At 43.9% G+C, this 64,006-nt stretch overlaps 1 protein-coding gene and 1 long non-coding RNA gene across 8 annotated transcripts; one reads left to right on the forward strand and one right to left on the reverse strand.

The window, feature by feature from the left end:
• Window positions 1-18,971: 18,971 nt before the first annotated feature.
• Window positions 18,972-50,384, reverse strand: LOC309882301. Of its 6 annotated transcripts, none has more exons than XR_014318262.1 (9): window positions 50,277-50,384; window positions 50,047-50,180; window positions 42,629-42,676; window positions 33,860-34,205; window positions 30,995-31,178; window positions 28,975-29,079; window positions 27,955-28,041; window positions 27,223-27,336; window positions 18,972-21,982 (listed from the first exon to the last, which is right to left on the reverse strand). It is a non-coding gene; the product is annotated as an uncharacterized lncRNA (long non-coding RNA). The 6 variants fall into 6 exon arrangements; XR_014318263.1 differs by having other exon boundaries at window positions 30,472-31,178; XR_014318264.1 differs by having other exon boundaries at window positions 18,972-19,186; window positions 21,008-21,982; window positions 28,975-31,178.
• Window positions 49,048-60,735, forward strand: NR2F2 (nuclear receptor subfamily 2 group F member 2). Of its 2 annotated transcripts, none has more exons than XM_082769228.1 (3): window positions 49,048-49,317; window positions 56,746-57,273; window positions 60,386-60,735. In XM_082769228.1, exons 1-3 carry the CDS (start codon window positions 49,275-49,277, stop codon window positions 60,658-60,660), a joined length of 846 nt encoding a protein of 281 aa, XP_082625354.1. In that variant the 5' UTR covers window positions 49,048-49,274; the 3' UTR covers window positions 60,661-60,735. The 2 variants fall into 2 exon arrangements, with proteins under 2 accessions (XP_082625354.1, XP_082625353.1); XM_082769227.1 differs by lacking the exon at window positions 49,048-49,317 and adding an exon at window positions 53,388-55,030.
• The last annotated feature ends 3,271 nt before the right edge of the window (window positions 60,736-64,006 follow it).

Raw genomic sequence — 64,006 nt, forward strand, 5'->3', positions numbered from 1 at the left:
GAATTGCGTTGCCAGTGTCAGAATACATAGACAAAAGCCTTCATCCTACTACTACTTCCTGCATTTCGGGCCTCATTGTCTTTCATTTTCCTGATTTTCCAACACTAGGAAATGTTGGCTTCCAAGTCATGAATATGACAGATACTTGCAATTTCAAGAATAATTCTCACAACTTTGTGATATAATTCAGTCTTGCTTTATTCCAGTATTTCTTCTCCTGAGCTATACAAATGATTTTGTAATGCTAAGGTTAAGGTTCTGAAAAGGTGGTCAGAACTGTCAGGGAAATGGGGGAAATCTCACAGGTGGTAGCTGAGGTCTGTTTTCTCATGTTCAGATCACACTAATCACCAGACTCAGATCTGAGCAGGAAATTAACCCCAAATCAGATTATAAGGGACAGTGAAGCAATTCTTACAGCATGGCATTACCTGGATACATTTCAGCTAGTTTCCCCAAACACTGATGGTACCTTGCTATGACCTGTTCTCTGCCTCCACTTAAATATTTGGGTGACAAGGAAAGGCAGAGCAGGGGGAAAAATTGCACAGAGTTTAAAATAGGTTGCAATCTCTGGGTTTATCATAGGTAATTTGTAGTATTTAATAGCTCTGATATACAGGAGGTCACATGAAATCATTTAGAAGTCCTGTCTGGATTCAATTTCTAAGAATTTATTAATCTCTGCCTGGCACAGGAGAGATAATGGCATTTCCTTCGGTAGAGCCTCAGCCAGTGCCAAAAGCAGGAGTCCGACTGTCATCAAATCAGCCAGTGAAAACAAGAGGGGTATTTGGTTGTTTATTTATTGAGTCATTCCAGCTTGATATTGGCTTTATGCCAATGCATATAAGTTCAGAGATAAAGAGTTATTCCTAACGATAGCAGGACAATCCATTTCTCCCCATTACGGCACAGAAGCCTAATGCTAAATTAAATCTGATCCCAGATATGCCGGTAACCTGAACCTCGACTTTCACAAGGGAGAAAAGATTTGAGACAAGTTGGGACACATCCAGAGAAGGGTCATAAAGGTGCAACGAGCCAGATCCCTGCATAAAAGTTTTGCTGCCTTTCAACAGGCCAGTGCAGATTTGAACTTGGAAAGGTCCAAAGGAAACTATTTAAACCCACGTCCCAGAATGCAGAGTGAGCTAGTGGAATTGCTTGGGAGTCTGGAGTGGCATTTTTATAGAGCAAACAATATAAAGTAAATAAGGGAGAATGACAACCCTCTGTGCACTCTAAAAGAAAACTAAAAGTCCCACCAGTGTGCTCTGCTTCTCAAAGAACACAGGAGCCAAATGCAAGCATGTTAAAAGGCTGTAGCCTGGAAGAACTGTTTTTTCCCCCTTCTTTAAAGCAATGAAATGGTTCAACAACCTTCTGAGAAGGTGAAAAATCTTGCCTGTCTACATTTGCAAGAGCAGCCTGAATTACCTGCCTTTCCCTTTAAGCATTTTCAGATACAAATCAAACACAGATGGCCCATTATGTTTATGACCTCACTGTCAATTGCTCTAGATAGTGCATGCATTAATTGTTGAAATATTTTCATAGTATACAACTTTTTAGTGTTCACATTGTCACAGATAATTTCAACTTTCTGATTAGAAGGAGGTATAAACAGCGTTATTTATGAAAATTAAACTCTTGAATACTGTAAAAGCCACAAATATATTTGGACTTTTTTATAATGCCTAAAAAAAAAGAAAAAGCCAACAACAACAACAAAAATCCTGGCCTCAGTCCTGAAAGTCAACATTATGTTAACATTCCCTGCGATACATAAACGATGCCAAAACCTATTACAATTGCAGTAAATTTTGATTACCGGAGTTGTTTGTTATTTATGTCTAGAAGATAAAGATAATATTGGGAATAGCCCTCTTCTTTTCTGTATATAAATTACATCCATAAAATTATGTGATTTTTAAACAGCCCACCACACACACACACACACCCCCAAAAAAAAAAAAAGAAAAAGAAAAAAAATTTGACTGAGGTTTTCAAATTGTTGTGTCTATCCTGGCTCAAGAAAACAACCACTGCAGAGTGAGCAGGCAGTGCCATTTCTTTAATTTTAGTTTAGTTTCATTGGTAAAAATCCAACAACTCTAGACCAAGCCCAAAATAAAACGTCCACAGAATAGCAAACAGCTCCTAGGAGCAGCACAGGAACCATTTTAAGAATAGGATTATCAAAAACACAAGTTTCCCCAGAAACATCCCATTGACAGCGTTAAGGCATTCTCCCAGCAACAAGATTTAAGTTTTCACACTCATGAGCAAAGAGGAATAAACACAAACCTCCACTTCCTTGGGGATACAAAGGATAAAAGGAGGGAAATTGCCTTTCTGCTAGCTAAGTTTTAGGGAGTACCTTGAGAGCATTAGTCAACAGCAGACCCCCTGACATCAAATTGGGATGTCCCATGTGTGAATGGCCACCAGCCCCAAGCACGAGCTCCGTACTGCCTGCTTATCACTGGATCCAAATGCCGTATTCCTGAAAAAAAATATTTAATTTTGAGTTCCTGCAGTATTTTTCTCCTCCCAACAGCTTAGATTCATATTGCAACAAACTTTTCCAGGTAGGATCTGTCTTCCTCCATTAGGAAAGAAACAAAGATGTTCTTATTCCACCTGCTATTTTAAAAAACAACACATCACCTGGTGATTAAGATTGCAAGAAGTATCTCTCTGGCCAGGAAAAAAAAAAATGCAGCTTCTTTTACTTATAGTTTTTATTGCCTTAACCTATCTGCAAGACAAAACTAGAAAGGGAACCCCAAATTTATGGGGTGAAGAATTAAACGAGTTAATCTTTCCTAGAATATTCCAGATGAGCAAACAGAGAACACGCCTTTCCAATATTACTATTTTCAGAAAACCCTTCCAATAAGTGGATACCATCCAAAGCAGCAAAGGTAGAAATGAGGGGGGGAAGGAAGAGAAAGAAACATCTCATGGAAGCAGCCCAGGGGAGAAATAAGTTCAGGACTAGCACATTTACACCTTTCTTGATTTATTTAAGGCACAAGAATAGTGTAATATGACCTGTTTGCTTCACTAACAAGCTTTTATATTTGCGGCAGATCAAGTCCAGACCCACTTCCAGTGGCACAGGCACCTCCCAGCCCCACAGAGGCTAGGCACACGGTCCTGAGGCCTCTCTAGTTTCCCAAAAGTAGGAGGTAAAGGGGCATCTAAAGAAAATATATATATATATATTTTTTTTTTAGCCAAATTTTGTAATGAAGCAGTGGAGTTACCTAAAATAGCTCCACTTCACAAAAAACACCCAGGACTTATTTTGTAGAACAAGCAAGGTTTTGCTTTTTATAAATCCCAGGTTTGCATTCCCTTGCCCTCACAAGGAACCACACCAAACAGGAGTTCAGGTTCCCCCACAAAATTCTCCCCAGCCCCTCATATTACTCTTCTGAAAGGATCAGCATCTGCTACAGGTGCTCTAGTGGTCAAAATAACTGAAAAAGAGAAACAGATGACAAATAAAAACCTACATTTTCTAAGATACACTTTCCCTCTCAAAATGGAGAGCTCTACCTCCTCCAAGCTCCCAGCAGTCTTCTGTGCCCATCTCCACCACAGGCCCCAGCTGGCAATAAACTTGGTGGGCCTGGGCTCAATTATTTCAGTGTATCTTCTTCTTTGGGGGGACCCTGCATGCTGCTGGAGTGAAGTTGGAAAGGAAAGGGGAGGTTTTACTTGGGCAGAAACTGCTCTGAACCTGAAGGAAGGGATAAGGCCACTCTCTTCCTCTGCTTCTCCACAAAACTGCTCTCAGTCCATCCTTCCCGTTTGTTCCAAAGTTACTAATGCTAGGCTTTGTGAGGTCTAAGAAACAGAAGTAGAGAGATGAGGCTTCTTAATTTTTCCCCCTGCAGAGGTTTGCTTAGTTCTGCAGATTGAAAAGTTAAAGCTACTACTTCTGAGTGCTTTAAAGGTCTAGCTAGTGCTTTATATGGCTAAATCCACTCTGCCTGGACTAGGAAGAGATAAGAAATACTAACTTCTCATTTGTTCTTTTTTTTTTTTTTTTTTCCCTCTCTTCTATATAGAAGGTAGAGGTTGGGTTAAGTTTTGTCCCCCTAGATAAATGGGCAATGTATCATTTCACTGCAGCAAACGCTACTGCTTTGTCTTTCCTATCTACTGCAGAGGAAAGTGGATGTTCAGGAAAGGATGGATCCTACTGAAACATGTTTGGGGCTGGTGGAGGTGGGCTCGCTGTGCAAACAGATCTGTAGGGATTTATGATGATCAGTTTTTCAAGCATTAGGAAAGTCTGAGAGCACATTATTTTTAAATGAGTTATATATTTAGCGCTATGCCCGCCATTCTTTCAGTTCTAATTTTAGAGGGCAGGGGACAACTCTGGCACTATTGTAGCCTTGTCTAAATTTAATATAGTTGAGCAGCTGATGATTATCAGAGAGATTGCCTTTTTGGTCCTTCAGGAATTTTTCACTCAGGAAAGAAAGTCACTGTAGTACTCTGCTTGGGGTATTGTACAAGCTGTTGTAGTACATGAGAAAGAAAAGTGTGCTCTGAAATAGCTTTTTAAGCCTTACCTCTTAATCTAGTTACAGTTTTCAGATACAGGACAAGTAAACGTGTTTGTTTTGGACAATATTTTCCTGTTGAAATAGTAACTTACTTTGGCGTCTCGCATATGCCAATACCCTGGTGTTACCCCATCTCCCGAACAGTGCTGAGGATCTTCCAGTTCACCGAGTGCATTGTGGATGGCATGAGCATGCCTTTCCCCTCTGCTTGCCTGATGCCAAGGGTCAGACAGGTCATCCTGAGCCATGGTTTGAAGACCAGAAGAGGAACTGTTCTAGTCCTTCAGTGCCATTTCTATCAAGATAAAGTCCCAGACCAGCCCCCAAGTTACAGCCATGGGTAAGTGTGACTTTTAACTCTTACATGGTGGAAGACAGTCTAGACCTCAATTTGTTTTTCTTCAGGCTGTGGAGAGTTTGTTGCCTCAAGCAGTGTCTCTGAATTTGTCAAATGATATTTGGCATTTATAGTTTATGGAAACAGAGGGACTTGTAATGCAACGATGTGTTTTTAAGTGTAAGTGATTAGAGGCAACATATACAAACATTTCAATATTAGAGGCAAACTTAATCAGCATAACTCCAGACAGTGTCAAAGACTCATTCTAGACAAAGGGTGCTTAATGAATAACTGTAGAAAGAGGCCTTGCAACTTCCAATATATATTAGGCTTTCTGCCTTTTCTGTGAAATATATTAAAAGCCTTAAGAAGGATTATTGATGCTGGCAAGTAAGTTTAAGCAGCCCTCAGAAGTTCCTGACATGTTGTGTACGGCATTAGATTTTTGCATATGGTTTCTCCCCCAACACTTAAGTGCTTTGAGGTTGGGGTGACTGCAGGTCTCTGAGAAAGCAAGATTGATAAAGCAAAGCAATCGGTGTTATTTCCTATGCATGAAATTGATTAAATGCTTCACTAAATGGCTTATAAATTTGGCTCTCATATTTCTGTCACCCACTGCAAAGATTACAGAAACTCCGTCTATAACCATGTTGTATACAATACCAAATTACAAAAGGTTGTAAAAACTAATGTTTTGTTTAAAGTTTTGAGCAGGACCATATGCCTTTGGTGACCTTGAGTAAGCTATTTTAATTCAAAACATTTCAAAGAGTAGTGAAAGAAAAAAATCCATCTGCATAACAAAACCAAACTAACACAATTTAATACTTAGTATGGAGCATATCATTTTTACTTATTGCCAGAAAAATACGTGTTGAATGCCTTCCTACTAGAATATTATAATTTTATAGGTACTAAGTGTATATGGCATGAAACCTAACAGCTCAGGTTTCCCCATGCTGAATTTGTTTTTCTTTTATGAACTCTGTTATCAAATCTATCTGGGAAGTTACACAATCCCCTTTACACTGGAACCCCCAAGAAGGAGGCACTAGTGTTTTTGACCTCACCAAACCCTTTAAAGTAAAGCTTTATTGATTCTACCTTAGCATAGTTTTTCATTACCTAAAGATAGATGAGAAACTGAGGCATTCACACTGAGGATCTCAAGATCCCAAGAGCAGGTGGGAGCGCAGCTTGATCCTGTATCATCCCTTTCACATGGTGTCCTGTAAACAGCCAAAGGACTTTCTGCAGGCTGGGTGTTGAGGTTTAGCTCTACAAGCATAGTCAGCTGCTGCAGATCTACTGGTGCAATATTAATTTCCTGACTACGCTTAGTCGCCTACAGTGTCCTGCACATGCTTAACAGCTGCCGGCTACACCCAGAGCTATGCTCTCAGTCCACAGTAGAATAAACTTTGTGACAATTGAGATTTGTTATTCTAAAATCTTGTGTGGACTTGTGCCTTGGCTGTCCTGGCACAAAAATGTGTGACCTAGAAACTTTAACTGTGTAACTGTAGGAAAGGATGATACTTAAAGTCACAGATATGAAGCATGCTATCCGAAGTTACAGCTAGATGCTAAAAATGCAGATTGCTTTATAAATCCAGTAACTACTGTTCTTCTGACAGTCATAGAAGAAAAAAAAAAAAAAACAAACAAACAAAAAAAAAAAACACTATCTTTTTTACATGCAGCTCCATTTTATAGATGGGAAAACTAAGGTTCAGTAAGCAAATAGGGTTTGTCCAGTGTCACAGAATAAGCTTTCTGGCAAAGCTTGAGGCTGAGCTCTAGCTCTTCTGCTACCCAGAGCTTTAAGAACTCCACCACACCCTCCTTAGCTATAGAAATAAAGATCTGAAGCGATTAAATGTAAGTACTGAAGCGAAGCTCATAGCAAGCAAGAGTGAATTGGCATGAAATGCAAATGTAAGCATGAGAAAATAATCCATGTTTTAACCATAGATGCCTGTTTTCTACAGGAAAAGCTATGTTCTCCTATAACATTTACAAGCCATCATGTCCCCAGCAAGGATTAACATTTGGCATCGAAGTACTGATCTGGCAAAGAGCTGCCAGTAATGTAATCTCTTTTACAACCAACGACATGCTTAAAGTCTTGACGGACTTGACCTCTGCTCATTGCTAATCCCTCACTTTCTTGCCCATTCAAATGTACATCTTTAAAGAGATGGCACCAAATGTATAGCAAACAGCTAAAGTATCTGAAGGTGAAACAAGAGCTGCCCAGAGAAAAGCATAGGGTGCAGGGAAATCTGAGTGTTTCTTACCAACTAGTCATGCGCTGGGATTTTGACCCCATCATGGGGAAGAGGTGCTTGTTCAGTTATACACGTGCAGTGGCTTTTCTTCCCAAGACAGGAGAGCACACCTTTTGGCAAGAAGGTATTTGACTGGATTACAGGAGTACTGGAGAGCCCCAGCTACAATCACTCTTTATGCTCACACAGTATGAACAGTCCTTGATCCCAAAGGATAAAACTTAAAGTGGATGAAGCTCACACATGGAAAAATGATGTATAAAGAGACTTTATATTTTACTGAATCAGTTTCCCAACTCCCAGTTCAGGCGTTTGGTTGAAAAAACGAAGTGATAGATTTACACTATATTCAGAGAAAATAACAGCCAATCCAAAAAGATTCCAGCTGTCTTTTCTTTCATTTGTATGACAACCAGTCCTGGGACACATGCCAGCTCCCCAGATATTGCTGCTTCACAGTCTAGTTATTCTAACTTCTGGCAACTGGTTATTTGACCTCTTGGTGGCTTGTCGTTTTAATATCACTTTCTCTATGTGGATAATCTAGCGGGAATCCCTCCTTTATAATGCAACAGTCTATACATGGTAATTAGCCAGAACACTGAAGTATTGTGCTGTTAAGTCCAGTGTTGAGCTACAGCTGAGGAACACTTACTGTGGTTGGAAAGCACAAAAATATGGTTAAGTCTCCTGTTTGTGAATTAGTAGTCCCCAGACACTTGAGAGAAAAGTTTAATCTTTTCTATGCCATGTGTTATATACCAGTTTTGGATTGCTTTCTAAAGCCATGTGATAGCAATCTCCTCCCAGGTGCCTACAGCCCTGGCTCCAAAGGACATACAAAGAGATCAGCCGAGTAGCATCAATCCTCAAAACCCCTTGATGAGTTACACCACTTTGGTGTAAGAAACCAGCCAGGTGTAAAAAACTTCTGGTATTCCTCTGTCCCATTACCAGTGATCATGAAAAGGCATAAAAGCCAGTGGAGTGCTCTGTGTCCCATAGAGATCCTCCAGTCCAGCACTGTTGGGTGAGGGTTGCTTTTCATTAATTTCCAAAGCAGCCTAAAAGCATCTCAGAAGAGTCCAGTGTCTCTAGACATCTAATCTTCTGATGTTGTACTCAGTAAGAAAGCATGCAGCAATCCAAACAGCAGAAGCATCCATATATCTTTAAGGCAATATTCTATTGTAAGCCATTTGTCCACCATGAACAGTCAGAGCACAGCCGTAGATTTTCCAGCAGTCTAGGAATGGGATCTTAGAGAATAGTGTATTCAGTCTGACATGGACTTAAATAGGTTTCAGAATAATCCATTATGCATCAAGTGTTTAATCGACATAATTAATATTTTTAAGGGGAGCCATTTACATTGTGAGTTCTATACACATTATTTACAATTTCAACAGTAACAGTTAATGCTCTGTGACAAACTATATTGTTTCCAGCTTGTTATCCATTCATAACAAGGTCAATCTATTACCATTATTTTTGTGAACGTAGCTGTTACCTTGAGGCAAAAAGTTAATTGTAAATTACAGAGGAGGGATTGAGTTTTTTCAACTGTATTCACTGTAATGCGAGGTAATGGTGCTATTTTATGAAACATTTACATTTAAAAGCATTTTGTTATTCATATCAGACGCACTGGACAAATTCACTTCTAAACTTTTCAAGAACTTAATGGAAAGGGAAGAGCCATTTGAGAGGATACAGCTGAACATTTCATAACCATTGCAGTTAAAACCAGATGCAGTCTCATCTATTTTTCCCCAATGTCTGGGACTGATCCCCCTGCCATTACTGTCCAATACAACCCTGGGAAGCGCTTAGTGCTCTGAGAAGTAGTGTTGATTGTACTTTAAAGCAACACTCAAGCTCATGTGTTACAAGAGTGGTCTGTAAGAGATGCATCTTAAGCTTTTATTCAGCCCCCTGATCTACATAGAATGTGGTGATTTTTTATTTTTTTTTTTGCACGATTTCTACTGTGCTGGCTGATGCCCTAGAAGACAAAGTTAATTCTTATATTTATGCCCTGCCTTGTTTGCTCCTACCTGAATAAAAGTCAAGAGTGTGTATGGAACCTCTGCTTCCCAGATCTTGGCAAGAGAGCCATCATAAAATCTTTCCCACATGTTTGTGAGTCATCTCAGGGCAAAACCCACAGGCTTTCCATTAGGTCATGGAGTTGTCCATCTTAGTGGACAGTGGAGAGGTGGCACCATGTAATCCAGCCTAGACAGTGCTTCTGCTGTGACCCCAGGTATGGCAGGTCTGCCCACCACGCTGGTGTCCACCTCCGTTGTCTTCTCCAGCTGTGCTTTGAATTAGGTGGCTGACTTCACTACATTTGATTCTGGCTTCAATTATAACACTGGCATTGAATCTTCACAATCGCTTCCAGAATAATAGAAGACAAACTCGTAAACACTGAATATTTTCAGCCAACTAAAGGAAGCAAGAGGATGACACTGAACAGATTCAGGAATGCGTTTCTGGTAGCATAGGAATAAGAAAAGTATCTTAGTTTTATCTTCCTTTCTCTGCTGCAGAATAGGCAGGTGAGAGCTGTTGGGATATTTGTCTAAACTGTCCTGTAAAAGGTGTGTTCTAACGTCTCAGTGAAGTTTGTGTAGCGAGTTAGTGGTGCTTGGGTGAAAAGAAATTGATTTCCTCTGAGATTTTATGGAGAGCAATTTAAATTTGTTAAAGCCGTTGTTCTAACATCCCAATGCTCACTTGAAAAATCTGCTCCTTTCTTCCTTTAAGTCCTAATGAAAAAGAAATTTGTCAGGCTTATGTCTTCTATCTGAAAGACTTAATATGCTAAATCAGACCAGGTTTTCTTTTACCACGCACTCTGACAAACTTCAAGGCATTGTCAAGAATTAGCACGTCTCACTCAGGAAGGGTTAAGTACCATTATTTCTGTGGTCTCCGTCACTGGTAGTATGTTCAAAGTGCACAAAGCTCAAGACATGAGCATTCTTCGTCCAATAACTTGTCCAGTAATTGGTATATTGATTGCTAATGTCATCATGTTTTAGTATATATAAACCCTCTCACTCTATCATACAGCCGCCAACAATCCAAGAAGTCATTGTTTATTCATTGTAACTCCCAAACTGGCCGTGTCAGATTCTGCTTGAGGCCTTGCTGATAAAAATCAGCAGATGATTGGGCACACACATTCTTAACATGGCTGACCCATGACATCTTAGGGCCAGCAGGGAGTCTGTCATTATGTGTACAATACTCTTCTTTCTTTCCCCTTATCTATTCCCAGATGACTTTGAGATTTTTATTAACTCATTAATGACTGAAGATGTCATTAAAGAAGGGGGGGGGGGGGGGGATAAGGGAAGAAGGAGGGGAAGGACATTTTGTTTGTTTATTTAAAAGTGGAAAGCAGCAAGACATTGGCCCTGAATAAGGAAAGGTGGAGAAAGCTGAAAGTCAAAACTGATCAGAACCAGAGGAAAAGATTGTTCTTTTATTAGGATGCCTGATGCTAAGCTTCAGAGAGTACAGTTGGGAAAAATATTAGGCCTTTTTTGAAATACAATTAAGAAGGGAGGGATTTATCTACAAAAGAAACAGCCAAAAAAAAAAAAAGTGCAGAAGTTTATGTAGTACGACTGGTATCTCTGCAGGCACAGCAAGGTGTGTTCCTGGTACTGTCTAGGTGTTCAAATTAGAGTACAAAACTCATTCAGAGTCTGCATTTTATCATGTGCCTTTAAAGTATGTTGTTTTATACGAAGAAATAATATCTGCTTTTTTAGTTTCTCTTCTATTGTTTTATACGAAGAAATAATATCTGCTTTTTTAGTTTCTCTTCTAAATATGTCAATTGAACAGATCCTGAGCAACGTTATGTAGTAATCACACCTGCAGTTCTATCCCAGTTTTCTCTTGCATCTTAAGAATTCTATCTGTAAATGTGGCAAACTGGTGGATGTAAATTTGCATAATTTTGTGGTCAGGATTTGATTGTATTCAAATATATTTGGTGCAGTATTTTCAAGTGAGTTTGCTCCTAGCCAACTTCTGATCCTAAAGCAGTCAATCATTAAACGTGCCTTGAATTCAGGATAAAGAATTAGTTCCATGCTATATGCCGGTCTTCCACTTTAAAATCTTGCCTATACTTTTTAATTTCTCTTGAACCAATGATATTTTTGTTGGAAGCTGGATTTGTGTGACAATGACAGTTTTCATTTTCTTCCTGGAACTTGAGTGTTTCCTATAATTAGAGGCCCATTGGTTTAGTACCAAGGACTTAATATTTTAACTATTGGAATTACTTTATTTTAATTATTGCTGTTTGTGGACTGAGGAACAGCAAATGTTTTTTCTCTCTCAGGCAGCTGCCCTCCATGTGGGTGTTGATCTCAACCTAGACATCTACGGTGGGATTGTAGTGATAGCAGGTGGTAAGGTGACAGAGCTAGGTGTCTTCTGCATTGGCTGGCCTCTAATAATCTTTGTTTCAATGTCTGCCTTTTTGATGAGATGAGTGGAAGAACGATGAGCCTTTTTCCCTGAGGGACCCAAAAGTATTGATATAAAATAATAGAGAAAACTCTCTGCATGGGACTAAATTACTAAAATCAACTCAAACAGGCGTCTGCTTATTCCTTCTCATAAACTGCAGATAGAGGCTCTGCAATCAGGCGTATCTGTCAGACCTTGCACCAACTACAGCAAGTTTTAGAACTCCTAATAGGAGTTTAAAAGAATTTAATTGTCATATTGTTTCTGAGACTCTCCTTTCTCTTCACACAACAGATGATCCAGATCACCTAGGCCACAGAGTAAGAGTATTTTGAGGAACAGTTGTCACATTTGCTGTGTACTGCATCCCTGTGAATGCAATGGATGCTTTCTGCAATGTTAGCAGGCATTTCTGGCTTGCTTCTTTAAGAGGGATATTTTTTTCCTTTTGTCTTCTGATAATTAACATAGCATCCATCGTCTGTATTGCAGTGAGAACTGGGGTTCTCCGCCAAAGGTCAGGGATTTGTGCAAGGTACTGTTTGAGACTTTAAAAACTATGTATTTTAAAGGAACACAGATGGGTTTGGAAAAAAAAAAAAAAAAAAAGAAAGAAAAAAAAAAAAAGCCTGGCTTTTTCACATCAGCGTACGCTGGCCTAATCAGCTATGCCCAGCTTGGGTCAAGGTGTGCCACCTGCCTCACGCACCTTGCTGCAAGGAAGCTCTCCTTCCCCATCATGTTCTACCATCCAGCCTCCCTTCCGTCGTGTCTGAAGTAGGAACCTGTGATGAATCTTTGGATAATGGACTGTTGCTTTGACAAACTGCTCCTCTAGTGAAACACGTGCCTGTCTTGGCGACAATAATAGCAAAGTGCGGATTTTGTGGAAGAAATAGAGGCTTTGAGGGCTACAGCACCAGACTCTGAGTCTGTAAATTGCTGGACTGGGATGTTAGATGCCTTTTAATATTTTCAAACATCCAGTAGAGTAATGAAAGAACTGTAGGACTATCCTGATGTAAGACCTCGGGAGAGTTGTTTTCAGAGATCGTGGGAGCTCACAACTTGTTTAAGAACATGAAGTCCTATCCAAGTAATAGCTGGAAATAAGTTGCTTGATTTTTCTATCCCCAAAGACAAATTCTTGTAATAGCAAAAGTGTAAAATCCAACAAAGAGAGGCTTGATACTTTCAGATACTCTGGCCACTTCACAGTGGAAAAAAAAGGCATACTGACAGTGAAACTATTTGGGGTAAATAATGAGGACAGACTTCTCAGAAATAAACTGGCATGGATTTGGCCATGAGATGTCAGATTCATAACTTGGGAAATGAAAGCCTCTATATACTGGAGAGCAGGCCCTACCCCAGCAGTGGCAATTCAGCCTTCTGAGCCGCAGGGATTTCTTTATAAGCAGTGGTATATTAAATGTGGAATCGGGTAGGCCAAAGGGACAGCAGTAAACCAGAGACAACGTGCAGTGACAAAAAATGAGCTAAAGCCAGACACACTAATTACTCTGCAGTAATTTTGTTTTCCTCTAGAGTTGACTGTTACCTCTTGCACCTGGAAGGTAAATGCTTTTCCTATCACTAAAGTTTTGCATCTAGTATATATTTTTTCAGTTTAACTGCAGCTGGGCAGAATGTAATTTTTGTCCATTTATCCGATTTAGTACTTCTGTTGATGTAGAGACAAGGGGTGAATTTTTCTACTGTGTGCATCACTGGCGTGGGCTGAGGAAGAGCACTTTTAGACAGGCCTAGGTCAACAAAACACATTCATCCATCACATCTGCCAGAAAGGAAAGATAGTTGTCTCGATGCTCAGTCAATCCAAGACCTTTCTGCTGAGTCAACTGACAAGATTGCAGATCTTTGTGACAACGAGGACACTTATCCGCTAGTAAGTGGACTGAAGACCACCTATGTGTCTGGCAGTGGCTCTCCAGCTCAGGAGGCTCCGAGCTTCTCCTGAACACCAATGGGCTGCCCCTCGTAGTCATCTCCTCGCTATAGGCATTGCTACCAAAAACTAAACTGGAGTAAGGGAAAATAAAAGGAAGGGATTCTGAGGTGATAATGGAGGAAGGTGTGAGAGCCAGTAGGAAGTACAGTAAAGAAACCCATGACAAGTCATGATAAATGGGTCGTTATAAAATTCATGTTTAGGCTGCACCAGTCTGGGGATAATGCCATTCGTCATGGCAACACTGGGGCACTAATGAGCCCTCATTGCATATTCATGGCTTTGGCGCCTCTCTTCTCTCTCTGCCTCCCTCCCACCCCGACCCAATGCCTGGTAAATATCTCCACCTCAAGCTGAAACTCGACTTAGGCTGCTTTTTTTTATTTGTTATGTTGCAGCAATTACACTGTAAAAGTGCTGCACAAGATTGATTGCTCTGATCTGTAGTTCAATTGTAAATTAGAATACACATCCCCCTGGGGACACACGGCCCCTATTTGTGATTAAGAAAAAAGCCCCATAATAGACTAATAGCTAAAGTTCTCTCTCTTTTACTTTCAGGCAATTAGCTTGATGAAATGGCCTCTTTTTGTGTACCCTGGAAGTGTAAACCGATATCATAATGAAGTATATGATGTTTATTCTATTATTTTCACCTTGCCATCTATGCAGGAATGCATAAATAATGGCTGCTTTGTCTAGTACATTTACTGATTCAGGAGTAAACTATGTCTTAAAGATGCAGCGTGTGATCCTGCAGCCTTATGTTAAGCTGAGCACCTTGACAAGTCCCTATAAAAACTGATGTTCTGCCTAAAGAAGCTGGAGACCATTTTTAGTCAGGTGATTAAATACTGTTCACAAGGCACTTACATTTATAGGAAACTTTAATTGGAAAGTCCTCCTAATAACCTTGTGAGAAAAATAAGGTGTTTCCATTTTACAGAAACAAAAACTGATGGGGAGATTCTGAGCACGTTACGTGAGCCCACACAGGACCTCAGTAAGCACTTAAGAAATCCTAGCTCTTTGGGCATTTTTCAGGTGCTCAAATTCCCTTTCCTCTCTTGTAAAGCACTTTGAATGTTGTCCTGGATGGTTCACGGAGTGGCTCTGACCTTAGCGTGCCTCCAAGGTGTAAAGCTCTGTTGTCACGGTTGCCTTCATGTGACATTCATGGCTACAGCTCTTTCACCTGACCCTGGGGTGGATATGGTCATGCCCACGTTCAATGCCGTGTGTTGGATGCTGGCTTCCCCAAGGCTCAATTTGAGCTGTCAGTCTGGAGTAGTCATGTTGTGCAATGGTGTTAGAGCACAGTGATGGTGTTCGTGCAGTTGAGCTCAAGATAAATATCTGGGAAGAAAACTGCCCTGTGATGGTAGCTCCGTGCATACCTCCTTTGGGACAAAAGGTGCTTCTCCAGTAGCATTTCCCCTTGGCCCAGGAGTGCCCTTTAAGTAAATTCTCCATCTGACCCCGCTTACCGTGCTCTGCAGCATGAGGCAATCTTGGAGCACGCAAAGTGAGTGCTCGTGTGCAGAGTTAACCGCATGATGCAGCTAGCAGGCTTTCAGTCAATGGGAGCACACCAGAGCTCATCCAAGTAAGACTCTGACATGCAGTGACCTAGGCCCAGTCCCTGCTCTTCCGTGCCCAGTGTAGACGTGCCTTTATTTACCTGTGTGCCAAGTGAAGTGTGGTCCCCAGGTCCCTATCCAAGTAGTTAGGGGAAGCTCTTAATATGGCTGGGAAGGCATTTCAAATAGCCTGAAAAACCTGCATGAGGAAACCACACTGGTTTATGTATAACTCCATCAGTTTCTCTCCAATGGAAATAATATTTCTGAGTTTAAATGTTATGTAAAAGAGGTTCTAGAGGGGAATATAACAGTCCGGAAATGTTTTGTTAAGAAATGCTACTGATGCAAACCTTTAAAGGGTAACACTGTGCATGGCTACAATACCATATTCTGTTTAAACTTGTTCATCATTGTCTTCTTGCATGACAGCCCTGGCATTTAAAATATGTTAGGGGTGACACAATACTTTCACCTGGTGCAGACATATATCACTGGAAGGATGTTCTCATAAACAAAGTGCTGCAGGCTATGATCTTATCGTTCTCGTCTTCCTTCTTCTCCGTTCAATGACAAACACGTATTTCTCTTTGCTCCACTTTCTGGTCTAGAGCAGCCTGGTGCTGGAGCAACAGGTGGTGTTGCAAATAGGAACAATGAGCATTGGTGGGGGCCTGGTGGGGGCAAGAAATGATGGGCAGCAAGCATGCAACATTTTCCAGTGCTTGGGCTGGTACACCCATTATATGCAGTGCTGCAGTTTTATTGCATAAGCAAAAGTTTGCTCACATGCTTGCCTGCACGTGCATGGTTTTTTTGAGAAAGGCATAAAGCAAATTAGCGTGTTCACATGTAATTAGCCGGCTATTAGTGTGGTTCAGCCAAGGCAATAGGCAGGCAGTAAACTTTGAGATAGCTCACAGATAAAAGAACTGAGGGTGTTCTGGAGAAAGCTGGAGGTAACAGTTCAGAAAAATTCCCGACAAACTGAGCTAACATCTAAGGATGTTCCTTCCCTACACCGTTAACACTGCACAGTGTAGCTGTTGTGTGCCCCCTACAAAGCCTAGCCCCTCTTGGCATCCAGGACTCCTTCATCTTGGATAACCCACTTTTAAATTATTACAGAGTTAATTATCATTTTTTGTTTAAACACATTAGTCTGTGGACTAAAACTGTGTGAAATTCCCTGCCCATGCTTTCCGTCCTTCTTGTGACAATGTATGAAAAAGGGACTAAGCCCTGTGGGGGCTGGAACACCTCCAGATATTTATCTAGGAGTGTAGATGATCAAGTGTAATAAAAAAAAAGTTGTCACTTACCGTACGTAAGCATCACACTTGGAAAGGAACCCTAAGTGTGTCTGAGTTCAAGTCTGTGCAACTTCCATGAAAATGTGAGTATTTTAGTAAATCTTTGTGCTAATGAAAATGTCCTTATATTTTCCTCTCATTTTGTCGCTAGCAGAGAAGTACTTTTTTCTATCCTTTGGGAGTTTTCAAGATTTCATTTTTCCAACTAATTCTCTGGCAAACCAATAAGTTTGAGGGAAAAAAAGTCACTGAATCATTTCCTCCAGTAATTTCAAAATATTTCATTTTTTGCTTTCATTTATGAATTAAAAAATTAAATGAAAGCATATTTCAAAGCAAATATTAATTTCAAAAAGTATCTATTAGGGCACATTACATGATTTTGATGCATCTTTAACATCTTTAACTCTTTTTCAGTTGGGAAGCCTCATGAAAACTGAGTTGCTCCCTCCAAACCTTTTTGCCTGTTTGGCTTTATCCAATACAAGGTTTTCATGGGAAACCCTAAACATAATCCATTTGTATCATCAATTCAGTATCTCAGGGTGGTTTTGTTTGGGATAGCTTCTGAAGAGGAACAGTAAAGAACTTTGTGACCTTGCACAAAGCATTTCTATTAACCTAAAAATAATGTAGGAGGCTTTGCACAGCTTGCCCACTTTCTTTGCTGGTATGTAAGTTCCATAGTAAGTCTGATAGGACTCCATCCTGCAAGAAAAATGCACACCTGAGGAAACATCAGAGGAAATCTCTTCTGATGTGCCAAATAAGTGGAAGAACTAGCACTGTCAGAGTGGGTAAAGCCCTACACATTGAGTAACATCTTGGTTTTGCAGACAAGGAATCCCTTTTTGCTGTACAACTAGCAACATTCACTAAATAGTAATCCTTTAACCCCATAAAAAAAAAAAAAAAAAAAAAAAAAAAAAAAAAAAGACTACTACTAGTTTTAAGGCTCATTTGTTTGAGGCTTATGTAGGCATTTGTCATGAACAATAGCTGGGGTAAATTCTGTACAGAAGAAATGTTGAATCATGAGTGCAAGACTGTTGATGTTTTGGTCATCAAAGGAGGGAAAGCTGGTGTAGATCTCGAGTGATGCTCAAGGGGAAAACAGGTTGCCTGAGGAGAGCTGGCAGCCAAGAGCTGGCTGCCAGAGATAAAGCCCAGGGACCGCATCAAGGTAAGGGCTCACGAGCCACTCAGCACATGCTTTCTTTGCAGCTCTGCTGCCCTGCCTGCCCTCTTTACAAGGCCTGTCCTGTTCATTTTGCACATCCCTCTTTGCAGAGTGATGAGAACCTAAGGTTTTGCACAGCTTTGCGGAGAGAGGAGCAAGCTTTCAAAAAACCATCTGCCTCACTTTCAAGTAACTGTGTTGAGTTAGACCCAAGGTCCAGCATGCCTGTTATGCTGCCTGGGGCAGAAACCCCTAGCAAATCTACAGAAAAACGTCAGAGGAAGTCAAACACAAAGTAGTTCTCCTGATCTATTTTCCTTTTGTTGTTCTGTGTCAGAAAGTCCCACAACCTTACTGGGCTGCATAAAAAATATAAAATTTTGTTGACTTCAAGCCTCTTTTGCTCCTTATGTAAACATTTTCCTCTTCAGAAAGTTCTTCACAGCATTTTTCATTTTATAAACCTCAGCCACCTTCTTTTCCAAGGGTTCTGAATTTAGCTTTTTTTTTTTTTCCTCACATGGAAGCAGATACATACAATTACCCACAAGACAACCACTATCAAACAAAACTCTTGTTACTGAAACTCTTCCAAAAAATAACTTATTTAAAATTATCCTAGCAGTGCAAATATCCGATGATCAGGCAGATCTGCAAAACCTGCCTGGAGCAAAATCATGCAATTAGAATCATGCTCATAAGTGTTGGAGTCTTAAAACATTAATAGATCATTTTAATGGAAGGAGTTATTAAAATTTGTATTTGATTTGCATTATTACAACACTGAATGCACTATGGAAAGCTGAGTTCATGAGGGAAGTACAGCACAAAACAGATTCTTATTATCTGACTTGGAACTTTAAAATAGACTGTGCTTTACAGTTCTGCCTGAATTTTCTTTAGTTTTATTACTCTTCTAAATTGATATGAACTCCTGTTTTTATCTTAGAAATAGGAAATGAGGAGGAGGATAAGCAAATGGCTTCAGATTGAAATAAAGCTTTGGAAAAGTAATTTGAACAGCAAAAAATCTTTCTCAACATGTTATTTTTTGTTACATGAGATGTGATGTTCTGATCATAGCCCTGGCCAAAACTCCATTCGATTGCAGGGTTTCTGTAGATTATTTAGGGAAAAAAAATGCCCCAAATGTGGAAACAATTATAAAGAAATTCATGACTCGTTAGTAAGCATTCCTTAGTTTATTTGTTACAAGCAGACTAATTTCTGGATCTCTATATGACATCTTTTCTATTGGGCACTTACCCTCCCTGATGTGTTTATAAAATTCCCCATTTCATTAGCATGCCACTGCCAGCAAACCTGATGCCCAAACATCTTCCATAATCCAGTAGAAAGCAGAGTTTGGTGTCAATAGAATAATTCCCATCATTCCCAAAGACTTTGGAGTAAACCTGCAAGGATTGAATAAATTTAAAACCATAATCAGAAAGTGGAGGAAGGAATACAGTGAGCTGCTTCTGCAGCTGAGGTATTTTTGGTTTTGTATTCTTTAGAATCCCCATAAAAGCATGTCCCTCATGCACGGTCGTCAAAATTAGCATTTAGGCGTTTAGACCTGAGTGGATTAGAACTGGAATAGGAGCATGCTCTGAATTTTTCAGGGCAGCTCAAATGTTCAGCAATGGTGTCTTTGTGTTCAAAAACTCTATCTTTCAGAAGAACCCTGCCAATAAGTTAAAGGAGAGTAATTCTATAAAAATAGAAAGGGTGTCCTGTAGAGAAAAAAAACATATCCTCCACCTTCTGCGCTTAATATATGGTTTAAAATTCAATGATCAGACTAAGTAGGTGTAAATCATCACAGGAATGATGCTGTAACACTTCAGATGATATTACCAAATTGTCTTGCTGGTAATTAAGAATATCCTCTACGGAATAAGGACCAATGACAGAAGAAAGTATAAATTGATATTGTCTCAGCACACAGAAGTGGTAGACAGAAATATTCATGTGCATAATCTTACACCTTGCCTACATGATACCCAGTGGGCTAAAGTAATAGCCTACAGAATTATCTTGGAAAAGGCACTTCTCAACGGAAACTAAAAGTCTTATGAGTTGTCTGTAAGTTTTTCAATTATATGTGGCAACAAAAATAAACTAACAGGTATGCATTATAAAATGTTTGTTCAAGCATGTTTCTTTGGACTTTTTGTTAAAAACCCAAAGCATATTATACTCAAACGTTTGTCAAGCCCTACTTTCTCCTGTATTACTTCACCCAAAGAAAATCCACATCTCTTATTTTTCCCCTTTTCTTTTCATGTGTATGTATTCCACCACTCAGGGAAACAAGTGGAATTTCTATTACTCAGGAGGGTAATGAAGTCAGCCCGATTAAACACAAAAAGTCTTTGCACTGAATTTCTGGTGTAAGTTTCAGGGGAAAAAGACACCTTGATTCAATAGCCACTTCCATGAAGGTACGTACAAGCCATTCTGTCTGCAACAGCACGGTTCCTTGAACCTTAATAGCCTTTTCCCAACACTTGTTATTGCAAACCAACTGCTTCCTTTCCCCAGTATGAAAAGTGCATCTCATCTGATTATTATGAAAATGTTTTTAACAACCTCTTTAAGGAAGTGTATGTTTTGAGCATCATCTCAGGTCTGGGATCTTAGATGTTCATGAAAAGTACTCTGACGTGTTCTGCTGAGGGCTTTTCACAGTATGATATGGATTTTTGAAATCACGTGGTTTTAATTCATATTAGTTGCTATTGGAATAGTAGGTCTACATTCCATTTAACCAATATATTTCTGATTACTCTTATAAAAGAGCCAGTATTTTGTATAGAGAGCAAATGGTGACCTGCCTACTAAATGAGGAGTGTGAACAGTTTTTAGGTATGGACCCCAGAGAACTCATCCCATTTTGTGCATATTTGAGCCTTGCAAATCTCCACAGATTTATTTATTGAAGCAGATGTGCAAGTCACAAGATGCTGGTCACCTCACTTCTGAAAATCAGGCCTTTACATTCATTACTCCTGCTGACAACAAGAGAAGTCTGGATCAGTTGGCATTTCACACCTGCAGCTAATGCAGAAGTTGTAAAGATATAAGTGAGCATTAGGAATAGAAGTGATTCGTTGGACATGAACCAGTTGTATTTAATGGGAAAGGTGCAAATCCATGTTACGACTCAGATATGTATTAGCTACACCCCTGCTTTAACCTGTAAAGAAAGAATTATATCCCAGGGAACTTACCTCAAAGAGTTTCTTTCCTTTGGCAGAAGTGATCGTTAGGCTAAAATTGGCCATTGCTTTTATCTGTAGTTGGGGAATATATGACTTAGTTTGTACAGCTTCAGCTGACAGGCCAGGCTCAGTTCAGGATCCTGATCTGCTGTAAATACCGCTTTGTAATCAATAGAGCAGTGAACTCAGAGCAGAGCCCAGGACCTTGTCCCTGCTCCTTTGGCCTGGGCTGAGCTGAGCTGGTAAATCTGTGGGGAGAGGAGATCTTGGTGCATGTCCAGAGCTCTCCCACCCACCTCAGTGCTGATAAGTCTGTGCCTCCAGACAAACCAACAGCTTTATGCCCGCTGCTTCCTTGGTGGTAGCAGATGCTCTGCACTGCTCCTTGGGCTATTTGGACTTCTACTAGGGCTGCAGCACATATTATCCTATCCTACTGATCGGGACTCTCCTCACCAAAGCAGATCTAAAAACTGAGGAGCATATGGGGCCGGATGTGTTTGTCTGCTGCCTCATCTAGGAGGAACAAATCATGTTGGGTGGGTAGAAAGGCATTGCCACCCTTTGTATCAGATTCCTTTGGTCCTGGGAATTCATCTCTGCCTGATGGGTTTGGGAGGTTTCTTTGTCAGCATCTAACAGGTGGCTGCTCTGATGCCTCCCAGCCTACAGGCTGATGCCCAGCAGCTTTCTTCCTGGCTGAGAAGTGTCACAGATGGAAATGAGCAGCTTTGTCTCCTCCTGCCAAGCATACAGTGATCGGGCGGTGGCAGTGGCGGCAGCTATTCCTGCCTGCCTGGGGTAATAGGGCCACCTGGGAAGAGGAATGGCCGCAACGGCACGTCCCTCCCTGAAAAGTCAGGGGATGTGGGCGGGCACACCGAGGTGGGCCTGGGGCTCCTACGTGACCTTCAGCATGAGTCAGGAAACCAGTTCATCACCTTGTTGCTTACTGGAGAGATCTCAGGCCAGAGCAAGGTGCACCTACGGGTGTAACAGATAAGGTTGCGTTACTATCACTGTTCTCGTGTTCTGAAGGTTGTCTTGTTTTCAACCAAATGATCTGTCACAACCTTTAAAACGTGGTGGGATTCACAGTTACACCAATACAGCTTTTCCTACTGAAGAAAACAGAAAGCATCTCTCCCTGCCTGCCCTCCTGGTTTCTGATAGAAGGTGCCCCAAAGTACATGAGGCTGCCATGATCCAGGCCCTTGGCCTCTGAACTGCATAGACAAGTAGGAAGCACATCCTTAGCCAGGATTACTTAAGCTACAGATGAAGTGTGTGAATATTTCTGTGTAATAGCATTGTGTATATATATCCTGTAAATGTATTTTGGAAGTAGTTGAGAATAGTAGTGCACATGATTCAAAGAACAGTCAGGTATGCCAAAACTTGGATGAAGGGCACAGAAGAGACAAAGGAAGGTTTTCATAAAGGCAGGAGGAAAAGGAAGAGAATGGATCGTGGAGGCAGCTAAAAGGGTGGTAGGTAGGATCAGGTAGGACAAATCCTAAGAGTTCATAAGGTGGAAAAATGCCTCTCAGGTGTTGTATCTTTAGTGCTTCTCCACAATGTTACAGGCCTTTTGCTACTGTCTTTATGCAGATGAAGCACCGAGGTTCTCCTGATGTCTTTTCCCCCCTCCATAAGATGTCCTTTACGCTTTGATGAGATCACTGGTATATTAGTTCATTTTAATCTTTTCAGAAAGAATCCAAGGGCTGCAGTGAGGTCATGACTGTAGTAATGTCTGAAAGGACAGTTTTATGGAGGAAAGAAGAAATTGTGCTCTCATTTAATAAAACTAAGCAGCTTTGTGGCTCTCAAGTGTGTTGGGCAAGTTAAGGTTTGTTTATTTTTCTGTTGCATGCTTTTGCAAAAGGCAGCCTGCTTCGTGCTCTTATTTTCTAAGTATTGCATAAATCCAAGCTTGCAGGGAGAGCACCCCACAAAAGCAGTGCTCCACTTTGATTTAAAAGCATCTTTGTCCATGGTAGCTCCCGAGTCATACAGTCAAGTAGGAGGGGTTGTAAAAAAAAAAAAAAATCAAACTCCTTTGACCCGAATGTCCCCACATTAGACCTTCATATCATTCAGAGGGTAGACACCTCGCTTAGAATGTCCTAGCTCCCTTCTCTTTGAAGGAGAAAATTCCTTGGGGCACTCTCAGTGCCACAGCATTGCTATGTGAGTATTTGTGCCTCGTTGGTCGATGGAGTAAAGCCAGGTAAGGATTTAGACCCCGACATTTCAGTCAATGATGGCAACTCAGAAGTGCTGAACTTTCACTGTTACTGTGATTTTACCTCTAGTCTTTCCTACTTTTTTTGTTAAGTTAAGTGTCAAGGCTTAATGGTATAATTCTGAAAGGTCTCTGGATGAATTTAGTATTGGAAAGAAATATATAGACAGATGGAATAATATGCCTTCCTTTACCATGGCCAGTGTGTTGTATTTTAATGTGCTCTAATGAACTTAAAAATGACTCCCCAGCGTGCTCGCTCCCTAGGTCATAGGGGTTATTTTGAGTTTGCTGGATTCTTGAGATAATTCCCTCTGGATTTGTTGGGTCAACAACAAAGTGGCGATAACAAATACACTGCTGCTTTAATCCAGTGCTATGCTTCCTCCCTCTTTGCTGTGTGGATTTGTACATGCTCACAGTTACACTGCTTATAACGTAACAACTTCAGGGTGTCAATGGCATGCGGTGTAAAACCAGTTCCCCTTTCATACCTAGAGACCAAACATCCTGGATGATCTGTGGCAGATGCCACGGGTTTCGTTTTGCTCAAAGAGTTTTAGAGCTTTAGTTACCCGGAAAAGAGTGGGAGCTTAATGGCATTCGTTGATGGTGATAGGGAGCTGTGTGCTCTAAACCCCACTGAAAGCAAAAAAGAGCCCACCTCTACATGCTGCTAATATACATGGCTATAGAAAGTCTTCCTATTTAAAAAGGCTAATTAATAATTCTTAATGGTCTGTGGATTTCTATGTATGAATTGTCAGAGATTTGGGCAGGCTGAGGGAGGTGAGGAAATGGGTTAGCACTGCATTGTTTGAAATTACAGGGTTTTAAATTGTTTAAAATGATAAGCAGATAGGGTTTCCATGCCAGATTTGAGACATTTATTCTCTTTTATTTGTTCTAAAATTTCAGCTTGAGCTCACATTGTCATGCTACCCAGACTGCTTCCCAGACAAGCTAATTTGTCTACCTGTGTTCCATTTTTGGCCCTGGTTTTAATTTGAGGATGATTCCTGCTAATACCAAAGACTGGATAGGACATCCATTAAAAGTCTACACAGCAATTGAAATGGAAAATTCCAAAAGAAACCCTATTAGAGTTTTTCTCCATCAAATCAACATTACAGACTTCTTATGCATTTCTTAATTAGACATTGATATTAACTGGACTGTTGCATGATTTAAATCTAGCTCTTAATCTCAGCTATTCTATGCTGCTGTAGTTTTTATGACATCCAACTAGCGACTGCTTTATGCATTAATCTATCTGGAAAACCACCTTCACATTTTTTTGTCTTTTTTTAGAAGAATAAAGGCCCCAAGAAGGAAATGAAAGCTTTTGGGTTCAGCCATTAGTAATTTTCTGCTTAGTATTTGAAAAATTGCTTATTTTAATTGCTTCATAGAAGAAAAAGATATCAAAGCTAACGTTCTTTCTCTCCAAACTTTGTAATTATTTCTCTCAGACTCTTATTTGAAATGCCTTGAAAGGATTTTCATTGAAATGTAGATTTCTTCTCTTTCAAAAGTACTTTTATTCCCTCGTGTTTCTTTCCATTTTTTTTTTCCTAGTGACTTGCTCTCTAGCTTTAGAGCAGAATACATAAAGTCCAGTCTCTGGACACTACAGCACATGTCACACAGATGTCACTTAAGTGCCACCTTCTTTAAATTTAACCTACCCATGGCCTAGAGGCTGTGGTGGCAATCAGCCATAGGTCTCAGCCTGGTGTCCTCAGGCTTCTTCTATACAGTGAAGAAGTCATAGGTGTTGTAGGTACTTAATTTGCAGAGGGAATAGGGCTCTGAGATATCACTACGTGATTTGCTTATTAATATTGTTACCAAAATCAGGGGAACCTAATAGAAAAGTTATATAAATGTTAATGGGCCTCCCGGTGAACTTAAATTTGGGGCTTGTGGTAAAGTCTGGGGACAGGTAAACCTTGCATAGCTTCAGGTTTTGTTTCCAGGAGCATAAACCCTAAATATACTAACATGAAAAGTAAATTGCTAACCAAACTCTGTAGCTACTTCTGCACTGTATTTAAACATTGTTAGCACAAAGCCTCAGGATCATGTTGGCCTCATCAGTAATCCCTGATACTGATACAGTAATAGTAGCAAGAAGTTCTTTATTTCAACTATACATTTTCAGGGAACGTTTACTCATAGATTATGATCTGGTCAAAATGATCTATACATTCATTATGTCTAGAGTGGGCTTTCATAACTCACACTGTGTAAGAATGAGGCAAAACTCACATTTTTTTATAGAGCAGCTATTCTGCTCAGCAAAGAAGGCACAGAGAAAATACTGTCCTACACACCCTTGCTCTGCTCTGAGCGCCAGGTGATTTCTCATGCCAGTTCAAAACCATCCTTAAGAGCCCCAGAAGAGTGGGAAGCTGGCCTCCTTGGAGATCCCCCAAAATACAGCTGTGCTGCCAGCAAATGTGGTCCTGCAAGGCTAACATCACCATGGCCTGTGTTATCTCATAGGGGGAATCTTCACAGTGGGAAAAAAACATTATGAGAAGAGAAGGTTGAAACGAAGCTAAAGCATTATCAATATTAGATTTTATACTTTGGGGTTTGTTTTGTTGGTTTTTTTTGTTTGTTTGTTTTGTTTTTTGTTTTTTGTTTTTTGTTTTTGCAATAACATAACAGGGAGAAAGAGAATGACAAAATGGGTTAGAGGAAGATGGAGAGATGATCTATCAAGCACAGCTGATTTTTTACTCCCTAAATTTACCATCCTGATGGACATCCTTATTCAAAAATTACTAATTTTTAATATTCAGATACTAGTTTTCAATATTAGTTCCTAGATTTGTCTGGACAGATTACACTCATTCCCACAATGAAACTTAATTATCCTTCTCATACCTTCAGGTACTTTCAGTCTTCTCCTGAACTGTTTCTGAGGACAGGGCAGCTGATGGTCAGTCAGTAATGCAAGCACCTCACCTCCCTGCTGGCCATGCTGTTTTGAAGGCAGAAGCCCTTTGTCCCCAGGTCTCTAGAAAGATTTTGAGCCCTAGTGCAAGCATTTTGCTCAGATTTACTTTTGCTGAGCTTCCTGACTGGTCAGAGACTTGATTTTCTCAGCACCTTTCTGTGTATTACTTGGAAGCACCTAAATGTGAGTAACTCACCTGGAATCCATAGAAGGATGTATGAATGATTCATCACTCAGACAAGAATAACCCCTCATGAAATCTGGGGTGGAAATGACTGCATGGTTTAAAACCTTCTGTATCCCTGCTGTGGCAGCAGGAAGGAATGCATCTGAGTAAAGTCAAAATGGCTAAATAAATTGGTTCAAAGCAGCAGTAATAGCACAGAGGGCCATATAGGCTGCTGGTATTGAGTAGTTACCAGACTTCAGGACACTTCATTGATTTCATCTGTAAAGAAACCTATAACACACATTATCTGTTATCACTACCTTTCGTATTTGAGCAAAGCTACGAAAGAGTAAAACACTAGCCAACATGTAAAGGTTGCATAAGATAACCCAAGACTTGCAGTACTAAAGAGAAAATGATAATGAGTATCCATTCAGTCTTGGAGAGTTATTTTTAGATCATATTATGTTTGTAAAATCCTCAGTTATTCAAATAAGGAAGTAGAGAAATGTTCTAATAAATTAAAATATAAATAGTCTTAAGAAAATCTCTCAGTTGATCAGAAGGTAGAGAGATAGCACAACTGATGTGTGATACAGAATCCTTTACAAATTAAATGTGAACTCTGAAAGGGCTGACCTAGCAAAAAAATAATAATTATTATTATTATAATTATAATATATAAATGGAGCAGGTACCACTACGGCACACAGGTATGCTTTATGGGATTGGACAAGGTTGTCCAAAACGTGTTTTCACAACTAGGCTGGGATTAATGCTGGGCTTTGTACAGACTTCATACATTACATAAAACCCAAATTGAGTAAAAATCCACTTACCCCAAAATAGTATTCACATTTCTCTGTGAAAGCTGCTCTTTCAACCACAGCCTGAAAGCAGAGAGTAGGATAGCAGAAGATCCCAGGACTGCACAACCAGGGATTGCAGTGGCACTGCAGGATAAAACACAAGTTCCTCAGTCACACCCAACCTACATTTTTTCCTGATGAGTTTATTACTCTTAATAATCTCCACTAGCCTGGGATAATATTTCCTATAAATACAATAAATAGTGTTTCAAAGGATGCAGCATTTATTCAGTTGATCATTTTGGTGATTCAAACAAAAGTAAAATGTAAAGGTTTACTTTTTAAAGGAACCAAGAGGCATCAGGATCCCAGGACAGAAGCTCGGGCTGGGTTCCTGGTTTTTCTTCTGATGGGTTCTGCACTCAGACTTGCCTGGTCCTCATCCTGGGTGTGTTTGTCAGCCACGTGAAGCAGATAGCACCTTTTATAGGGCTTTTAGGGCAAAGCATACTGTACAGTGTGTACAGTGCATGGCAGTAAACTGGGTCCTGATCTCACCTCTGCCCTTGCTTCTCGTGGCTGGAAAACTAGTGATAAAAAGTAATAATAAACCCTGAATAATTGTGTTGTCTTTATAGTGAAGCAGGCCTTGAGCAGTGTGAGCTCTCCGCTGGGAGAAGTCCCATTTAAAAAAATCTACCTGGCACAAAAATGAATTGGATCCTGTCACATGAATGGCCTGCATTTACTTTGTTCACTTACCTACTAGTCGTTCATTTTCTGTGTTGACTTGTGCTTGTTTCCTGGCTATTGGCAGGAACTGGGCAACAAAAGCTTGTTGGAAATCGACTATTAAATTTAAAAAAAAAAAAAAAAAAGCTGACTCAGCAGATGCATTATTACCACAATAAAGTAACGCTAGCAAACAACAAATGCAACTTCCGAATATCTCGTGGTTCACACTGCAACAGCAAGGGACATCTCCCAGCAAGATGGAGCAAAACAGACCAGGATAGAGAGAAACACTGCATTAACCTAATGGAAATTTTGGTGGGAAGAAGGGGAATAACTTATGGGAAAAGCATTCTGGCCATTGAGTGTTCTGGAGCACCTATTGCAGCACTGAAGCAGTGAGGCTCAGGGCAGCTTTAAGACATCTGCTCAAAGGAAGCATTTACAGTTGTGACTGTCCTCTCTTCCTTAACTCCCTGGTTCCCATGGGCCAGCAGTTGCCTTGTTAAATAAAATGCTGCTTTAGGGGGACTGGCTGGCCCTGGGGACTGGTAGCACAATACAGTGCTTTTCATCTCTCACCCATGAACCAAGTCAAACAGTTTGGTAAATGACCAATAACCCTTACCATCCCAGGGCTGTCTGGTGACCTGTGCAAGATGAGAAGGCTCATCTCCCTGTCTGTTTACTAGAAGGAAAGTGTCTACCTCACTGTAAAAAGGGGCACAGTTACTACTCATTATCACCCAATTTAACCTTCTTAAGCCAAGAGAATGAGCCCAGAAAACTTAGCCATCTTCTTAGCCAGCAGCAGTGGTCCCAGTACTTCAAGCCCTGATGAACATTAATGAGGAGAGTAGCATTGTAGTGAATGGGGCTGTGCCTCTCCTGCAGACAAGAAATCCAAAGATTTCTGAAAATCTGCCCTTAAGGTCTTATATAGAGGCAGGCAACCTATATAGGGACACAGCATCCAGCACTGGTAGAGTTAATATGCTGAGAAATCCCTCTCTATTCCTTTACCCAACATGACTACAGCATTCTGGTTACCAAAATAGCCGTGTGTGGAAGGGTTGAAGGCCAGGAGCTCGCTGCAGTGCCCGTTCTTGCCCTGTGTGCTGCTCATTTTAAGGTCAGACCTTTGGCATCAGGAACCTGTTAGAAGAAAGAAGAATCAGTTTAAAAGTTGTTGCTGCTCTGGGGGTTACCCTGCAAGGTCCAAGAGGGGAAAGGGAAGGGCAGGGCAGAAAAACACTCAGCCAAATGAAAAATCAGCTGCTCCTAAATTTCAATAGATATGCACAAACCCCTGAAACCCACCCAAAACTAGTCAGCTTGTTCGTGCCCACAGTGCTTCCAGTCACCACATTTTCTAGCCCTTCTATGCCCATAGCATTGATAACATTGTCGTTGTCAACTGTGAGTTACTGTTTAATCCCTACTATCTTGATTAATTGCATTAAATTGGTATACCTGTGTTAATTAAACAGAAGATGGCAGAGGCAGCTTTCATTTCTTATTCTTTTGTGTAGATCATTTCCCAGGGCTTCACAGGTTGTGGAAAATAACAATGCAGAGACATCACCCGTAATATTTCAGCTCAGCTGATAAAGCTATTTTACTCATACAGCAGTCTGTGGTTTTTTTTTCCCCCACTTATCATAGTATAGGCTTAATTACCATGCTGCTGCTGCATGGCAGCTCACCTCACTTTTTTTTTTATTTGTATTATTTGCAAGTCGTAATCATGTTTTCCTGTCATCCCCGAGCAATGTGCGTGCGTGCGTACAGGCAAACGCCAAGCCTGGAAAGGAAATTTGATGCGTGTCCATGAATTGGAGTTTTCAAACTTTGGCTGAAGATTAGTACATGTAAACATAGCTCTGCCCCCTTCATCTTGGATAATTGGTCACAAATGCTACTTGACACTTCTCAAATCAGACACTTTACATACTTCTGAGCATAGCTGAACTTTTTTGGCAGGAATTGATTTGCTTTGCAACTCAGCCGCTCATTCCTGGCCCGATCCCTGCTCCAGTGATTTCAGTGCCGTGTTCTGCCAGTGCAAGAAGCGGAGGGGCAGGACCAGATCTGTTTGCTAGCACCGACACACCAACCAGCCTGGCTTTGTCAGCTGCCTCAGAGATGCAGCTCCTGCAGCCGCTGATCTGCCCTTCACCACCTGCACCAACGGTGGGGGTTTTACCTTCAGGTCCCTCCTCTCGTTACCGTGCAGATAACATTGAATCTTAAAAAGGAAAAAAAAAAAAAAAAAGCAGGCAATGTTGGTCCATCAGAAATCACATCTCCTAACACACCAAGAGCCTTCTGCTGCAGCAGCAGCTATGTGGGAGAGGGCCACAAACACCACCTGCCCCCAAAGAGATCATCTCCATTTTCTCCTGCCTGTTCTGCAAACAGTGTTCGCCTCAGCAGCAGAGAAGGGGAATCCATTCCCAAAGTGTCGGTAAAGTTGGAAGGAGCCAGAGAACTTCTTGCTATTAACCAGCCCACTGCTTGCTCTGACATTGCAGCATGTTTACTCACCATGCAGTGGTACTGCAAGAGCTGGGCGGGCCATATGCTCACTTCAAAGGGCTGCCAGGTCTCAGGGAGCATCACTGTGTGTCTCCCGGCAGGGGCGTGGGGCAGAAACACTTTCCATAAAGGTTTTCACCAGAAATATTGTATCTGATATATTTCTGTACAGTCCCTGGACTAAGTGTCAGTTTATCAGCATTTCCATGTACATCTATGGATAGCCAAAGGAAAATATCATTCACCCATTATTCACTGGGATGTTGATAAACTTCAGCAAATTAGAAACATTTGTCAGTTTGTTCTTTTCAACTATCAAGTGGGATGTGCGCCAGCATGCCCTCCTCATGCTGGCTGCTTCATCCAGAAAATAGAGAAAGTGATGAAACAATGTCAGTTCTAGAAAAGGGTTTGCATGGGTTATCTTTACATTATTGTCTCGCTCATCACCAACACTACACCTGTAAACTAGAGTGAGCCTACACAAAGTGTGTGCTGCACACTGATGTGAGCCTACACAAAGTGCTCCTACTTGCAGAAGCTACGGATGAACCTTGGCGCTGTACTTCAGGTATGGTCCATGAGAGGAGCAAGCACCCAGTCATGCCCTTGGTGGTGGCTTGGTTCTTGGGGCTTCACACAGCTCAAGGCACTGATGAGGTGGGCCAGGACAGGCACAGTCCATGTAGCACTTCTCCAGCCTCTTAGGTTCATCCCTGAAATAGAAGGAGAATTGGTGTTACAAAAGGAATGGCAGATTCACAATAGAGAGAGCAAATACACTTATTGCACCTGGATCTACTGTGGACTAATGCAAAAGAAGGCTTATTGCTGGCTAGTAAGTCTTTCATAGGCTGTTACCTTAAAATAGAGATGCTTCCTCTTGCTTAACTCTCACACTGCAGCCCTGGTGGGAGTGGTGACTATGGTATTGGTGGGTGAACTAAGCTCCAGTTGGCAAAGAGATGCTGCTTAGTTCTAAAGCCTGGGCTAAGGAGGATGCTTAGTTCCCATTGCTCATACATATCACTATATAAATTTAGCTTTGAGGTCCCAGACATTTTAAAATAACATGTCTAGTGTTAGAATAAAGGAGTATCAGGAAAAGTGAATTACAGGTTACAGGCTTCTAGTATTTGCAGTAAAAGAACCGTTATTGTAATTACACCAATAGAGTACTCATTTATGTTGTTATTAAGGGAAAAGGATGGTGGCATTAAGATGTATGGGAAGAAAATCTTACAGAAGAGGAGCCAAATAATGTACCTCATTTTACCTTGCTGGTAAAAACCAGCAATAGCTACTCGACATACTGATAGTTCCAACACACATGCTCACTGGGGAGGGGAGTCAGTGTCCAGCGATTTAGGAGAAACCACTACAGGTAACATATGTCTGGAGCAAACCAGAACCCACAGAAGGGCCTGACCTCCCACACAGCCCCCCCATTGTGCCATTGAGCATCTCCATAGTATTTGCTAGGTGAGAATAGAAAATCCCCAAATGGCTGGCTCTGTGTGCTCAATACTTCACAGACAGAAACCCTTACCCCAGCCAAAAAGATCAAACCCAAACTCTTGAACATTTGCAATGAGACTAAAATAAGAAAAAATGTTTTTTTTTCAGGGTAAAGGTGTGCTTCCATTTTGAATCACTGTATTGTGCTCAGGGCTTCCAGCCAGTGCGTTGATACCTGCTGTTGTAAATCTGCTGCATTGCCTCCTGGCTGTCGTTCCTGAAAGGCAGCGAACTGTTGCTTCGGTAGGTAAAGATTTATTTACTTAATGCCTGGTGTCATCAACGAATTCAGCCTGGCAATGGCATCACACTTGTCTAAGCTAATATACAGCTTTGCACTCCCCTTTTCTTCCCATTCCAACTTATGGCTTAGTATTAATGCCCACCAGTTGGGCATTCACCAGTGTTATAGCTGAGGTGGGTGAAGTGATGGACGAACACGGTTTTCCTGTACATAACTGGAAGTCCAGCTGGGTAGATCACATTATTTAATGTGCAGTCATCATATTTGCCTTTAAAAGCAGCTATATAATATTACTTCTTCTATTATTCCATCTCTTCAGTGCTTGACACCAGGGATGAGTTGTGCTATGCATTTTGGTGATGATTTGTTTTCTTAAAAAATGTGGAACCACTTGGAGCTTAAATCATTGCTGTAGTAAGTTAGTAAGTTGTCCCTACTTGAGAAAAGTCTTGTGTCAGGAGTAAAACTCCTTGTTTGGCTGTGCTGGGAGAAATAAGACAATATTTAATTATGACAATTCAAACTCATTTGGGTTCCTCCAAGTGCAGACTATATTGATTTACAGTACTAATATAGAAAAGGCAGAATTAAAAAGCTGGTTTATTTAGAAACTTTCTTATTCCTAAAAATGTCTGTTCAGCTCATTTTTAAATCTGATTTCTTATCCCAGGTGAATTACCGTGCATTTCTGAATCTCAAGAACTGCTTGTGCATGATAACAGCTGAATGAAGTACCAGTATAGCTCATTCGTTGTGGCTGTACGATTTGGGTTGTTTATGTATGGGACAATGGGGTTTGGCAAAGGGAGATTAAGAGCACCAGAGACAGAATAAATGACGAAACCTGGCTAGTGCATGAGACTTAATATAAGCGTAGGACCACAGACTGTAAGTTCTGTGGCAAATGAAACCAGCTTTCAGGCAGAATCAACACCTTGTTCTGAAAAAAACAGTAAGGAAAATCCATGCCAGTGTTTCCGTACAACAAATGAATTTAGGCAAGTTGAAGATAATCATGATTATTTAATATTCTGCAGCTTTACAACTCGATACTCTGTGAACAAAAGATCAGAAGGCTGCTGAGTCCAAAGTTTTGAATCTTTGGGTCAATATGTTTCTCATGTCTTCAGCATTTAGTTTAATTTAGGAGGAAACAGTTCTCAGCTAAGATAAGATCTCAAACAAAATTGACGTGGGCTCACAACATGGCCTAACATAACAATTTAATCTATCCTGTGCTTGCCCTGAAAGAGGGCTTAATAATTGTGGTATGATTTCACCTGCTGCTTATAACATTTGCTCATTCTTTCTTCCCGAGCAAGTTAGGATTATCAGATGGCCAGCAGCTTTGTTCATGGTAGACAAATGTGAATTAATTTAGGATTAATAATAACAGGTTCAATCCTGGATTCAGTGGCAGCCTTAATGAATGGAGTCTTTGGAAGACAAATATTTGTTAAAAAGGAATAATTAATTGTCAATTTTCTCAGAAACTTTCCCCAGTGTATCCAGCCTCTGGTGTACAATCTGCAGGGGTGTTCTCCAGCCCCTGGCATCGGAGGCACTGTTCTGACCTTGCCATTTCAAAATCCAGAGTTTCAAAAGGCATTACTTGTGAGGAAAAACGTCTCTTACCCACAAGATTCTTTCAGGGCCTCCTGGCGATCTGCTGCTGGGGAGCAAGGAGAGGGGAATGTCCATGTTGCTGTGATCCATCAGCAGTCAGCATTGGCGAGAAGAGTACCCAGAGGGAGGAATCCAGGTTGGACCTGGGTTTTGGCCCACTCCTCACCATTGTCTGAGGCATCTTCCAAAATCCTGGGAGAAACCCCACATCCTTTGCTGCTTTCCCTGTCTCTGGGGAAGCAACCAGAGCACAGGGCAGCGCAGTGCCTGGCCACAGAGGCACTGCACAAAGCTAAGTGCTGGACCATGGTAAAAATCAGCAGACTTCTGTTAAATCACCCTGTGGGCAATACTACTGTGGGGGGGAAAAAAAAAAAAAAAAAAATCAGTCGTGTTTAAGGTTAGAGCTTTTCGTTTGCATTGGAAGCTTTTTTCTTTTTTCTTTTTTTTTTCACCCAGTAACATCCAGTTGCTTAATTCCATTTGAAATCACCCGGGGTTGGCACCTAAATACCTAAATAATCTTGTCCTTCATGCCTGTCAACATCTTGAGGCACCTAACCACCTTTAGAGATGTGGTGTGAAAGCTTGTGAACGATGCAATCGGGGAGGGAAACAAAAGACAAGTATCCCTATTTGCTGCCCAAGAATCCACAAAGAATGCTGCTTCAGCTCTGCTCTGATTTCTAATTAGATTATGAGTGATGTAGGACTCTGAAGCCAAGCTGGAGTTTGTGCTAGCACTTTGCATGTATGAATGACAAAGGGACACCACTTTCATATTGATTTAAGTGAGCGGGTGGAAGAATGTTTAAACACCAAGTGCTTGATGCCCCAGTTTTCCAGAGCACCTGGAAATATCAAATTAATTCCAGGTGTTCTGCCATTAAGACAGACTTGCTGCTTTTACAGCCACACACACAAAATGTGGCTCCCAGTTCCACAAATAAAAAGTGAGTGGTTTCTGCTCCCAATGCCTTGATAACTCTGACATATTGCAAGTTCTGGAAAGAATTTTAATCTACATAGTTTTTTAAATGGGGAGGGGAGCGAGGGGGGAGGGATTTTAAATATGCTGCATACAATTTGTGATGGTCATCTCTAAAATGCAGCTCCATTATCCTTTTCCATTTGGAATGAATGAGGCTAATTAATTTCAGGCCATACTTGATGAGGTCAGCACCATACGAAGGGTGCGTGCTAGACATTGCTAATCTCTTTCAGCTGAGAGTGATGAATTAAAGATGAAGCATTCCTTTGCAGGCCTAATTTAGAATGTATATCAAAAACCTACAGCAAATAATACTATACCCTACAACAAAGGAAAACTTGTTCTCTCAGGCTCCCATGTAGGGTTGATTTTAAAGGCATTTTCATTTCACTTTGGAATTCCAGCTGTGGATGGGTGAAACAGTTCAGAAAATTCAAGCTTTCTCTCTTTCTATTGCTTTTATGGACAAAAGTAGGCAAGGGGGGGGTAAGGGGAGGGAGAAACTAGTCGGTGTTTGATCCTGTGTGTGCTGTGATTCCGACTGTACGCTCAACATTTAGGAAAGCTGACAGGGTCTTGCGCTCCCCAAGTACCTGTGACGTGACCCCCCTGCAGCACGCACAGAAATTTTACTTTTTTTTTTTCTAAAGTCTGAGGGCAAAGTGGAGGAGTGTCCCTTTTTGCTCAGCTCCCTCTCCAAGGATGCTTTGTTGGACGTTGCAGGCTTTTCCCTGGGATGCAGGATGAGCATGGCAGTTCTGCTGGGTCACCCATCGAGGACACAAGCTTCCAAGCCAGCATTTCACTTTTGCAGGGAAAAAAAAAAAAAAAAAACTCCCTATGCAAGAAAAATAAATAAATAAAATTAAAATAAGAGTCCCGACATATCTTGCAGTGCAGGTAGTGAAATCTAAGAAGTCACTGCAAAAGCAGACACACCAGGGCAAACTGCTGCAGAGCTCTGGGGTTTGCTGCACTTGCTGCTGAGCCAAGTTTTACCACCTTAACTTTGGGCAAAGCGGCCACCAAAGTCAGTGAGAGCTTTGGACTGCAGGGTTTGGCCCTGTGGGCAGTGAGAAATTAGCCAGAATTGTTATTTCAGTAAAGCAGGGGCTCCAAAATCCTAATCCAGCCCCTGACGAAGGATGCTGAAAATCACCTTCCCCCACACTTTGCTGTTTAATACCTGGCAGTTGGGTGAAATTCTTGACAGGTTACTGCAGTGAATCCAAGCTCCCAACTGGTGGCCATAAGCGGCTGCTGTCTTTGTATCCCAGTAGTCCTCATTAGAACAAAGCTGCTTCGAATTAAATCCAATCTACATGCCGAATCAATCTTTCAACCCTTTGATTGCTTCTGAAAATATTTATATTTCTTAATAATGCACATTTTGTCCCACAGCCTGTGATTAAACCCAGACAAGGTCCAGGGAAGCCTGACGTATATGTGGAAGGGGTTATTTTGGACAGGAAAAGAAAGATAAAGAACACAGGTTTTTCCTATTGTGAAACCATTAGAGTGTATAAATCTAGCAATTGCAGTTGTATAAGCATCAGAGTGGGGTTGTAATAAATACAGATTGGAGTATTATAGTAACCAAATGGAGTTTATGGATTATGTTCACTAGTTCATATTTCTCGGCTACTACAAGCTAACTAGCACCGTGCCGCACTCGGCTCTATTAATATTCCCTGTTAATATTCTCTTTCCATGTTTGTTGGGGAAAAAAACTTAGGAATCGACCACCACTTTCTGTAAAACAAACATGTTTAAAGACTCATGCCCTCCAAAGGAAAGAAAAAAAAAAAAAAAAAAAAAAAGAACAAGGAGATGCTTTAAAGAGCCTGTGTTAGGAGGGCACGGGCTGCGGCTGGCTGAAATCGGCTCCGTTCTGCTTAAAGTTAATAACTTCCATCTGAGTGAGAATCTGGCCCTAATATGGGATGTTTGCTGCGTGAAAATGAGGGTGTAAAGATGAAGACAATAACGGCTACTATCCCTTAGCTGGTTACGTTCTTAAGGTGGTAAATAAAAAGCTTTGGCTGGGGATGCAAAACACACAAAGGCTTTGAAGCTGTGCTTTGTGGTAAATGGCATATTATTCCCTCCTCGAAAAGTAGCATACATCACAGGTAAGATATGTGGAGGAGAAGGGAAGGATACATTCCTTGGCTGAGAAGGTGCCCGGAGGGGGCCTGATCCTGCACAGCGGGAATTTGCCGTCGATTAAGAAGGTGGCTGGGGCTGGGGACACCGATCAGATAAAGGCACTGTACCTGTCTCCCTCCCTAAACATAAATGACTGCCCTTGTCTATAATAAAAGGGAAAAATTGACTTCTGAAAACATGCCACGATAAATCTCCCTGGATAAAGCAGTGCCATGCCTGGGTGAGAGGGAGAGAAGTCCTAGAAACTAAAAATATGTAATGCTTATTTAACATCATTGTCAGCAGCAGCATCACACGGTGAATGCAGCTAATATGCTTTATCACTGGGCTGGTGAATGCTTGTGATAGCTTTCCTTGTGACAGTTTCCCCTTTTTAAAGGAGTAAAAAGAAATATTCCTAGGTAAAATTTTATTCATTGATTCTTTCATCACATATTTCATTACATTAAGCTGTCATTTCCTAAATATGTTGGGGAGGGGGGATGTTATTATTTTACTTACACCCCGCACCTTGACAGCTACTTTGCATTACTACATGATTAGGATGCTCAGTCTTTAAGGTAGAGAGAAGTTTTTTACCAGCACCAAAAATAAAGGGAGAGGAGTGATGACAAAAAGCCATTCACAAATAAGGTCTGATCCAAAATCTAATGACACGGCTGAAAATGTGTTTTGGATCCGGCCCCCAGCAGAACATTATATCATGCAACCAGTATTTTCTGAATATCTTCTATTGTTTGACAAGCCTGATTTCACACTAAGCTCAGAGTTCGTTTCAGAACAGAAGCTTTTTGTGTAGGAACTTTAAAATGCATCCCTTAGCGAACACACACATACCATCGAGACTATTGTCTTATTAAAGAGTTTAAGCCTAAAGGTGTATGCCTATTTTTAAAAGAAATTTTCTGATTGTAGATAACTGCTCAATTTGATTTAGTGTCCAATGATAGTGATGGGGTTGATAACTGAGCATTCATCGGTAATTCATCTTGTGCTAGTAGAAATTTACAGCAAAGCAGTGCTTTCCCAACACTGACAAGTCCTATTAATCTTCTTCAGACACATTTCAATAGGTGTCTCCATCTGTGCCCAACATCTAAACACTCTGGCATCACTAGGGACTTGGAGACACCTTCATTTCAGGTTACACTAGTGAAAATGTGATACTAGATTGTACTCTATTTTTAACCTAATTCTCTCTTTTCATTCAATTAGCCTTTCTTGCCTGCATTTTTCTACTCATGTGTAACATCCTTTTCCCAGGAAGAGCTTAAAAATGAGATTTAGTTACTTAAAGAGACAGAATCTGCCAGGGCAAGAGCAATCAAGAGCTTAATACCAAAAAGCAGCACAGTGATGCTCACATGTGCAGCGTGGGGAAGGAATTGCCAGCCACAAGCTGTGTCCTGTGCGGCATGCCCCCCGTGCTCCTGTCCTGCTGGGACTCTTGCAGGCATGGTTAGGTTAGGCAAGGTCTGAAACTAAACACCCCAACTCCAGCTTTCCAAATTTTAAAGCTATTGCAAACTATTCGGGGTCTGAAATCCAATATATACCAAAACATCTCTGTTTGTTCAGGCTGTGGGAGGATCACCACCATACAGCCCCACTTCTCTTTACGTGTACGCCTAATGCATGAACAAACACAGTGCAGTCAAATTACTGCAATAACATTTATGGGTGGATTATGTTCCAACTTCCTCGCTTATTATTAAAAGCAAGAAAATTGCAAAGCACATGGATGAGGCAGGGTGCAAATGCGGGCGAATTTCCCCTCGGAACCAAATGTTGTTTTTTTCACTCACAAAGCTGCGATGAGTTTGCTAGCAGACGCAGCACAGCTTTCGAGATTACTCATTCAAAACTGTGTGTTTGGGTTCTTTTTTTCCTCTTTACTCCATTTACACTTGCCTTTCAGAGAAGAGCAGATGCGAACCGTTTGGTTGGCCTTGGGTGCGTTCTCCTGCTCTGAACTTTCTTCCTAGAGAGCGGAGCCCGAGCTGCATGCCTGCTCTGGGAGCAGCGCTGCCCCACGCCAAGGCAGCCTCAAACTTTGTTTCTGGCTTTATGAAGTTCTCTCACGAGTCATATTAGAGGTCTAAATGACCTTATTGTAGGTGGCAAGTTTAAATGTGCCATATTAATAACTTGTTATCCAAGACAAATTAAGTCCTTATGTGTCAAAAGCACTCTGCTCTGGATTACCTACAAGACAAGTATTTATTGAATAAACGTTGGATCCAATTTCATTTTAATGTGACTGACTGTATGCTTCAGCCCCTTAGAATGAGATAAAAACACTCAAACCTATAACTGTGTTGCAACATTACACCTAACTTGTCTATTTCTATTATTGTCTTTTTAATGTGGGATATCAAAAGCATTTGGGGTTTTTAAGGATTTATTATTATTATTATTATTATTATTATTATTATGAAGAGCAAGGAGAGAGATAGAAAAAAAAAAGACTGGCATTCAGCCTAAAGAGAAATCATTGAAACAAATTAATCCTATGCCGTTTAAATTGACATGGTAATCCATCATCAGCAAAGGGAAACTCTGAAAGCAATCTAGAATCTGCAGTGTTCTTTCACTGGCCCTCAGGCACAAAGACAGATAGTAAAAGAAGAAGAGAAAAAAAAAAAAATCATAAAAGTTAGCAGCGCCTTAGAAAAGGAAAGGGATAGAGAGAGCAGCTTTCACTTTTTCCTGCTTTCAGATGTCCAGTTCAGAAAGCAAGGCTGATTAACCTCCAGCCGTTGCCTACTATCGTTTACTTCTGTATGTCAAATCATCTTCAGCTGCTGAGATATGAGTAATTTCAAATAGTGCAGAGCCCCATCCTATATAAACTCCGCCATTGAAAACTACGCCAAACATCAACTTTGGCATTTCTGCTTACAGAGGGCCTTTTATTAGCCTAAACTTGATCGCTCCAAATGGACAATAAATTCTATCTTCACAGCCCTGGAGAAAAGAGCTGCACTATCCTAGTAGCTTAATAGCCAGGATTTTCATATAGCTAGCATGGAAAAGCTGGGGCTTTGGGGCTTTTTTTTTTTTCTTTGGGTTGGGGGGGATGTTGGTGTTTTTTTTTTAAGTTTGCCTATGCCCTTCTTTTTCAGCAGGGCTGTCCACTGTAATATATGGTTCCCAAGGGTTTTTTCCAATCTAGTTTTAAATATCTAAAGTGATGAGACTTCCTGCACCTTTAAAATTTTATTATACTTATGGTCAGAAGCAAACGTAAACCTCTTGGGCCTTGAAAGCCCGTTGCAATACAGCCATTATCCCTGTAATGTCAACAGAGCTACAAAACTCTCTAGAAATAAACCTTTTAAGAACAGCTTTCCCTGCCTTGTGTTTTCTTTTAAGGTCAGTGGTGCATCACTTTTTGGAAAAAGTTTCCCCTCCCTGGCCAGGTTTAGCAAGCTGAAGTAGAATGTATGTTGCTAAATGAATAGGTTTAATTTTAGACACTGAAAAAATAAATACGAGAAGAGAGCGAGGGCAGGACTAATACCTTCCAGTTAGAAACAGACATGGTATAAAGCAAAAGTCAGAACTTTAGTGCCAGGGGCAAAGGGGTGAAAGGCTGGCTAATACGAACCATATCCAACATCTGCCCTATTTTAATTTAGCAGGGATAAAGTTTCTTCTTTTTTATTATTAAGAAAACTTTATGTGGCAGAGAAGCCCATGAGCTGCGTTATCAAAACTGGTTTATTGTCACACCGAAACTTAGACCTGTTAAGAGTTTGCTGGGCAAAGAGATAAAAACTCCCCTTCGCTCTCCTTTTATGCTCTGTGACAAGCCTGGGCTCGGGTCCTGGTGTCTGGGATGTCCTTTTCATGTCTTTATGAAGTGCTGTACTTGGGTCCGTCATATAAAGAGGAGGTTAATTGTTCGGGATGGGTCCCAGTGATTGATTTGCCAGGTAAAAAATAAAACTAAAAAAAAATAAAATAAAATACCAATCTGGAGATTTAAAACAAAACCCTGCTTAGAAGGCATTCGCAGTAGTCGCTCTCTGAGATGAGCGATGGTGGTAGAGTACAACAAGTGCAAAGAATAGCCTGGCTGGGGGACTGTGTGCTAAGCAGCACAAATTGCCAGGCTGGAACATGATCTCACTGCATGTAGAAGTTTTCCGCCTCGACAGTGCAAATTCTACTATAAAATGACAAAATATAGCAAAACACGTGTGAGTGGTTGCTGGAGTAAAAGAACAAATTGGTTTCTGACAAAGGGAGGATGAATACCTTTGGATAATCTGAAGTTAGAGTTTGATTGAAAGCATAACATTCCTTTAAGCATCAATATGCTCGGGATCCAAAATATGGTTATTTTATTACCAGTTAATACTCAGATCAAAGCAGAACTCTGTAGCTGGGAGGGACGTTCTCTCTGGAAATAAAGTTCCATGTAATTATTTCCTATTAAAAACTAAAACTGGTCTTAGATTCAGAAATTTCTGTTTCCTAGCATGTGATATAATGCAAGCTTGTCAAGAGGGAGCAGACGTGCCATTTTTCACTGTTTGCTGGTATCCCTTTGCTTTAAAGTTTTCGGTTTGGCTTGAACTCTCTTTGCACGTGAAAAATTCTCATCCAATTTACCTCCGTCAAACACAACTAATTCTTTTGGATGATATCAACTAATTTCTTGCACACAGAAATTAGAATCTGATATAAACTAAAACCATTTTATATAAGGTCTGCGAACATAAGGAGAGAAAAATACAAAGAAAATGATAGAGTGACTGATAGGTGGTTGAAACTTAAACCTTACATTGCAAACTGGTATTTTAGTATTGGGCAAAACAGCTCATCTTAATTCAATTCAGGACATGGAGCTTAAAACATGCACTCAAAATACTTCCAAGAAAGCTGCAACCTTTCAAAGGAGAGAGATAAGGATGTATTTTAATTATGAGGTTATAAATATGCAATCTATTTTTTTTTGACCACCCCCTAATGCAGTATGTAACATTGTTCAGATGCAGTTATATAGCAGTCTGTCTCTATTCCTGTCCAGGGTTTGGGTTTTATTTTGGGTTTTGTTTTGTTTTGTTTTTCTGATCATTCAATCTCTATTTATGTCATCTCTGAGGCAGGCCCTGGAAAATAGGAACTGCCAGCCTAAATAATCTATCCTTCTGTAGTTTTAAACTAGCAGAGAAAAAAAAAAATAGGGAATGGTTCCTTTTTACAGCTGGTGGGCTGGTACTATAAGTAAGAATATGAAATATTTAGAGACATTATTTGAAACTTCCATCCACTTCTGATTCTGCAAATTATTTTTGATCTGTCACTCAGAAATTAAATATATATATATAGTCTGTAAAGAGTTCAATTTCAGAGGTGCAGAAAGGAAGAGGAGTCAGAAATAAGGCAGCATGTATAATTTGGTTTTAACATTTTTTTTATTTTTTGTTGACTGCTCAGCTATATTGTTCACTAGATGGATGGCTACAATATAAATCTATATTAAGCGTTTGTTAAATAGGGAAGGAGTTGAGACATTCAGCTGGGATATTGTTTGCTAGCTCAATTAGTATCCAAAGAATTTGAAAGTACAATAAATGTATCTGAAGATCATATCTAAACATACTTACCAAAAAGTACCCACCTCTCTCAGCAGTTCACATATTTCTGCCTTCTGACTGGAAGAAGGAAAAAAAAAAAAAAAAAAAAAGAGGAAAAAAAAAGGCATTTCAGATGTATAGGTTAAGATTGGCGGATGGCAAGGTTTGTGTGAAATACAAAGAAACCTGTATTTCACTCAACAATTTCATTGCTTAAATATATAGTTTAGAAGCATCTTTTCCTTAAACATGCGGTTCAATAGCATTTTCTTCAAAGGAACAATTCAATGTGTTAAAAGATTTAAGAACAAAGAATGTGCAGCAAAATGCAAATTCTTCCAGTGTTATACTGTGTATGCAATTATGTATGGAGGCAGATAGATATAATTTGAGAGTTATTAACTTTCAACATCATTGATGTACCCTGAATCAATACAGTGTAACTACCTATTAAAATATAAACCAGGTGTGTTACAAGCCAAATACAGCCCGAGAAGCTTGCCTGGATATTATTATATTTTTTTTAAATCTTTAAAGCTTACAGCTCGACTGTGGACAAGCTAAAGAGATTGGTGCTGGTCCTAAAGATGGACCCCGCTTTGCCTTTTGCAATATGTGGCGTTTCCAGACTGGTGCCTTTCCTCCCATTTGGAAAACGATTGAAAAAATATAATAATTTTTTTTAAAAAATCAAGAATGGTGTGAAGGGAACGCGTTGCCGGCCCGGTGGCGGTCCCTCGGGCAACTCCCGGTGCCGGGAAAGCGGAGCCGATTCCCTGAGCCCCCTTTGCCCTGGGCTGGGGGGAGCAGAGCCCCCCCTGACCCCTTCGCCCTGCCCCCCGCCCCGGCACACGCCCGCTCCCCCCCCGTCCAGCGCCGTTAACCCGCGGCGGGGCCGGAGCGGGAAGGGTTAATGAAACCCAGCTCTTCCCGACCTCCGGGGTCAGACTCTTCCTATCTGCAATCTAAGGAATTAGGTAAGGAGGTTAGGGGCTGATCGCCAAAGAGCTCGCAGGCCCTCGCAGCCTCACACCTGAGCGCATCGCCCCAATCCCCCCCCCCCTCCACACCCAATGCTCCCCCCCAAAAAAGGCGCAGCCGGCGCCCGTCCCGAGCACGGGTGGGGCCCCCACGGGAGATGCCCACGGGCCAGGATAAGACTCCCTGGGCCCCCTCCCCTATAGCGGTGGCCAAAAGTCACCCTCTCCTCGCCCCCCAGCCCTGCCCGGCCGGCTCTGTGCGGCTCGGGGAGAGGGACGCTCGGATGGGGGCTGGAAGCTGCTCCAGCATCTGCCCTGCTGCTCGGGTCCTAATTTGGGAGGGCTGTTTTGGCCAGCAGCTCTCACACCGCGGCTCAAACTTTCTTTTCTGTCGCTCCTTTCCCCCCAGCCCTCCGCTGTCGCATCCCCTCGCTGCTAAAGGCAAACGCACGGAGAGCAGGCAGCGCTGGGAGACGGCCCAAAGAGCAGCGAGGCGAGGCAAAGGAAAAAAAAAATAATAAAAAAAAAATAAATAAAAGAAAGAAAAGCGGAGCTTCCCTAAAGAACATATCTAACGTGGATGGGCAGAGCCCTGCCCTGCTCCCAGCTCCGTGCCCTTTGGCTCTGCCACCTTTGCTCGTCCCCAGCAAAGTTCCCCCAAGCGTGCCCTGCTCCGGCGGCCCCCCGGCTCCCACCCGTCCAGCTCGGGATGATTTGAGGCATTTTGTCATTTTCAGAAATGCTGATGTTTTTTATGTTATTTTTTTTTTTATATATAATGCCACTTGTGGTCACCCTCGAATGGCAGTAATCTGTAGATTACATATTACGAGCCTTGTCATTACGTGGGTAAAATGAGGTGGTTAAACGCTAAAATCCATTTCCCTCGCCACGTTTGCTTGGCGAGGGAGGGGAGGAGAGGGGGGGACAAAGTGGGAGGAGAGGGGTTTGCACCCCTGGCACTCCCACGGGCCGTGCCTCCTCCTGCTGCCTGCCCTCCCTGCCTGGAGGGGGACAGGGGGCTGCGACCCCGCACCTCACCTCGGAGCCAGGCGGGCGCCTGCTCCAGCCCTCGCCTTCCCTTTACTCTTGTCTCTTTTGTCCCCATTTTGGTGGCGACTTTCCTCTGCCTTCCCTCTCTTTGCTCGGGAGCATTTTAGGCTCCTGCTCTCCCCCCGATCGCCCCTTTCACGCGTGTCCCCGAGTCCTCCCTAGCTGGCGTGATTCCTTGGGAATGCGGGTCTCATCCCGTCCCTACCTTTGCCGGGTCTGATTAGATATTATTTTTTCATTGGCTCTGCTACAACGGGTTCCTCCCTTTAATCTCTCACTATATTTTCCCCCTCCCGGTATAACCAAATCCATGAAATTCACAGCCTCTCTCTTTGACACGACTGGCTCGTCTAATCACTCCATATCGATTTCCCTAACTCTTTTCATCCAGCTGAAGACACATCTTAAAACACTCCAAGCCAGAGTGTGCTCTTTGCTTTATACACACTAATAAAATGATTTACCCTTCTCTCTCTGCTCTCCTCACAGGAGAAAATCGTTCAAGTCCCGGCTATTTGTGTGTGATCAGTAAATATTTAGTGTGGCGACATCTTCAGCTCCTCTGCTGATCAATACGCAACCCAACAGGAGGTGGACTATTGTCCGGGCAGTGACTTGCTGAGATCTCCTTCAGATGAATTCCTTGCCCCCCATACCGCCTGTTATGATTTACCCTCGAAGGTAACCAGCGAGGAGAGAAATTGAGGCTGTAAAAGCGGCTCTTTCCAACCTGTTTACCGCAGCGTTAAGCCACCTAAGCAAGAACTGCCTTGCTCTTCCCCACCTCCCGTCCCCTCTCTGGTGGTCTGGGGCTTCCAAAACGCTGCTGGAAAAAGGAATGGCAACCCAGGCAGCCGTCGCACGGGCTCTTGGCTTCCCTGCGCCCCCCTGTCCCACGGGTGGCAGCCGTGGAGCTCGGTGCCACGGCTGGGGCCGGTCCCCGCTCCCTTCACGCAGCATCCCCGGCATCGGGCTCCTGGAGGGCACCCGGGTTTTGGGGGGCTGCGCGGTGCCCCCCCGGCTGCCAGCCCTCCTCCTGCTGCGGCTCTGCCTGCCCCGGGTTCAGCTGAAGCAGGGCTGGGGCTGAGAGCTTTTTTCGGGTTGTTTCTCATCTGTTTTTTTTTTTTATTTTTTATTTTTCTAAAAACGTGGAAAACCTGCAGCGAAGGAAAAAAAAAAATGGGAATGGAGAAGAGCTTAAAGCTCAGCTCCTGGGGTTGACCCTCCACGAGAGCTTTCCCAGGGTGATAAACCGGGCAGAAAGAGGAGTTGGGGCGTGTGTGCAGCTCTCCCCCTGCCCGGCCTGGGAAGCGCCCCCCCGCGATTCCTTCCCCACGCAGGGGCAGCTCCGCGCCTGGCTGGGTGCCCCCGCCGGTGTCCGGCTGCGGGCCGGGTGCGCAGCCCCCGGGGTGCCGGAGCCTTGCGGGGGGGCTCACGTAGCCCCGATACCGCACAAAGACACGGGGCCGGGTTGGGCAGCCGGGCGCCTGTTATCCGAATGTAAACCCGGCTCCATCCACCTGTTAACTTTGTTTAGAAACCACTTTCCCTAATGGCTTTCCGCGAGGTTATTCAGCCCGTTACTCGGGTATGGGAGGCAATGGAGGGGAAAAATCCATATGAAAACCTGCTTACATCCTCTCTTCGAGAGGACGCTTTACACACCTTGCCTAGACAGGGCTCCTATAGAGCGCTTATCTCTCGTATATATCTTTATACTAATGCATACTTAATTGGTCTGTCTTGACTGTCCATATAAAACAATTTAATTAGGGTGCTTTCTGCTTTGGAAAGAAAGAAAAAAAAAATCTGCCCAGCATTTATTGTATTTAGCACCAATACAGGCAGAAAATGTTGCACAAGTTTTTGGTTGAAAGAGCACCTATGTGTCCATTGAAGGGCGTTGATCCGAAAAGACAGAGAGGACAAGTAAAATCGATTTGAAGCGACCCTCTCTGTCCCTTTCACACCATTCAGACACTCCATTCCTTCTAAGACAAAGACCCAGCGCCTTGGGAATGCTGGCAAAGGGAAAAAAAAAAAAAAAAAAAAAAAAAGGAAAAAAAAAAAAAAAGGCTTCAATCCCCCCAAGCAAAAGGGTGAGCTCTGAAATTCCTTCATATTGCTGTTATTTCCCCCCTCCCCTCTTTACACCCCCCTACAAGATATGTTCAGCTCCAGGATTTTCTTCAATTCGGTGTCTAACGTTTCTGCTGCGAGGAATGTCCCTGGGAGGGAGGGAGAGAGGGAGGGAGGAGGTAATTATGGCTATTAGTGCTGCGAGCCCAGCCTCAGCCCTGGTCACTCGCAGGCTTTTAGGGTTAAAATAGCCCTCACCTCTGACCTTGCGGAGCGGAGCCGTAGCTATCGCCACAAGTTGGGCCAAAGTTTTCAAATGCAGGGCTCTGCAGCACCGGGGGGGAGACTTCTCCCTGGAATTATTCGTGGATAGTATTTAAATCATCTTCAGTCTATTTAATTGTGTCCCCCTCCTAACCCAACAATCCTTTTTAGAGAGGTAGGGGCAAGCTCGGCATGCCCTGCTCCCACTGCCTCTCCCACTGCTCTTTCCATTTAGCTTTAATTTGGCAGTTTGTTTTCAGGCACGAAAATGGTTATCACCCAGCTGAATTCCCAGGTCATCCTTTCATCCACGGACCTCGAGAATAAATTTGGGGGGACACATGACATCCCCCGTTCGGGCTTTCCCCACCACCACCCTTCCAGCCCTGCAGGGAAAGGGGCTTTTGGAAAAGGGGAGAGACGGCGAGAAGAGGGGCTGTGCTCCCTGCGTCCCTCTCACCACCGACCCCTGCGAGGAGGGGGGCACATCGTGGGGCTGGGGGGTGAGGAGGGCAGGGGAAGGACCCCCCCTCACAGATGCCAGCACCCCCTTGGCGACAGGAAAATTTCATTCAAGTGGGACACGTCTCCATCTTTCAGGTGCTGGATGGACTTAGCAGGAGTAGGAACTTGCGGAGCCCCTCTGCGTGGTGGTAAGGGGCAGTTATAGGATTTCTCCTTCCTCTGATCGATATCGGTCGTGGCCGCCCCCCCCCTGCCGTCCCCGCCCCGGCCCCGGCCCTCCCCGAGGGCTGCGGTGACAATTGCCTCCATACTTTTTCATCCCTGTTCTTGGTGGCAAAACCCCATTGTAATTTTCATTAGCCCAGTAAACATGCAATTAACATGCAGCACTGTGGTTAACTTAATTCCTGTTTTAAGGCAAGGACAAGCAAGAAATGGAAGAGCGTTTGTTCCATTTGTCAAGTATGACACACTTCTCACCATAACAGTTTCTGAAAATAAAAGCTCGGCTCCCCACCACCACGACCACCACCCCTCTTTCCAGAAACCCCACACACTGATACACGCACACACACACAAAAAGGAGCAGGAATCCATTAGTTGGAGAGTATTCTCCTGCCAAAAGCGGTATAATGTATTCCAAATTTTCCCAAGCCCTCACTGTACTGGGGTCCCGTTTCCCCCCCTGGGGAAGGGGGCTGGCGAACTGATATTCCTCGTGGCTGAGGGCTCCAGCCTCCCCCGAACCGTATTTTTTTTTTTTTTAATAAAATAAAACAAACGTGCTTGCCATGCCTAAAAGTTGCCATGTTTGTGAAGGGGGTGGGGAAAATGTCTCCAAGGGTTTCAATTAGCAACAAATGATTATTGCAACGGATTTTTGGTAATGAAAAAATGTGGAGTACCTCTTTCTAGCTGGGATCTCAGGGGCAGTGAAAGGGGGGGGGGGGGGGGAGAGAGGAAGAGAAAGGGAGAGAGAGAGAAAGAGATTGCTGATTAGCTCGGATTCTTTCCCAACTTGCTGTAGCGTGTGCTTGCGTTCCCTGCCGACCCTACACAGGACACTATATATTTTTTCCCCTTCGGTGCATGTGTTGATAGTTCAGCCTGTAGTTGTTTGCGGTTGGCTTTTTTTTTTTTTTCTTTCTCTCCCTGCCCGGGAGGGGGGAGGTGGGAAAGGGGGGGCTGAAATCGGTCGCATCCATCCTACCCCCACAGTCATTAAGTTAGGAGATTTCCCTCTTATTTTTTTTCCCCCTTTATTTTTTTTTCTCCCCAATTGGAAGGGTGGGTTGTGATTTTTTTTTCTTTTTTTTTTTTTTTTTTAAGTCTCGCCTTTCCAGCTCCAAACAAGGTGTAGCGAGACGCTCTTCCTTCTAAGGAATGAAATGAGAGACAAGGATCACTCAAAGACATCTCCTACCTTGGGCTTGGGGATTTTTTCTTAAAGGCGAGGCGCACATTCCTAAGCAGCTATGTACAAAGCCCCCCCTGAAATCTTGTCTGTGTAAAGTTAGAGTGTGTTCAGGATTTTTTTTTTCTCTCTCCCAAGGCTGATCGCTAATAATACATCGAAAGCACTTCCCTTTAGGTTGTGGGAAATCTATTCCCTTCACCTTGCCTCCTTTTTTTCCCCCCTGAAGGCTGTAACTTTACTTTTTTTTTCTTTTTTTTTTTTTTTAATCAGTTTGCACAATCGCTTAGATAAACACCAAGAAGGAGACTTCTCTTTAATTACCCAACGCACATCTTTCTGGGGGGCAAACAGCGGTCTGATTATTTTTTTTGTTTGTTTGTTTCACCTGCCAAACTAAAGGAGAGGTAGAAAAAGGAAGATGCAAGCGATTTGGGACCTTGAACAAGGCAAATATGGTTTTGGTATGTTTACTTATAGTTTTTTTTCTTCTTCTTTGACACTTTTTTTTTTTCGGGCAATGTGTTGTGATTCTTGTGTTTCTCTTTTAAGGAAAACAAAAAATCCAAAAAAGCAAATGTTAGCTAACGTGCGTCTTAAACGATCGTTTCTAAGGTTACGTGGGTTGCTCTAAGGAGGGGAAGAGGGGAGGGGGGGGAGACCCGACTCGGTGGAATTGCAGCACCAGCAGCTAGCACGTCCTTTAGCTAAATAAAGCAAGCAGCAAACAAACAAACAAGCGAGCGAAACCCAACGACCGGAATCCGGCTTTCAGGTCCGAGGCAGGAAAGCGCCTCAAAGTCATTTCCAAAGCGGCGCCCGGGACGCGGAGCCCGGGGCCGGGGCTGCGGGGAGCGGCGGCAGAGACCCGAGCCGAGCCGAGCCGAGCCGGGCCGGGCCGGGCCAAACCGAGCCGAGCCGGGCCAAGCAGAGCCTGGCCATGCCGGGCCAAGCCGAGCCGAGCCCGGCCGGGCAGGGGGCGGCAGAAGGGGGGGGCACGGCTCGGACCGGGGGGGCGCAGGCGGCACCTGCCCAGCGCCGCCGGCTGCGGCCGCAGTTTTAGGTACCAAAAATAATAATAATTTAAAAAAAGAAGGTCGGTGGGGAAGGTCTGGTGCTGAGATTCCCCTCTCCCCCTCCGGTCGCTTCCCTGGCAGAGCACGTACAATGGAAAGAAGCCGGAATATACTCACCCGCCGAAGGTGTGGTTGGCAGCGCGGCTCAGGCTTTAAGGCAATTATTTATCCTGTATTATTGCAAAAGGCGCAGGTCTGACTTAAGGCAGCAAAAGTGTTTTGCTCTGACAACAGCGTGCGAGGCACGGTTCCTCGTTTAAAAAAAAAAAAATCACAAAACAGGATCTCTCTCTCTTCCCCCCCCCCCCACCCCCCCCCCATCCCTTACCACTATGCCTTAAAAATACCTATTCGGTCCAGGGCTCGCAGAAACCCTGCTGCAGAAATCTTATAGTCCGGTCTAGGAGTGCCCAAGCCAATTAATTTTAAATCCTTAGGAATTAATCAGATTAAAATGTACAGAAGTTTCATTCTCGTATGCATACGTGAGCCAAAAGTCGTTTCCCTTTAAGAGATCCTTTTCTTTTAAAGTTGAATTTTAGGCAGATAAGAGACTTACACTAGGGGGCAGCCAGATACTGTACTTGCTCCAATCTTAAGCAATTTTTTTTCCTCTCTCACAGCATATGCTCTGATTTAGCACTGTAAATTTTTCAGAGGACCCAACTCTGACAGCCCCTGGTGATTTTCAAAGTACCACAAGCCAGTGGTTAAAAATTGCATTGACTTGGAAGTTCAGAGGCACACAATAGGAGCCACTTTCCCTATTCATGGAACTTCAGTGTGGTGGAAGAGAAAAACACACACATACTACATTGAGGGAGAAGAGGAATTCATTGAATTCTGTTAGACGTAACTGCTTTCCACTGAGTTCAGAGCGAAACTCGGTATTTGTTCGATGCTGTATTCATATTGCGATTTAATCTAGAAAGAATTAGAGGACTGTTAGGCAGCTTTCTGCCGGGAAAGCAGCTTCCCCCTCCTTCCTCCTCTTTTTTAAAACCCAAAGATTTACACCGGCTCTATCCCCAACTCTATTTTAGCAAAATAAATCCTTCCACTCCCTCTCATTAAAATAAATTTACATCTGCAGTAAAATGGCAGGAGGGATGCGTTTATTTATTTGGGGAAACCAAGACAGTCTGACTTTTCAAAGAGAGCGGTTCTATTGTGACTGGGCTCGGAGAAGGACAGTTGGGAATCTCCCCCTTCTTCTCGAGGCGCTCGGCTTGCAGATATTATTTAGCAGAATTAGCTGCAGACCATTTCTACCTTCGCCTCTTCTGCCTCTACCCCCTCGCAGAGGTGTTTTCAAATAAATAGCAAGGCATCTAATGGTGCTAATAGATAGTTATATGGCTACATCCCTGCAAGAGCAAATAGTTAATCTGGGGCATTCTTCATTAATGCTTGAGCAATCAGCGTATACGGCAGCTTTTAAGCGTGTATCAATGGCTTTTCATTTTTACGATCATACGTTCAAACTGTTCCTATCGCAGGTCCTGCTAAAACCGCTTTCTCTTCTGATTTCTGCGTTTGTCAGGACGGTATTAATGCATTTTTTTGCATATGGTGAATTAATCCTGTTTACTTTGTCAGATTCGAGACAGGAAAGCCTTTTTTTTTTTTTTTTTCTTTTCCTCAGGAAATTCAACATCAGCAACAATCTGTGACTATCCTGCATTTTGCACCCCCACCTTCTCCCCCTCTGTCCCCGAAAGGTGACCTCCTCGGGGCCGGGTGGCCGGGTTATTTGGGAACCAGAAGGCTGTTGCTCTCCTTTTACCGGGAAAGGTTTCCTCTCCCCATCCTCAAAGCCTTCCCCGGCCCCAACTCGTCCCCTCCTCGGGGAGAGCGAATTTCGCCCCGGCAGCCTCGACGGGGATGCCGCAGCCTCGTCTTTTCAGACCGAGCCTCCGAGCATCCCCGTCCGTGGGGGCTGAGCAGGGGGATAAAAAGACACTTTTGGGGGCTTCGGGCACTTTCCTCATCCCCTCGGCACCTGCGGCGGGGGGGACCCCGATATTTCTGCGTCACAGAACTGGGAGCAGCGGGGAGAGGTGCGGGGCGCTGAGTCCTTTTGCGGGGCCGGGGGCGAGCGGGCACGGATGCGTGGCTGGGAGCTGGTGTTTCTCCCTCTCTTTGAGGAGGTTTTGTGTTTGTTTGTTGTTTCTTTTTTTTTTTTCAGGTTTTGCTTTTTTTTTATGCTTTATTTTTCTCTCTTTTTCCTCTTCTCTCTCCGTCCCCCGGCCGGTCGCGGTGTATGCAGAGACGGGCGGCTCTCCCCGCGTCCGTAGGGGGTCTACCCTCGGCTGCTGCTCCCGCTGCGCCTGCAGGGCGGGTGACAGAAAATTCACGTTAAAAAGAGACAAAAAAAAAAAGCGCAGAGAAACAAAGTTGAAGGCGGCCGGATGAGCCCAGGCTCCCCGCGGTGCTGCGCGGCGGGGGGCGAGGGAGAAGCGGGACGGCTTCGGGCCGGGGCCGGGACCCCGCTGAGGGGGCACGGGGGGTTCCCAGCGCCCTGCCCTGCCCGGTGGAGCCCGGTAGAGCCCGACCGGGCGCGGAACCTCCGCGCAAACCCCGCGCAGGTGCGGCGGAGCCGTGAGCGGCCCCGGCCTCTCCCTGCCCCGGTCAGGGAGCGGGGCGGCGCCTGCCCTCGGGGTTGATCCCCCTCATAACATCACCCCACTTCATTTTTATTCCACTTCTCCCCTCTTTCACCCCCTTGACCCCCTCCGTGACTGGGCGAGGGGGGGAAGCTCCCCAGGTGAGGGCGAGGAGGAGGAGGAGGTGGAGGCGGCGGGGCGAAGCGCGCAGCGCCCTGCCCCACACCACCACCACCGCCACCACAGGAGGCGGCGGCGGCGGCCTCTAGGACCGCGCGGGCGTCGTCGTCGGCCATGGCGAGGCCGCGCAAGGGCGGCGCGGGCCAATGAGGGCCGTGGGGCGGCGCGCGCGCTGCGGGCCACTCAGGCAGCCCCTCCGTCAGGCAGGCGGCAGGCAGGCAGGCCGCGCCGGCCCCGCCGCGCAAGGCGCCCGGTCGCCATGGCGACGCGCGCCGAGTTGCAGCAGCCGTGTCAAAGTTCACTCCCTCCGCCAGCGGGGCCAGCGGCCGGCGGGGAGCGCGCCCGGCCGCCCTCCCTCCTCCTCCTCCTCCTCCTCCTTCTTCTTCCCTCCTCCTCCCTCTCTCTCCCTCCCTCTTCGCCGGGGGGGCGCTGGGGGAAGGGCTCGCCCCCCCCCCCCCTCCCCTCACACACACCCCTCCCTCAGCGCGCCCCCCCCCCCCTCAGAGCGATGCTGCGCGCTGGGTTGTGATCCTTCCCTCTCTCCTCCTCCTCCTCTCCCCTCTTTTATCATCCCGGCCGGGCGCTGCGCTGCCGAGTTGACTCCTTCCCTCCCTCCCTCCCTCCCTCCCCCCCCCCCCTTCCCTCCCCTTCCTCCTCCTCTCCCTCCCTCCTCGCAACCCCCCCCCCCCCCCCGCCGCCCCCCTCTCCCCCGCCCGCGCCGTGAGCACCGGCGGCGCGGAGGCGAGAGCCCACTTGCGAGGCGGCACAAGCAGCATAAGGCAGCGCGGCGGCACCCGAGCACCACCACCGGCACCCCGGCACCGCCACCGGCACACCCCGGCACCGCCACCGGCACCCCGGCACCCGCCACCGGCGACCGAGCACCGGCAAGAGCCCGAGCAGCACCACCGGCACCGGCACCAGCACCAGCAGCAGCAGCAGCACCGGGAGAAGATCGGCCACCGGCAGGGAGATACCGCTGATAATAATTAATAAAAGAGACAGCCCCCCCACCCACCCGCACGCACCGAGAGAAAATTAAAAAAAAAAAAAAAAAAAAAAAAAAGGAGGAGAGAAAAGAGAGAGAGAGAGGAGGCAGAGAGCAGCGCCCGGGCGGAGCGGCGGAGAGGAAGAATTAAAGCGAGCGAAGGAGGGAGGAGAGACAGAGCGGAGAGAGAGAGGAGGAAAGAGGAGGAAAAAAAAAAAAAGCCCACAAAAACAAAGCGATCGCAGTTGATGTTGCTGCCGCAAGCTGGACTTCCCAAAACTACGGCGAGACCGTCCGCACTCCGCGCCGAGAAAAGTCTCCTCAGCTGTGCGTGCTTTTTTCCGCTGTGTGTGTAATCTTTAACCTTTTATTCATTCTTATTTTGATGGCTTTCCTGAATGGCTGACTGCGAGCTTCCCTGGACCTGGCCCCCCGACACCCGCCTCTCCTCCTTCAACTCCTCTGCTGCAGATCAGCTCTAAGAGAGAGAGGGGGAGATCTCCGAAGAGATTTTTTTTTTTTTTTTTCCTCCCTCCTCTCTCTCTCTCTCTCTCTCTCTCTCTCTCTCCCCCTTTTCTCCCCCAACCCCCCCGGCTCTCTCCGCTCTCCTGGAGCCCCGGCCGCCGCCGCGCCGCTCGCCCCCCCCCGCGCCCGCACCTCCGCCGCCGGCCCCGGGAGCTCCCCCCGCCCCGACCCCGCTGAGAGGGGCAGAAAAAGGAGGAGGAGGAAAAAAAAAAAAAGGCAACAAAAGAGAGAGTGGGGGAGAAAGAGAGAGAGAGGAGGAGGAGGAAAAAAAAAAAAAAAAACAGACTGCTGCAAAGCTGAGCTGAAAAGCAAAGCAAACAAACTTTGAAAATAAAGGGGGAACAGGAAGTTTGGAAACGGTGTCCAATAGATATGGCAATGGTAGTCGGTGCGTGGCGAGACCCCCAGGACGATGTGCCCGGAGCTCAGGGAACGCAGCCTTCGCAAGCCCCGCCGGTGCAGGGACCCCCGGCCGGGGCCCCGCACACCCCACAGACCCCGGGGCCCGGGGGCCCTCCCAGTACGCCAGCCCAGACCAACCCGCCAAGCCAGCAGAACCAAGGAGACAAACAGCAGCAGCAGCAGCACATTGAATGTGTGGTTTGTGGGGACAAGTCTAGTGGCAAACATTATGGCCAGTTTACCTGCGAGGGTTGCAAGAGTTTCTTCAAGCGGAGTGTAAGGAGGAATCTCAGCTACACTTGTCGTGCCAACAGGAACTGTCCCATTGACCAGCACCACCGCAATCAGTGTCAGTACTGCCGCCTCAAAAAATGCCTCAAAGTTGGCATGAGACGGGAAGGTATTGGGATTTCATTTGTTTTGCAATTTTTTTCACTCACTGCGTTTTGCTTTTGGTTTGTTGTTGGTTTTCCTTTTTCCTTTTGAATTATTATTATTATTATTGTTGTTGTTGTTGTTGCTCCTCTTATTTTTACCCCCCCCCCCTCCCGACCCCCCACCCCATCCCTCGGCCAGCTCCCTCCCCCCCTCCTCGAATAAACAGCCAGAAAGTTTTCTCGTAATGGAAGGAAGAGGTGTCGGCGAGGGTGGGCAGGGGAGGCAGGGGCTCTTGCATGCTTCCCCCCCCCCCGCGCCCGTAATTGATTTGTGTTTGTTTTCATTTTGCTGATGGAGGTTTATTGCCAGTGGATTTTTAGTTTCACGCCGCTTGCGAGCGAGGAAACGGTGGCTCTGACGCCTGCTTGCTTGTCCTTAGCGCTCCGGGCTGCATGTCCAGCGTCGCCCCCCGGCCCCGGCAGCCCCCCGTGCGCCCGGCTGCGCGCACCCACCCACCCGCGGAGCCCCCCGGCACCCTGCCTTAGCTCGCGAGTTCTTTTTTTTTTCTTTTCTTTTTTTTTTTTTTTTTTTTTTTTCATAAACCCAGGCGGTTCGAATTACTGCTACAATGGAACTCACCCTACCGAGGCTCTACAGCACTCCACTGTGGATTCCCAGCCGGATTTTCCTCCTTTAAAACCACAAATACACGCGTGCACAGCCCCGCGCGTGGGTGCGCGCCCGGCCGCGCCGTGTGCCCGCTTCCCCGCCGGTTTCTTAGCTCACTTTTCTCTTCTCCCCCCTCTGCCCTCGCCCCTCCGGCGGAGGCAGGGGCCAGAAGGGGAGGCTGGGGGGAAAAGGAGCAGCCCAGAAGTAAGTGAGGGTGCCCGGCTTCTCTGCGAGCTGAGCCTTTGTGATATAAAATTAGAGGAGAAATGTGAGCCTGCGGGTTGCCAGTGCGTGCTCCGGGGCTGGACGCCGCTATGTAGGTTAAGGGTGAGGGGGCTCGGGACTTGCCGGGCTCCTCTTCTTTGTGTTTCTGCAAGAGTAACTAACCTCGTAACGCGGGCGAGAACAAATATAAATCAAGCACGTTTTAGGCGTTCGCCCTCCTCGCCGTCTCCCTGCCTCCGAGCCCTTTTTCTCTCTCCCTTTTCTCTCGCTGTCACCGTGGAAATTTATTAACAAAATGAAAGGCCCACTTTCCACCGGCAGCCGAGGAAGGTGCCGCCGGATAATGCCCCCGGCCCGGCGGGGGGACCTGCCGGGGGTGGCGGGGGCTGCCCTGGCCGCCTTCATTTTTATTTTTATAAAAGGGCCGAGCGAGGCTGGGGCCGGGGGTGCTGGGGGTGGGGGACAGCAGCAGCAGCGGTGCCCGTGTGCTCGGGGGATGAGAAACACGGTTGGGGGGGACCGTGCTCCGGGTTTTGGGGGCCGTATTGCCGGTGCTCCCCACCTCCGGACCGCCCTGCACCGATGGGGGGCACAAAGACGAACCCCTCGGAGCCGCAGGAGGGGTGGCTGGGGGGGGGACAAGGGGGGGGATCCTGGGTTTCCCAGCGCCGGGGCCGCCGGCCTGGCTCAGCTTTGTTGTTGCCGGTGCTGGAAGCGGAGCCCCCGGAGCCCCCCCGGCCCCGGGTCAGCCCGGCAGGCAGCGGCACACAAAGCGGGCTGGGTTTGAAGCGAGAGGGGCAATTCAGATATTAATAGCTGTAGTTTCTTCTTTATTTACTGCAGCGGTCCAGAGGGGCAGAATGCCACCCACACAGCCAACTCACGGTCAGTTCGCCTTGACAAACGGGGACCCTCTCAACTGCCATTCCTACCTATCCGGATATATCTCCCTTCTTCTGAGAGCCGAGCCCTACCCCACCTCCCGCTTTGGCAGTCAGTGCATGCAACCCAACAACATCATGGGCATCGAGAACATTTGCGAACTGGCAGCTAGGATGCTCTTCAGCGCGGTGGAGTGGGCCAGGAATATCCCCTTCTTCCCAGACCTGCAGATCACAGACCAGGTGGCCCTGCTCAGGCTGACCTGGAGCGAGTTGTTTGTGCTCAACGCTGCCCAGTGCTCCATGCCCCTCCACGTAGCCCCGCTCCTGGCAGCCGCCGGCCTCCACGCTTCGCCCATGTCTGCTGACCGAGTGGTCGCCTTTATGGACCACATACGAATCTTCCAAGAGCAAGTCGAAAAACTGAAAGCCTTGCATGTCGACTCCGCAGAATATAGCTGTTTAAAGGCCATAGTCCTCTTCACCTCAGGTAGGCAGCGTTTCTTTGCTCTTCCGTCCCTCCCCCGCCCCCTCTGAGAAGTGCTCGCTCTTGCCAAGGGGAGCTGCCCGCAGCCCGGCCCTGCTGCGGCCCCCCCGGGCACCCCGGGCAAAGAGAGGGGCTCTGGGGGGTCCCTGCGGGGCCTCGGCTCTCAGCACCCCCCCTGCGAGGGAGGGCGAGCGAACAGATAAATAATAACAGCCACGGCGATGAGGAAAAGACGAGCAGGGGACCCCCACAAGCCCCCTGGTCCCTCGCTGCGTAACGCTGGGGAAGGGGGAAGAGAGGGGGCGCGGGGGGGAGGCACCCATTCGCCACGAGAGACTGCGCTTTTCCCATTGAAAATAATATTTTATTTAACAGTGTAGCTCTGGGTTGTTGCATTTAATGACACGCATCCGAACAGCAGCAAAAAAAATCTGTTTGATGTTGTTAAATACGAGTCGTCCTATCAGGGAAACACACTTTAAAAAGAGGATCATTTTATGGGCAGCCAGGAAGGGGAAGAAAAAAAAAAAAAAAAAAAAAAAAAAAAAAAAAAAAGCCCTGCAGGATTAAAAAATTGAATTAAAAAAAAAAAAAAAGTTAAATGCGCAAAGCTGAGTTTAAAATATGTTCCCTGCCATCCCATAAAATAAAATAAATCAACTTTCCAAAGAGCTGTCTCTGATTTAAACAGAATGTGGCAGTGAGCAGTTCTGTGTCATTTAAGCTGAGGGGAAAAGTTTGCATTTGTACCCAGCAGGAACTGCAGCGTCCAAAGCGAGTAGCGGGTGCGAAGGGATCATTACCATAAGTAGACAGGGACAGCATGAAAAAGTGAGAGGAGAGGAGAAGAGAGGAGAGGAGAAGAGAAGAGAGGAGAGGAGGGAGAGGAAAGCTGCCGCTCGGCGGTGCAGTCCCGGGGTGGCACAAGCCCGCCTCTCCCGAGGCAGAGCTCGAGGTGTTTCTTGGATAATCAAAGAGAGGGGGGAAAAATATGTGTCAACTTTGGCTGCCTAGAAATAGTGCATGAGTTATAAAGCAATAATTGAGTGCGTTGTGAAATCTAATTAGCTTGCACTAGAGTTTAACCTGGGTGAGTAATAAACCTGATATTAACTCTGGAGGCTAAATATTTTTTTTTTTTTTTTGAAAAAAAAATCTGCTCGCTAATTTGTGCAATACGTTATCTCAGATTGCTAACTTTAAGGCTGCAGCGGCAACCCACTGTGCTGGAGCCCTAGAAGTTTGGGGTTTGAGTTTAAAAATACATATATTTATTCTGTAACTCATTCGAAAGCTTGGGAAAGTGGCCACGCGATAAACATATGAATGGAAGCAGGACCTGTAAAATAATTACTCATCGGAGTTTTTTAAAGCCTGATATCAGGAAACAGGAAAAAAATGTAGTTTATGTGGGAAAAGAAGGGCTCACAATCCGTTCCTTGTTGTGTTAAAGGGGGTCTGGGGAACGAAGTCATTTTCTGGACTTTGTCCAGGTTCTGGGTCGTGACCTAAACTTCCTTTTATATATTATTGCTTTACACATAAAAAACTTCTCCCCCCCCCCCCCCCCCCTCCAATCACTCGTGCTAAAGTCCTGAGGTGATCGATGGGTAGGGCGCCCCTCGCCACAGGGACACGGGGATCCCGAGTGGGGCTGCCTGGCCGTGGGGCGCTCATTTGATTTTCTGTCGCTTTTTAGGATGCCTTTTCCTCTCCCTTCGCCCAAACGCCCAGCGAGAATCCCACACACGCACCCAGGCGGCCCCAGCCCCTGGCCAGCGCACACCCACGCCCGAGTTTAGCTGAAACCCTGCCTTTCTCCAAAACCCCACTTTTTTTTTTTTTTTTTTTTTTTTTTTTTTTTTTAGCCTTCTGAGAAAACAATCGTCCGATCCTGTCGTAACTGTTTAAATTTATTGCTATTTTCCAAATGTGAGGCCTGGCGTGTAAATTGCCTCCCAACTAGATAAACGGTTCTTGTTATCTGATTCTGGGGAGATAGCCCCGTGCACAAGCTGGGTTACGCATGCGGCTCCTGCAGCACCCCAATAACAGCCACTGATGGAAAGCAGACGCACAGAGATGCATATAATGTTTGCTGCTGCCTCTTTTTTCTTTTTCTTTAAAAAAAAAAAAAAAAAAATCTGGGTTCTAATGACTCGCAGAATATGCATGTGTTAGCCCTGTGCCTAGGAAAGCCACAGGGAGGTCAGGTCACAACCTGTGCTCTTTCAGCACAGACGTCTCTGATTTAAAGGGAACTTATTGTATTTTAGCGTATCAGAAAAAAAAAAAAAAATGTCCAGACCCTATCAGGGAGTTTTCTTCTTGTAAGGGCCTTTAGGTTTAAAAAGAAGAAGAGGAGGAAAAAAAAGAGGGGGGAGTGGAGGGGGGGGAAGAAAGAAAGAGAAAAGAAAAGAGGGGGGAAAAGAAACAGCTCAAATGAACAGAGAGATCACAGTTTGCATGGCTGCCTCTGAATAGGCTAAACTGACAAGATCAGTTTTAAAGGGCCACTTAAATCAGTTTCAAAGACTGAAGAAAAACGCGTTGTCTTCTTTGGGGGAGAATCTGTTGCTGGATCCGGGGCGCCATTATCCTTGGCTGGGCCAGTTTTTTATTATTATGATGCTGATTATTATTTCCATCGCTATCAGTAGTGTGCCTTCCCATCGCATGCTCAGGCTCTCCGCGCTTATTTTCCAAAGGGGGGGAGGAAGAGAAGCTGCCTCTCCCTCCTTCGCCCCAATCTTTCCCTGCCCCCGGCCTTGCCCCCAGGACCCCGAGGCAGGGACCTAGCCCGGCGGCACCTCCTGGTTGTGGGGTGCAGCCCCGACCCCCGCTCCTGGAGCTGCTCTCCATCCTAACGAGACCCTCCAAGAGGGAGAAACGCAGGCGCATGCAGAAAAGAGGGAGATTGTCCCTTTTGGTGAAACCCACTCAGGCTCTGGGGGGCAAGGTGATGGCGCACTTCATTCTAGCGAATTTAAAAAAAATCAAATTAAAATTAAAAAAAAAAAAAAAAAAAAAAAAACTTTTTAATCTGATGATTGTTTTCTTTTTTCTTTTCTTTCTTTTTCTTTTTTTTTTTTTTTTTTAATACACTTTCTTCTAGATGCCTGTGGTCTCTCTGATGTAGCCCATGTTGAAAGTTTACAGGAGAAGTCACAGTGTGCTTTGGAAGAGTATGTTAGGAGCCAGTATCCCAACCAGCCAACACGATTCGGGAAGCTATTACTACGTCTCCCCTCCCTTCGCACTGTCTCCTCTTCTGTCATAGAGCAATTGTTTTTCGTCCGTTTGGTAGGTAAAACCCCCATAGAAACCCTAATCAGGGATATGTTACTGTCTGGCAGCAGTTTTAACTGGCCTTATATGTCCATTCAATAAAATAATCGAGAGAGAGAAAAAAAAATTAAAAAAAAAAATGAGAAGGGAGATGAAAGAGAGTGAAAGGAAAGCAAATGACATTTGGGTTCTGGTTGTTTCTTAAATTTCCTTCTGCTAAGAAAGGATGTAAAAGGATGTTACAAGTTTGCTAAGAGAAGACAGGAAAAAAATTAATGGACTGTGAATTAAAAAAGAGACTGTCAAATGAACTTTTACAGAATGCATTAAAAACTCCCGTGTCGTTCAGAAAAAAAAACTTGCTACTTATCATTTTTTGTAAAAAATAAAAAAAAGAGAGAAAGAAAAAAGAAAGAAAGAAAAAAGAGAAAGAAGAAGAAAAGAAACGATGGTGGGCTTTTTCTTTTTTTCTTTTTTCTTCTTTTTTTTCTTTTTTTGGGTAAACTTTTTAAAAAAATCTCGCTTAAAGTGCATTTAAAGGAAATTTGGAGAAAATTAGCAGAATGGAAGAAAGTAAGTCTTTTTTTTCCAAATTATTAATTGTCCTATGTGTCTATGTACCTATAGCTGTTCTTTTTTGTATTTTTCTGGTTTCAAACCAGTTTATTCTGTGGTTCTATAATAATTTTTGATATAATCTTGGCTTCTTTAAAAAAAAAAAAAAAACTGTGTATCCTTAAAATATATGTTCTGAAAGAATTAAAACTGAGTCCACGAAGGTATCATAGGAAGAAAGGAAAAGAGAAAAAAAAAACACTCAACAACACAATGATGGAAGCGCACTTAAGGTGGTGACCCAAAATCTAGCTTGAAGCTGAGAGAACTATAATTATATAGACCCGAATGAACCACACGTGTCATATAACTCCCCCCAAATCTAGGTTTTTTGATATTTCGGACAGAAAATGAACTGTGGGGATTTATTATAGGTAGAAGGATTCGTGTCCAAGACACACTGCGGTTTTGATTTAAAAGCAAACAAACTAGCAAAGTGAACTTTTGTAATTTGAATTGGGTTCCACATAGTTCATCATGAATTGTTATTAAACTCCTCTATCTGTTTGTATATTTGCAAGCCCTTTGTATTATAATAATTGTTGATATTTTCCCTTTTTAAAAAATACCATTGAAATCAGCATGACAAAATAACACTGTTGGCACTTATAGATAACGTGATTGATTCAGTATCTTAGAGTTTACAGTTTTGTGTTTAAAAAAACTGAAGGTTTTTTTTTTAAGTGCAACATTTCTGTATACTGTAAAAGTTATAATAACTGAACTGTTTGGTCGAGTCTTTGTGTGTTATATTCCAAGGAAAATTGAAAGTATTCAGAAATTAAAATATTATTTGATATCTGAAACTTGTTTGGCTGTCATAAATGTCTTTCAGAAACCGCATTACTTCTCTATAGTTTGCAGTCATTTAAGTCCATAGGCGATTGATTTGTTTACTTGTCACAGTAAGTTTGTAGCAGATGTATTGTAGTGTATTTACCTGTTTAATTCCGGGATGGGGGTGGAGGACTTAAGTTCGTGGTTTATCTATGGTTTTAGGAAGTACCATGCTGAAATGGTAAACCATCATCCCCCATTCATCTAATCCTCCTGTTAATTAAAAATGGATTTTCTGGAAAAAGAGAAAAAAAAAGGCCCTTATTTTTGTCACACTTAAGTGCCTGCGTAGGAAAGGTATTGTTGTGAAAAAGTGTTAGAAATCTGGAGATCAGTATCTATTTTATGATCAGAATGGGGCGAAAAATCTTTTGTAAATGTCTGACATACGCGCACAAGATCATTCAAGCAAGGTAATAGCAGTATTGTAAATATAGGTCAGTTGTTTGCAATGAGTTTTCTTTAAGTACGTGTGATTTTTTATAATACTCTGTAGTTGCCATCTATCGTTGTCATTGAGAGGTCTTCAAATGGAGTGGCTTTAGCTTCTAGCACCGATGACTCGGTTTTTAATGTACATATACTCTCAAGTGGGTTTGCTTTTTTTTTTTTTTTTTACCTTAGACTGTGAAAGCGTGACCACAGGTCATCTCTATATTTTGCATAGGGGATGCATGCCCGTGTGTCTGCTGGCACACACGCCTGCAGAGGCGGCCGGGCATCTTCCCTGGGTGGATGCCGGGCCCTGCCCGCAGCCCTGCCCCGGCCGCTCCCCGCCGCTGCTGGGAGCGCGATCGTGGAGCGCCGGGGCCGGGGCCCCGGGGGCGGCCAGCGCCGGCCCGAGTAGGAGCCCCCCAGCCCCGCAGGAAGGCAAGATTGGAGGCAAGACGCTGTGCTTTGCCCAGGGGGGTGGATTTTGGTCCGTGCGTGTGCGTGTCATTTATTTTTTATTTTTCTCTCTCTCTCCCCCCCCCAACGCCCGCCCTCTCGCCCCTTGGTCTAGAGCAGATGCTTTGTATGTGAAAGCTTGCAATTTTGTTCCCGGCTGAGGCTTCCCCTCTCCCCTTCCAGCACACGTTACTACACCATGTTGTGGTTTCACGAGAAGAGAGGGAGGGAGGGAGAGAGATCATTCTGTAAAGTCGATTAAAGCCTGATCTTTGGTGCGTTCCAGTCAGACACATCTGTACTGGGGGCTGAGGGGCGTGTGACTGTGAATTTGAGCAGAGTTTCACATCTGAATCATGGCTCCTTTTCTATAAATATATAAATATATATAAATATATAAATATACTATTATTGCAGGGGATTGCTGACCTCTAGATTTAGCTTTTTCTATTGCAAGTGCTATCCATGTGAGTGTGTGTGTGTGAAGTTTTTATGCTTACTAAGAACACAGGATCTTGACTTGTTTGTTTTGTGTTAGTTTATTGTAAACAACCATTTGTTGTAAATTGTTATTGGCATTAAATTATAATTTATGATTTTCAAATCCAAAACATTCTCTGCTTTTTATGTTTTAAAGCCTGTAAGCTATCTCTGTATTTATAAGTTTCTTGCAGCAAGCTTTGGTTCACAGAGAATAATAGTAAACAGAAAATGCACCAGGGTTAAATAAAAACACACACACACACACGCACGCACACACACACGAGCCCCATGTATATATGTTTGGAATGCTCAGAGGAGGATTTGTTTAGGGACTTCAGTTAGTTTTAAGTTTATAGCATTTAAAGAAAGTTTTTCTTTTCATGCTGAGTTAGAACAAAAGATCTATCCAAAGATTGAATTGGACAAAAGAGGAGGGTTGGGATCGAGAAGCTTGTTCTATGTGGAATTGAGGAGATCTTTTTTTTTTTTTTTTTAAGAGGAAAAAAAAAAAAAAAGCTGCTAAACATGGCGACTCTTTCCCTTTAAGTCTCTATTTTTTTTCCCTTGCCGTTCCCCCCCCAACCCTCCCTTTTTTTATTTTTCTCCTTTTTTTTTTTTTTTTTTA

This window comes from Aythya marila (genome assembly GCF_965140915.1).
Source record: "Aythya marila genome assembly, chromosome: 11".
NCBI lineage: Eukaryota > Metazoa > Chordata > Aves > Anseriformes > Anatidae > Aythya > Aythya marila.

What these genes read in the sequence shown, in the direction of transcription:
- NR2F2 (XM_082769227.1), top strand. Translation starts at nt 54,601, where the DNA reads ATGGCAATGGTAGTCGGTGCGTGGCGAGACCCCCAGGACGATGTGCCC. An exon ending in AGTTGGCATGAGACGGGAAG is followed by an intron (nt 55,031 to 56,745) that starts GTATTGGGATTT and finishes TATTTACTGCAG; the next exon opens with CGGTCCAGAGGGGCAGAATG. An exon ending in CATAGTCCTCTTCACCTCAG is followed by an intron (nt 57,274 to 60,385) that starts GTAGGCAGCGTT and finishes ACTTTCTTCTAG; the next exon opens with ATGCCTGTGGTCTCTCTGAT.